General features: G+C 41.6%; 2 protein-coding genes and 1 pseudogene across 3 annotated transcripts; 1 reads left to right on the top strand and 2 right to left on the bottom strand.

Moving 5' to 3' along the window:
- Window positions 1-13,081: 13,081 nt before the first annotated feature.
- On the bottom strand, window positions 13,082-14,911 carry LOC143883124 (protein FAR1-RELATED SEQUENCE 5 pseudogene; annotated as a pseudogene).
- Window positions 14,912-26,366: 11,455 nt separating this feature from the next.
- On the bottom strand, window positions 26,367-54,593 carry LOC143885408 (uncharacterized). 2 transcript variants are annotated; one of them, XM_077389565.1, is made up of 6 exons: window positions 54,120-54,593; window positions 53,725-53,810; window positions 51,088-51,235; window positions 49,360-50,943; window positions 49,121-49,222; window positions 26,367-26,921 (listed from the first exon to the last, which is right to left on the bottom strand). In XM_077389565.1, the coding sequence occupies exons 1-6, from the start codon at window positions 54,180-54,182 to the stop codon at window positions 26,841-26,843; spliced, it is 2,064 nt and encodes a 687-aa protein (XP_077245680.1). In that variant the 5' UTR covers window positions 54,183-54,593; the 3' UTR covers window positions 26,367-26,840. The 2 variants fall into 2 exon arrangements, with proteins under 2 accessions (XP_077245680.1, XP_077245679.1); XM_077389564.1 differs by having other exon boundaries at window positions 26,367-26,924; window positions 54,120-54,592.
- Window positions 54,594-58,630: 4,037 nt separating this feature from the next.
- Window positions 58,631-60,251, top strand: LOC143883123 (uncharacterized). Its single transcript, XM_077386483.1, has 3 exons — window positions 58,631-58,813; window positions 59,009-59,522; window positions 59,598-60,251. Exons 1-3 carry the CDS (start codon window positions 58,631-58,633, stop codon window positions 60,053-60,055), a joined length of 1,155 nt encoding a protein of 384 aa, XP_077242598.1. The 3' UTR covers window positions 60,056-60,251.
- The last annotated feature ends 11,838 nt before the right edge of the window (window positions 60,252-72,089 follow it).

Here is a 72,089-nt window from a genome sequence, read left to right as displayed (position 1 = left end):
TTTAAGGTTCGAAGCAAAAATAATCTTCAATTCACTAAGAAATGAGATACACAAGGTTTTTAGGTTTTTCTCTCAGATCTCAAATTGGAAAATCTAAGAGAAGAGATCCCTAAAATGAAGGTGCTCACTCCCTTTTATAGTGGGAAATTCATACATTCTCACTCGATGTATCAGCTACATGTCACGTCTCTATTTGTCTCTTATTATTTTAATCATATCCCGCATATATTCTGTATATATCCACCTGTCGCTATCAGGAGATCGTGGGATCAGATCTGTAACGACTTTTGCTGATGTGGCTTGAAAGATTCATGCTTCTCTCGAAGAATGAAGAGTTGTAGATGATTTATTCTGCGCCGTTAGATCATAAGGTGACACATGTTGAATTTACGAAGGGGAGAACCGAATTTATCCCCAACATATTACCCCCCTACTTCTTTGATCTATAAATAGGTCGAAGAAGTAGCGAATTTGAAACCTTCAGCCCCGATTGCTGATTCTTTCCAATTGTATCGGTATATAATCTGAGTCTTGTTCAGGAAGGTGAAAAGTTATAGATAAGCATGAGTTACGTCTGTTGAAGAACGAAATCATTACTTCACCTTGGGAACTTGAAACGTCTGCCAAAAGTAACCACTTTGTATGCAGAATATCTTCGTAATAATAAGGTGTGATCTATCTCCTGCCTTAATTACTGCAGGTCCACTTGTCACAATGGCAATGGTTTTCCCACAGCTGCGATATTTGACCAATTTCCTATTTAAGAGTATCATCGATCCTCTCTTTTCGTATCTTCAATCCTTCTTTATCTTTCCTTTAGGTTTTCCATGGATTCTTCCTTATCCACTCGAAGCAAAGGCTCTCCGACGCCCATTATTGATCTCAGTTCTCAAAGAGAGAGAGTACAGAATCAACATTATGGTCAGACTATGAGTCACTAGGAGAAATGAAAAAAAGGCGGATAGGGAAGGAAGAGGCGGAAACTTCTAGCTTGCCCCCTCCTCTTCTTCTTGAAGCAGAAAGGAGGGAGTTGAGAAATTTTGTGGAGGGGTATCAACTCTTTCAGAGAGAAGTAATTTCCTTTCACTTTTCTTTCTATCATTTTCCTATTTACGGTTTCTTGCCGTCCGATATTTGTTCACCCTTTTTCCTTTTCTCTCCTTTTTTTTTTATCTTTTTCCTTCTTGTTGCAGGGCGAGCTTTGTCACAGGGCTGCTATGGTTCGCCTTCTAGAGCTTGGAGGGGAAGTTTTTACCCTTAAAGGCAGAATTTCTGGGTTAGAGAGGGAGGCTTGTGGCCTAAAGGAGGAGAGGAATCTCTACTGGATCGTTTGAAATCAAAAGACGATCTAATCAAAGCCATCAAGCTTCGTCTTGATAGTGACGACGCGCCCTCCTCTGAAGATGGCGTTCAAGGAACATCTCCAGAAGGTTGAAGTTCCTTCGTCAGTAGTTCTTTCATGGCCTCCTCGTATGTCTGAACCTTTTTGTAACCTTCAAGGTTCTTGCGGAGGTGGTCATGTCAGTTTTGCCTGACGATGGTTAGGCAAAACAAATGGGGAGGCTGTCTTGGAGCTTCTCCTTCTTCTTCTTCTTTCTTCTTCCCCAAATCTCACCTTGTGAAATATTTTTCTTTTGGCCAGAGGCTTTTGCTTAGAAATGCTTCAGATGAAGTCTTGTAATCAATTGTAACAGCTCTTCTTTTTGTAACCTCACTATTAATAGAAAAGCTCTTTTTTTATGATCATTCTGCCCCCAGTAATGTTGTGGTTGTGAATGTGTCGGCTCCGATAGTTTTCCTCGGATCCTTTCAGTTTGTGTCACTTTTATAATTTCTAACTTTTTTCGAGGGTAGGAAGGTCATTCCTTAAATTAATGGCATCAGAGTAATCATTTCGCATAAAGGAAATCAAATATTTTGATTTATGGATTCATCCCGGAGGCACCACGTGTAATGTTTCCCGTTTTTTAATGCGACTGTACGTTTCCAGCGTGCGGATTCAAGAGAGCCTTAAAGAAAAACCCTAAAACCCTATCTCTTTGTTTCTATACTTCTCTTTCCTTGGAAGACTTATATTCTTCAATAGCCCCGCGTGTCGTGTCAGGTTTTCTGGAGAATTTCTTGGAGCTTCTCATAAATCTCTGGTGAGTTCTCCATCCTCTTCCATTTTCTTTGTATATTCTTATTCCGTTTGTATGTTTTTCTTCTCTGGCTTGAGATACATTTTTTTTCTTGAGAACAATGTCTGATGCCACGGATTCTCAAAATCAATCTCTTGAACTGCCTTTGGAAGATGAATCCAACTCTTCTCATATCAAGAGAATAGGGGAGGAGAGTGAAGAAGAAGGCTCATCCAAACCCTTTGTGAGTCCAGAAAGTACTAAAAAGGGAGAGTTTAGGGTTAGAGCGAATAGAACAGAACCTTCTTGATCCCTTAATATTAGGTTAGTGAAGAGTAACCCTAATGAGGTTTCTGCAATTGCGGATTCAACCTCTCATCAGGAAATCACCCCTATTCCCATTGCAGACTCAAGTGATGACACGGATAACATCCCTTTGTCTAGGATCCCTCGTCATCGAGCAAATCTAACTCCCAAGAAAATGGAAGTTTATTGTCCTAGAGAGGTTCGTTAATATGTATGTACCTTGAAGGAATCTTTGTTAAAAAGAATCAGGAAAGAATATCGGATCCCGAATGAGTACAAAATTCGGATCCCCTCGAGGAATGGATATGTATGTGGAAGTTCCATCCCCGGTGAAGTAGCCTTTTATTTGGAAGCCTTTAGAGCCGGCGTTCGATTTCCTTTGCTAGGTTATTTAATAGAAAGTTAACCAAATTAGAAGTAGCTCCGACTCAATTACTCTCCAATAGTTGGAAAAATATGTTGGCTTTTATAGCTCAAACTAGGGTAAAGGGGCTTCGCCCTCATGCAGCAGTGTTTAGGGCGTGCTTTTCGCTCGGTCTTCATAAGAAAGGTGGTTCTTGGTGGAATCCGGGTCAGCGGAAAAGAGCTAGTTTTGCAATTGGTGCCCCCAGTTCTATCAAAGGGTGGAAAAATGAGTTTGTATTTATGTGGACCCCGATCCCGAGGACGGGGGCGAGGATACGAGATCCTCGTCAATCCTCTAATATCTCCACATGTGAAGGAGAGCTCTACCAAGGAACTCTCGAAAGAGTGCCCTCACAGCATAAGTGGTGATGTAAAATGAGATACCTCTTGATTCGGGGACAAGCAGGGAACCGAGACGTACCTAAAATAACTCAGAGTTGTCATCCAAGGAAGTAGGCCCTGGATCCCATACTATACTCTGTCGCAACGGATAACCAGAGAGACAAAAGTTCGTGCCTGATGACAAATGCGGAAGGCGTTAGGCGTCCCCAATTCGCCCGAGTGTAAACACCCAGTCTCTTATGCCATTTATTTATTAACTTTGAAGAATTTTGGACGAAAATCATAAGAAATGGGAATGAATATACCCGAGAAGACATCTACCTAAGCATGCATGTCTCGGGGGTAGGCAAAAGAAAAATAAACATCCAGGTCCTAAGAAGAAGTGATATCAGAATTATCTGACATTGGAACAAACACCATAATCCACCGTCTCTCAGGGAGGCGGAGAAGACTAGGGTCAATCCAATATTAGATAACCCTGCTAAATGTTTCCATATCTAGCATCCATGCCTAAGGCGAGTTAGTACCAGTTTCATATGTTATCAGAATGAACACTAGAATCCTTCATCTCTCAGAAAGAGGCGGTAAACATACACATGCATAACTATAACTAAAGAGATGAACCTGCACAGTGAGCAAACGTCAGTAGAGGATAGCAAAATAATAATCAAGCAATAATAAAGTACTACAACTAAGCATATGATCAAGATAAATAAGAAGATAAATGCTACATCTAAGCATGTGAGAGCTACAGCTAAGCATATGAGCAAGCAGTAAACTAGATAAAATAAACATGCAAATGCTACAGCTAAGCATGTGGATCATCTAAAGAAAGTAATCATTCAAGCATACAAACAAGTATCAGACCACAGACTCTTATGACTCTAAGACAATGAACCCTAAGACTTTAATGTGATAGTTGACTCGGACCAGGATGGCCATCCTGGCTGCTCTACGTATCCCGACCTCGGAAAGAATCAGAGTCAATGTAGTTCGGTGACCTATTCTAAACTACGATGCCTAACCATCTAAGACCGCTATCCTAGACTCGATCAACTAAACGTGACTAATTTTTAAAACTTCTTGGGTGATTGCTTAAGTTCAAGTGAGTTGTAATTTTTAGGACTCCTTACATGCCTTAACTAATGCAAGTTAGCCCTAAACTAATGCAGGTGAGCCCTACATCCTATGTGTAACTAGGCTGTATGACCTAAGAAAAACAATGGGCTAACTAAGTGCATCCTAGTGTCTAACCGACGACGACTCGAGGCCTCCTAACTCTAGGGACACTCACACACAAAACACGCAAAGCATCAACATATCCAGGACAGACTCCTAACTCTAAGACACCCCAAACATCTGGGATAGACTCCTAACTCTAAGACACCCCAAACATCTGGGATAGACTCCTAACTCTAGGGGAAGATCTTTTTGAAAATGTTTAGTTTTTAAGAGTTTTTCACTTTTTTTAGGGTTTTGAATTTATTAATGATTTTTGGAAGGTTTGAAATGTTTATTTTTGAAAGTTTGACTGGACCTGAGATAAGAGTCACAAGCTGCCTACGTACCCCGTGGAAGAGGATCAAGCCAACGTAGTTCGGAAACAGACTCTCCTAATGACTCATAACTTTTCAGATGTTTTGATGTTTGAAATGTTTTTGATAATTTTGACTCAAGATGACAGATTCCTGTCATCATAAGGGTAACACAGACTCCTATAACGAGCAAAGGTTGGACATAATCCTATACTTTGCAGGGGTTAAACAGAATCCCATTACTCGGTGAAAGGTAGGACATAATCCTAACCCTGCAAGGGTTGGACTGAATCCTATACCTTGCAGGGGTTGGACAGAATCCCATGACTTTATGAAAGGTTGGACAGAATCCTAGCTCCCTATGACGGTAAGACAGACTCTTGAAAAACTGACTCTCTGACTAAGGACATACTCCTATCTATTGGCTAACTTCTAACCTATAAACTCTAAGGGGAGTGCTAACTATACTAAAGCAAGTCTCCTAGAAGAAGAGGAGACAAAGACGAGTGCTAGTGAGATTGGGCAAGTCTCCTAGATACACAGATGGGCTCCGAGTATCCTTATCATTGCCCCTGCAATGATAAATAGGGTTAAGGCAACTAACAGACCAAGTTGGTCTTCAACTAGAAAGGGGTGCAACTTGTGAGACTTGGATAGTCTTCTAAAGGGTTGACTCACTAGCGAGACAATACTTGTCTCCAAAGGGTATAACTTTTTCTACATGAGACATAACTTGTCTCCTAAAAGGGCTCTAGATGACTCTTTCATTGCCCTTGCAATGAGGGAGCTAAAAAAATCTAATGGCTTAAGGTAAGCATATCTAAGACTGGCAAGCCTTTTAAGGAAAAGATGGGAGTGCTACTTGGACTGAGCAAGTCCCCTAATGATGGGCTTGGGCTAGCGCCTTCATTGTCATTTGCAATGAAGGAAGGATTCTATGGTTTAAACACGCCTAAAAGACTTAAGAAATCTTCTAAATGAGAGAGGTGAGAGCTACTCGGACAAAACAAGTCCCCTAAGGATGGGCTTGGGCTAACGCCTTCATCGCCTACTAGGCTAAGCATGAATCAAGCATCAAAAGCACGCCTTTGCATTCTACATGGAAGCCGAGAATTTGCATTTAAAATTACACTCTGTAAATCGAAAAACTAGCAAAAGTGATACACATAAACGTTGTAGGGGACACAGCAGGAAACATTTGATTAGTTATGCATTTCAGCCGGTTCTCGCCGGAAGTGGCCGGACAACGGTCATCTTTGGGCTGATTTCATATTTCATTTATGCAGTTTTTCTTTTCAAGAGTTCTAATTTAATTTTGCAAAACAGAGGATCAAAAATACATTTTCAAGAAACGTGTTCAACTACAAAGTTTTAGAAAATTGATCAAATAAACTTTTCTCTGTTGACAATTTCGCCTAGATCTTGCTAGAAGTGGCCGAAAAATGGTCATTTCCGATCAAGTCTAAATCTGAAAATGTAGTATTTTTGGCTGACATTTTAAAAGTAGCACAACTTTTTCATTTTTCATTGTTACGAGGCCCAAAAGATGTCAAATCGAAGATCTCAGAAAGATCTACAACTTCCATGTCTATCACTTTTGTTAGATCTAACTGAATTTTAGTAAAAAAATAAAATTAAATCTGGACAGCATGTAATTCAACACAATTTCATGACATTTCACATCAAAACTTCATTCAAATACAAAATCTATGAGAATTTGACACAAATATATGATAATACATGCTGATTAGGCTTAGATCTAACCATGTTACTTTCAGTTTTGAAGATCTTTAAGGAATTTTCACAAAAACACACATATATTCACCATTTTACATCGAATTTTCAGCTGAAATCTTAAAATGGCCATAACGTCTTCATTTCTTGGCCGATTTTGGGCTTTATACTCCAAATCGAAGATCTCAACGAGCTCTACAACTTCAAGCGAACATTTTCACAAATTCTAATCGAAAAATTGATGAAAATGGCAAAAATGAGGCTGGACAACACTTTATTTTTCCATTTTCACATCAAAATTCAACTATAACTCAAAATCTAAGGTGAATTGCTTTAGATCTTTATATGAGACATATTTTTAAACATATTTTGGTAAATTTTAGCCTTAGGTTGCTAGATATAACCATTTCTAGGTATTTTCCACTAAGATTTCCAATTTTAGGTTAGATTTTCAAAGAAAACTTAAAATAAACTCAAAATCCACTAACCTTTGTGAGAAATTTCAAATTCTAGATCTCTTGGATCTCTCCTTGAAAGCTTCTTTTCCTTCTTCTTTCTCTCTCTAGATCTCATTCTTTCTCCCTCTAGAACTCCTTCTTTCTCTCTCTAGATCTCTTTCTTTCTCTAGAATTCTCTCTCTCTAAAAAACTCTCTCTAGAATCTTTTCTTTCTAGAAAGCTCTCTCTCTCCCTCTTTCTAAAATTAGATTAAGAACCCTATTTTTTCTCACATGAGAGTCCAAATGCTCTATTTATAGTTTTTCCTTAATTTTTGTCCCCCATTAGTTTATAGGACAACCTCTTTTCAAAAATTTTGCTTTAGTTTTGGTTGTAAAAGGGTGGCCATTTGAAAAAAAATTAATGAAAAATTAAGTAAAAGAAAATTTTCGCCCCTTAAATTACCTTGGACAACCCCCTATTCATGTATAAGTTATATTTTAACTAAATGATGGGTATTTTCAAATAAAACTCCTCATGAGCGACATTATAGGGATAATGCACCCCCATTTATGCTCTATTGTAAAAACTGACTGGCTTACAGGATATTTCACTTCCCTTTTGCATTACAATTCTAATTCGGCTCGTCTTATTAGGCAAATCTCATCCGATTTTGATGAAATTTTGCAGGGACTTAGATGGGACCCTAACCTATCCTAAGGTAGAATTTGGGACCCTAATTGACTGATTTGAAGGGTTTTCTATTTACACGAGGGAATTTAGGGCCCGGTCAAAATGGGGTGTCTACAATTTATTACTCCTCCAAAGGAGATTAAATAAACCTTCCCTTTTCCTTGGAAACTAGTATTAGAAAATCTTGTGGGTTTTACTCCGATGCTTACTCCCGAAGAGGATCGTGAGTTTCGTCAAATGAGAGGGGGACCCTATAGATGTGAATGAATTCAGGTTAGAGGAGAACCTCAAAAAGTACAGACTGATCCCTATTGAAGGGGAACCTATCCAAGAAATGCCAGAAAAGAAATCGAACGAAAGGAGAAAAAGATTTGGGATCGCAGCAGTAATTTTACAACTTTGACGAATCATGTCATCTAAATTCTCTTTCGAAGATTGTTATGTAACTCACTATCGATATTTTGCAGAGATGAGTCCAAGAAGGAGGACTGGAGTCGTTTCGGTAGACGATCTTATGGAGAAGGCATTAGCATCGTCTTCAAAAGAAGAATCTGGGCAATCATCAGGTCTAACTTGCTCGGCTAAGAAGAGAAAGGATCCCAGTCCGATTAAGGAACTTCCCGTTAAGAAGTCAAAAGCCTCTGGAAAAGGTGGGAGTTTGAAAATTCCAGGAGTTTCTCCCCTTAAAGATCAGGACAAATTTGATGGGTGTGAGATGACTAAAAAGGTTATGGGTCACTCACATCTTGAGGGTATTAAAGAAAGGATAATGGGCGAGGTTTATCATCTGGACTGGAAAATCGGTCAAGAGGATAATGGGTTACAAAACCCCGGAGTTGGAGTTGAAATGGGCTTCACTTCAGCACTTCCGGGAGAAAAAGCAGAATTGGAAGCACTTTCTCCCCCAGCGGCGGCTGCCGGCCTTTACCACTATCTGCACTGTGTAAGTGCTTCACTTCTCAAAGTGTTTAGCTTCTATCAGGAATTGGATATCTTCTAATTTTTTGAATGTTAAATTTTCAGGCACAAAGTGTGTCGGGTAGGGTTGTAAGCCAAATGCTTGAATTTGGAGGGGAGGTGATCCTTTTAAAGGAAAGGATTCAAAGCTTGGAGAGTTCAGTAGCTGAGTACGAGGAAGCAATTAGTGTTCATAAAACTGAGATAGAATCTTCTGAATCGGTGCTTAAGAAAGAAAGAGCCAATAGAGAAGCTATCGAGTCGGAGTTAGCTATTCTCAAAGTTTCTATCCAGGAAAAAGTAGAGGAGGCTGAAGAGAGAGTGGTGAATGAATATCTGGAATCAGAGGATTATAGACTTTTAGTAGCTTTGAGTTGTATCCCCTTCATCCTTCTAGGGTTTAATGATTGTAAAAAACAAGTTTTAAATATTGATCCCGATTTTGATGTGTCCCGGCTCATTCATGAATCAGAAAGAAAGAGTTCTAGTGAAAAAGGCACATCAACTATTGGGATTGTCCAAGAAGAGGATGTTGCCGGGAAAGGGAGATGGAGATGGAGATGGAGATAGAGATGGAGATGGAGTTGAAGAGAACAACACTGATGTGGAAGAAGCGGCATAGGGCTCCATCAAAGGAGATCAAGGAGGCGATCAGTAGGTGGTATTTCTTCCCTCTTCTTTTCTAATTACTTTTGAACAGTGGGTTTGTAATGATACTTAAATTCCTCCCAGTGAGGTAACTTTGGTTCGGCGATTGTCTTTTGGTGTGTTGATGGATTGAACAAAAATGTCTTTTGTGGTAATAGGTTCGATAGACTTCATCTGTCATGGAGCTTTGATCTTCATGAATCTTGCGTTATAGTTTTTCTTATTTTATATATATATATATATATATATATATATATGAGAAAACGGTTCCTACACATATGTGTAGAGAGTTCTCTACACACTAGCTTAAAATACAGTGGGGGCCCACATTGTTTGGGTGATCCAAGCCATCCATTTTAAAGGCCCTCACATAGATAGGGTGTTTACAAAAAATCAGATACATAGGATCATCCCAACCCTACGATTTGTGGAGGTAAAATGGATGTCTTTAAACCTTCACAAATTAGTCCATTTCTTGCCTCCACAGTTCGAATGGTTAGGATGATCCTATGGATCTGATTTTTTGTGGACACCCTATCTACGTGAGGGCCTTAAAAATGAATGGTTTGGATCACCCAAATAATGTGGCCCCCACTGTATTTTAAGCTAGTGTGTAAATAACTTATCTACACATATGTGTAGGAACCGTTTTCTCATATATATATATATATATATATATATATATATATATATGAGAAAAGTGAGGCTACTCGGTCGTATAGCTAAGTTAGCTACACCACAGCGCTATTTTTCCGTCACTTAACGCATAAAGCGTGTCTAACGTCCCATCAAACCCATCTCAGCCGTTAATTTGAAAAGGCTATTGCGTTAAAAAAAAAAACCCTATCTTCTCTCCACCGAAATAGGAAAACCCAACCCATCTTCTCGTCGTTTCTCCCCACCGAAACCCTATCGTTTCTCCAATCCAAACCACCGAAAGAGGAGAAAGCCCTATCGTTTGCAGAACCATCGAGGAAGAAGGTACGCTCCTCACTTTTGTACTTTTTTAATCTTTCTCCTTGTTCTCTCAAACAAAACCCCCTTAGGAGGGCAATAGTGAAGAAAAATGAAATGCTTGTTCCTATTTTTTATGTTTACGGTTTTACACAAAAGAAAACACCGAAACAGGTAAACCCTTTTTCGTTTCTCCAATCTTCTCTTTCGTTTTTCTCTGAAGAGGAGTTTTAGGCAACGAGGCTTCATTTTCTCTTCTCTATCTCTGTTTTGTTTTGTTTCTAATGTAAGATCTTTTCTCGATCTATGTTTTCTTTTGTGCTCTTCATTTTAGGGTTTTTATTTATGTTTTGTATAAATTCTCATATGAGGAATCCTTGTGTTGATGTCAGCCTCTTTCATGTGTCTAGGGTTTTAATTTTCTCTTGGATTCTTCTATTAGGTTTTTTTTTTTTTCTGTAGAGATTTAGATATGATTTTTTTTTCTTTTTTCTTTTTCTGTAGAGATTGAGATATGATTTTTTTTTCCTTTTTTCTTTTTCTGTATAGATTGAGATATGATTAATTTTTTTCTTTTTTCTTTTTTCTTTAGAGATTGAGATATGCTTACTTTTGTTTTCTTGTTTTGTATAGATTGAGATATGAGTAATCCTTCTGTTGATGTCTGCCTCTTTCATGTGTTTAGGGTTTTTATTTTCTCTTGGATTCTTATATTAGGGTTTTCTTTTTCTTTTTTCTTTTTTCTTTTTTGTGGTTTTGTAGAGATATGATGAATTCTCTGTTGGATTCCTATTTTAGGATTTTTTTTCTTATTCTTGTTCTTATGTAGGAATTGAAATATGAGGAATCCTTGTGTAGATTTCTTGCTCTTTCATGATTTCTTTGAGGCTACAATGTGGTCCACTTTATCCTGTTTTTTTTTTTTGCCTATTTCACAACTAGTTTGGAAGGTTTGCTGTAGTTGGAGAATGTTGTTCTGTTTACTAACAAATTCTGCCTTTGTTGATTTGAATGTTAGATAAATTAAGCAAATGGCTTCTTCAAGCCACAACAGTGCAAACACATGTAGCACAAGACCAACCTCCAGGAAATGTTATTGTGAAGTACCAGCAGTTCGGAAAATTACGCAGAATAATAGAAACAATAACAGAGGCAGTCCGTACTACAGTTGTGCGGGAACCAAGGTAAGTAAACTTTGTAAAGAACCTACTTTTTTGCGGGAGCTGTTACTTTCTTGCTAATGTGTCAATAAGTTGTTGGTAACATGTGAAATTGGTATTTTTGGAACAACATGCAGGGGTACCAGTGCAAATATTTCCTTTGGGCTGACCTTAGGGTAGACATGCCCGAGCCAAGTAGGGGGTCATCATTTCACAACGAACACAAAGTTAATGGTGAGAATGGGGCGATCGAAGACTTGATTAAAGCACTCCAGTATGAAGTTAAGGCACTCCGGCATGAAGTTAAAGCACTCCATGATGAAGATTTCATGCTAAAAACAGAACAAAATGCTTAAGGTTTTAAGAATTGTAGGGTTTTTACTTTTATTTTTCTTGTATCTTTCACCTGTTTTTGTTTTTCTTGTATCGTTCTAAATATGGATTGGATGTGGTTGGTAATGGATTAATGTAATCAAACTCTTGTGGATGAATGTCACTCAGGTTTTGAAACATTGTGCCTGTTCCGCCTGCTAGCTTATTTGAATGTGGTTGGTTACAACAAATGTTGATTATAAATTTGTTGTATTTGATTAATAAGAATAGGAGGGTTGCTGTTGGATTAAATACCGCCCTTGAACATTAGATCCAATAGCATCCCCTTTAAAAGATGAAAAAGAGCGCTGCTATTGGATCAAATTTGAAGGGTTGCACCCAATTTTGAGCCAACAAATGAGGTTAGGGTGTATCAACAGAATCCTGTAATTGAACACATAATTGTGAGCCAACAAATGAACAATTTGGATCATCCCAATAATTCAGATTTACTGCCTGCTTCAAATTCTTTAGATGGCATCTAATATCCACCCACTCGATTGTAAATTGCAAATAGGCCCTTTATGGCAGTGAACCTTAAATGATGCAGTTTGGCCTCTTTGGATACCTCTGAAATTATTTGCATATAAGGGCATGTTTGGATGCCCTTAATTTTTTTTTCCCTGGAACATTATCTTATCCAATGGTGAGGGAACAAAAAAATCCACTCAAAATATGATTGATTTTTCCTTGTTCGAGGGCCTAAATGATTTTAAAATGTCATTTTCTTGTAAATTTCACATGTATACATCCTACTAATTTTTTTATTCCATCCCCAATATATTTTTGATATAAAAAAACCTATTTTTTTATATCTTTAAAGATTTTTTATTTCTTCATTGGCTGCTGTTAGATCAAATATCAAGGTCCTGCACTGGGCTTCACGCTCAGGTACCAGATATGTTCTCCTAATTATGAATCTCTTGTCACAACTCTTTTGGTTCATTGTAAACTACTCTCCTTTTCTAATCTCACGGCTTTCTTTATGGTGTTTGTTTACATGGTTAGATCCGTTGATCCAAATGGCAACCATAAGGCCCTGTTTGGCTTCCAAGGAAACAGAAGCATTTTGCATTACATAATTTGTTGTATGAAGAGAAGCATTACATATTTGATGTATCAACAGAACCCTGTAATTGAACACTTCACACAGAAACTACACATTACATAAATGCTTAAAACAATGTACTTGCTCTATCAACATAACTGTTTAATTGACCACTTCAAACAATGTAATTATACTACACTTCAAAGACTTCAAGCATTTTCCTCCCATTTACTACCCATAGCACCAAAGAAATAGAACCGTTCAACAGAACCATAATTTTTTTAAAGTAAACAATAGAACCATAATAGGACAACAAGTAATAACAACTGATAATTCCAGATAGTTGAACTGATTGAACGACCTGGAGCTTTTACACCTTCACCTGCATGAGATAAAAGTGGGAGTAAGAATAATGAATATATCAAAATAAGATATTAAAACAAAAAACACCAAGTTCTACTGGAACAGCTGATATAATCATATTATTTCAATTTTTTCGAATACTATCAGTTATCAAAATAAGAAATGAAGAAGTTGTATTATTACTAGGAAATTGAATGACTGATTAAGAAACATTCTCCTTTGCCTCATTCTCGTCCTCTCCCTCTCCCTGTCTGCATGTAGTTATATAATGCCCTCTTCCTCCACATTTACCACATGTTCGCTGCTTTGGCATCTCTTTAGACTTCTCAACACCAGATTTAAACCGTGTGGTAGTCTTAGGCCGACCCTTAGTTCTCACAACCATGGGGTCGCGAATAGAGAACGCAGTTGATTCGCTCACAAAATTCGACTGTACTTGGCTACTATTGTTTGGCAAAACATTTGGGTTGTCTCTCTCATCCTCTTCATCTTCTGCACACCCTAAATCTAAACTTTCATCCACCTTCTTGCGAAGGCTCTTATTTTTTTGAATTTTATCTAGCACTCTATGAAACTTCGCTAATCAGTACCATCTCTGAAGAGGACTTACTTCATCATCATCATCACCTTGGCTTGTAGCCACCCCACCACCCGAATGATGTCTTGCTCTAACTGTCCATCTATGTAAGATGTATCGCTCAGGAATGCTAAGTAAACGTTTCTCTTTCATAATGCGTAGGATGTGTTTGTATAAAATGCCTCCGGTCTCAAACATCGCACACTGACATGTAGCCTTCACACCTTCAAATTCAGATTCCTCAAAGACAACCTTGCACCATTTTCACCTATTCTCGTCGCTCAATCCTACAAGATATTTTGAAACGGTACCATTCTTACCCAACTCCTCATCCCAACAGTCGGTGCTATCTTTAAATTGTGCTTGGAATATGTTAAACATTGTACTCGTATAAACTTTTGCCGCCTGTGATTCCAGAGTGCTCCTTGTTTTCAATATAACACTTAAAGTTTTAAACTTGAAATCTCCTTCAGATTCCTTTTCACGCCGATCCTTAAGTGCGTTATCGTATTGTTCCACGAACTCTTGTAATGTAGTGTTCTGGTTCACAAAACCATCAAAGAAGGCATTCATGCTTTCACTACATGAACTGGAAGTCATGTCGGCAGTGAAGGTGTCTCTAAAATAAACCGGTACCCAGTGTCTCTGTAGCTCCCACATTTTTCCTAGCCAACTTTTTTCATCAACATGATGTTTCTCCACTAACTTCTCCCATTCTGTCAAACTATCTTCTATCTGTCTCCTGTAAAACCAATGATTATACTCCTTAAAGAATTCACTAGTGGAATCTCGCATGGCAGGAACATGCTCGATTAGGTACTTATTAATATGCCACGAGCAAAACCGATGCCGCGTGTTTGGGAAAACGGTTGTAATTGCATTTCTCATCGCAACATCCATATCGGTAATAATACAACCGGGAGCTTTTCCAAACATACACTCCAACCATTGCTTAAATAGCCAAGTGAATGTCTCCTCTTTCTCATCGGCTAGAAGAGCACATCCGAATAAGGTAGACTGCCTATGGTGGTTAACACCAGTGAATGGAGCAAATGGCATTATATACCTATTCGTCTTGTATGTAACATCAAATACTACCACATCACAGAATTTCAAGTAAGCTTCCCTTGCCCTTGAGTCAGCCCAAAACATCGATCTTAAGTTCCCTTCAACATCCAACTCCATTTTAAAGAAGAAATTTGGATCTTCTGATTGTTTCAGGTGAAATTTTGTGGCTATTTCAACTGCTTCTTTTCCCATGTTGTTAGCCCTTTGTGCTCTTAAATGGGTGACCACCTGATTTGTTGTGATAGTAACGTTAATTGCCCTTTTAATTAGACTAGGCCCCAGTCCAATCTTATCGAGATCGGTCATCAAATTTTTACATGTGGCATTCTTATGAAATTTGTTTTGCGAATGATGCAAACGTCTCCTCGGTGGAGAGGTAAGTTCATGAGTATGATCGTCTACAAAAGCGCTAACTTCGCACTTCCCATTTTTCAGTTTGACTTCCACTTTCTTCTCTTAGATTGCAACGCCTTTTAACTTCCCTACCCTCCTTTCTCTTATCTTTCTCATATCTCTTTCCCTCTTTATCACACACAAGTCTCCTCCATAACATTTCTCCTATTTTCTTCGACTTGATGATCCTACATCTCCGTACTCCAAAGCCGGTAGACAACCCATATGAATTGTAAAAATCGTATGCAACGTCCTCACTATCAAACTGTTGTTTCTCCACCGGTTTATGAGGTGCATTGCTCCCACCCTCAATCGGAATTTCCTCCTCAACACAAACCATAACACCCTTATTGGGATTTTCCACATCCTCCTCAAGACAAACCACAACACCCTCATTGGGATTTTCCACATCCTCCTCACCACCAACCAAACCACCCTCAATTTCATCATTTAATAAACCACCAGGTTGCGACAAAGAATCATCCATAAGTAATATGTTGGGGTCAACCTCATCAATAGATAACCCCCAAACATTCGACAACGAATCATCCATTACGCTGAAAGTCCAAACAATAATAGTTTAGCAACATTAATTCAAACTTATAAGAGAATGTTTCCATCTTTTTATCACCATACACACACAGAGAGACATTTAAGATGAAATTTTTAGGAAAACTGCAATAGTAACTACACAATAACATGATGCACAAGAGATGAAAATTGCACTGTAATTGTAATTGTAAACCAAATTAAATTTGTAGATCTAGAGCTTTGGAAAATCAAATTATTATGTAGATCTAGAGCATGCACTGTAAAAAGGGCATTTCATCTAAGGTCAAACAGTAAAATACAAGGAAAAAACAGCAACATAAGAAAATACTTCATTTACACATCCACAGAGTGTAAATGCTTCAGAGATGAAAAATGGTTCAGAGACTGTAAATGCTTTAGATATGGAAACCCTAACTACCAAAAGCATTAATATAGCAAAAAGGCTACCACCAAAAATCATCGTGAAAAGGGAATGTTGATATAAAAAGGGCCAGCACTAATTAAATCCCGCAAATCTGATGGAAAACAAAAGACAGAAAACCATTCAAGATGAGCATCAGGTTTACAAAGCTCGATATTTCAAGCTTCATGGAGAAAAAAGTGCTTAGAAAAAAAAAGATATGATCAAAGAGAGGAACAAACAATACAAAAAACAGTAAACATAAAAAATAGGAACAAGCATTTCGTTTTTCTTCGCTACTGCCCTCCCAAGGGGGTTTTGTTTGAGAGAACAAGGAGAAAGATTTAAAAAGTACAAAAGTGAGGAGCGTACCTTCTTCCTCGATGGTTCTGCAAACGATAGGGCTTTCTCCTCTTCCGGTGGTTTGGATTGGAGAAACGATAGGGTTTCGTTGGGGAGAAACGACGAGAAGATGGGTTGGGTTTTCCTATTTCGCTGGTTTGGGTTTCCCTATTTCGGTGGAGAGAAAAAGGGGAGAGAAGATAGGGTTTTTTTTTAACACAATAGCCTTTTCAAATTAACGGCTGAGATGGTTTTGATCGGATGTTAGACGCGCTTTATGCGTTAAGTGACGGAAAAATAGCGTTGTGGTGTAGCTAACTTAGCTACACGACCGAGTAGCCTCACTTTTCTCTCTCTCTCTCTCTCTCTCTCTCTCTCTCTCTCTCTGTATATATATATATAATATATGCTAAGCCTGTAGGATTCCAAAATGTCATTCGTCTTTTCCAAGAAAAAAAATTTTGGAAAAGTTTTTCCATTTTGCTAGCCACCTTCTCCGAAGACTACGTCTCACCCGACCTTTGCAATTGTGTGTGTTCAGAGATTTGTCTTATTAGCCGTGTTGAAAAACCTGGCAGAAATACTATGTCTGGAAAGGTGGCTAGCAATAATAAGTACCGAAAGAAGCTACCGATAATAATCATTACTTATTAAAGTTTTGTAGGGAAATTACGGACCACGGGTGCCTGTATATGACAATTACGAATAAAACTACAGAGAGGAGGTATCGAAATACGACAATTACGAACAAACTACTTTTCCTGATGAATTTTTTGGAGATATTACGACTCCGGCACACCTTGTAAAATATTTACGAATTCCGGGCACATGAAGAGGAACACCATATGATGAAAACCTCTATAGATTGGAGGGCTAGGATCAGCCTATGGAACTGATTTTACGGGCACGGCCTATTGATGTTGTGTTCCATCACATCGACGGTTTGGATCAACCGTTGATGTCGTCCGTACGGTTCTTTGTCGGCCCGTGCATCGCACGGGTGTTTTATTAGTATATATATATATATATATATATATATATATATATATATATATATATATATATATATGTGTGTGTGTGTGTGTGTGTGTGTGTGTGTGTCTGAATCGGCTTCATAAAACTTACCATTCTATGGAGATGGCGATTTTTTCTTCTTTTTTCTTTTGAAAGCGAACATCGGCGACTGCCCGAATCTTAGGTGGATGGAGTATATGTAGTCCGAAGCTTTTCTGGGAGAGTTAAACTTTGGTTGCATCTTTCTGATTCCTCTCTTTCGTGGCTTCTTGGAGAAGGAATACCTCTACCATGCCTTTCAAGGCATAGTGTCTGGGTATTCCTTTTGTGTTTTCTAACACGTCAGCAGCCTATCCTCACAAGTGATCAGCTCGGAGTTGGCATGCCCGCCTGTCCTGAAAAGGACAGGGCGTTAAACGGAGAGTGGGTTGCACTCCCTCTTGCCATCTGCAATTAGCTTAAAAGCTTAATTGAGTGGCTATGCCCTATTCGAATGGAGAGGCACGTTATGGAGATGACTTAAAAGTCTTTGGAGAAACACACAATACTCTTTATTGAATTCCCTGTAAGACACAAACAAAGGACACAACAGAGGAGTAATATCTTTAAAATAAAAAAAAACAAATAGGGAAAAGTAACCATCTTACTGGTAGTACTTCTTCATATTTCGATATTCCAACTTCGGGGAATTGGAGTTCCATCCAGGCGTTCTAATTGATATGCATCGGGTCGTAGGATTTGGGCGAATCGATATGGTCCTTCCCAAGTTGGAATGAGTTTCCAAGAGTTTCGAGGGTCTGAAACTTCCACTCGTCGAAGGACAAGATCCCCAACTCGAAGAATTCGCTCTTTAATTCGAGAGTTATAATACCTGGCCACTCGATGTTAGTAAGCAGTGTTCCTGACTCTTGCCCTTTCTCTTTTTTCTTCAATGAGATCAAGACTATTCCTTAGAAGCTCTGGATTAGTTGATTCATCGAATGCCTCAACCCGAGGCGAGGGGATGCCGATTTCTATTGGGATGACAGGCTCAACTCCGAATGTAAGGCTGAAAGGTGATTCCCCAGTGGATGTCCTCGGGGTGGTTCAATATGCCCAAAGTACATTTGGGATCTCTTCTGCCCAAAGAGTCCCGGCATTGTTTAATCGCTTCTTGAAACTATGGAGGAACGTCCTATTGGTTACTTCCACTTGTCCGTTGGCTTACGGATGTCCCACTGAGGAGAATCTTTGTTCAATTCCCAGCCTTTCACAGAAGCCTTCGAAATACTCACTAGAAAATTGCGTTCCATTATCAGTCACCAATACTTTTGGAATTCTGAATCTGCATATGATGTCATGATAAATAAACTTTTCTGTAGCTTTGGAATCCGCTTTGACAACCTCCTTTGCCTCCACCCACTTAGTGAAATAGTCAATAGCCACGTACAGCATTGTGAAACCCCCTTTGGATAGAGGAAATGGCCGTAGCAGGTCCATTCCCCACACTGCGAATGGTATCGGGCTCGACATAGGAGTATATGGGCTGGAAGGTTGGCGAGTTACATTGGCGAACTTTTGACAGCTCTGACATTTCTTGACGAATTCTTTCGAATCTTTTATAAGTGTCAGCCAAAAATGTCAGTGCCTGAGTATCTTCTGAGCTAAGACAACGCCTCCCGAATGATCATTTACATAAACTTTTGCCATAAAAAATATATTGTGTTACTTTAGCAACCAAACGTCGGGCTTCTTTCTTTTCTTCTGGCAAGATACCATCCTTCAAGTACCTCAGGATGGGATCCATCCAACTCGGTTCATACTCAATTTCCAAAATTTCTTCCCAATCTATTCTTGGTGGTTTCAGAACTTCAAAGTAAGTAGTTCCTGTATCAACAGCATCCGATGCAGCCATCTTGGAAAGAGCGTCAGCCCTGGTATTCATGGTTCTGGGGCTCTACACTACTTCTACCATCTGGAAAATTTTCAAATTTTCCTTCATTTTCTCCAAGTATTTTTTCATTCTAAGCTCTTTGGCTTCACATATTCCATTAACTTGTCCGACTATCAAGCGTGTCATTATAAACCTTCAGACAATTGGCATTCATTTCAATTGCCAAGTCAAGTCCTGACAACAGAGCTTCATATTCGGCCTTGTTATTGGAAGCTTTGAATTCCAATTTTATTGCATATTCCAAGAGAAAATTGTCGGGACCGACCAATACTAATCCAGCTCCGCATCCCCTGGCGTTAGCGGCCCCGTCCACATATAACATCCACGGGTTATTAGTGGGAGTTATCAAAGAATTCTTAGGGGGAGTTATCAAAGAATTCTCCGACACTTTGGCCTCACCTTCTTGCCCGCCCCCCCCCCGAGTCTTGAGTCGGTACCAACCATTCGACAACAAAATCAGCCAAAACTTGTGACTTGATAGACGGTCTTGAGCGAACCTGAATATCAAACTCACCTAGTTCCACAACCCAAGTTATGAGTCTACCAGAAGTGTCAGGATTTTCCGTAGGGGTTGATCTGTAAGGAGAATTATGGTGTGTCTGAAAGTATGGTTTGAGTTTTCTGGCGGGGATTACAAGGGCATAGACTAATTTTTCTATGTTTTGATACCTAGTTTCTGCGTCGTGTAAAACTCTGCTGACATAATATATCGGCCTTTCATGTTTTCCCCTTCTACTAATCAGCACCGCGCTAACCGCCGATGGAGTGACTGCGAGGTACAAATATGAATCGCCGGATTCCGGCATCGTTCTTATCAGGAGAAATTAGATTCTGAAGGTTGGAATTATAAATAGGAAAATGATGAGCTACTAAGAAGCCAATGAACATAGGATTAACATCAACTATATAAAGAAGAGATTGTATTGGTTATGGATTCAAACTGGATTAATATCAAAGATACGAAACGCTAAAAGATGGTGGTTGTTATGAACTTATGATTTTCTTAAGTCCTTTTTTGGTACGGCCCCTTTTACTAGTTGCGAACTATTACACGCTAATACGAAATCTCTCCTATCTCACCCTCTGTGGGGCCGAAGAATTGTTTTACATTTAAGGATATATTCGCACCCTTTTATTCCTTAGGCACCCCCCTTCTCTTATAAAAGTGTAATCATAATTCATAAATAGTCGATGGGGCTGGCCCAACAAAGAAAAAGGGGGTGAACTGTATTTAAAAAAGGAGTGTTTGCATAAAAGAGTCACAGAATGGGAAGTTTTCGCCAAAAAAATCTTCTAATTTGCAAATTTAACATGGTGGAACATAAATAGTAGATGTGGTTGTCCCTTGGAAGAAAAGGTGGTGAATATATCACTTCCCATTTCGATCTTTGAATAATGGAGGCTGCACTTGTTTAAAAAAAGGGAGTTTTTGCACACACAAAAAGTCACCAAGTAGGACGGTTTTTGAAAAGAGTGTTCTAGTTTGTAGATTTGCAATCCAAGTCATGTGTTTTTTGTGTATATTTTTTGGTTTTATTCCTGAGAATTCTGGCTCCTTATAAATTTTGTTGGTAACAGAGTTCTAATACAGAGAATTCCGACTCTTGGGATTTGGCATTAGTGCCTCTAATACAAATTCAAAGCAATATGATCTAAAGTAGGAGAATGAAAAGACTACAGTCTGAGGGATGCAAATAGTCAAGAAAAGAATGCTGCTACTATTGAATCGAATTCCTCAGGTTTTGACAAGAATAAGTAGTGAAGTGGTGGTGGGGCGCAAGTCAGTGAAGGGTGCGGAGTCCGTGCCTTGCGTACCTCCACAAGACTCATCGTTCTTGGGCGGATCGGCCCAGTCGACCCCCGGGAGGAGTATGTGCCTCTAAAAGATCTTTCACATTGTGCCCAATCCCAGACACGAGATAGATCTTCCAAAGAACAAGGCTTTTTTTTTTTTAATAAGCCAATTCATTTGGGATCCTACGCAATACTCAAAGAAAGAAATACTGAAATAAGCAAAGTGGAGCTTTCAAGGGAGGCAGATGTGTATAGGTAGTAGCTGCTAGTGGCATACCTTCCGGATCGATGGTGTCCAAAGCTTTGTTATTTTAGTTAGGTTCAAGTCAGACGGGAAAAATATTATTCCATAGATATTTGAGCTGAAATTGACGAATAACCTTTTTAATAAGATAAGAAAAAATGCATAAAATTCTAAGGATACGGGGAGGATACCTATGCTTCATCAAAATATGTAAGAAAAAAGGGTTGGAGATAAATTACAGTTTCCCTTCTAGCTAAATAAAACCCTAATTCCACATCGACCATATCCAACTAAAAGCTCTCTTTGAATTTTATATGTATAGAAAGTTAACAAATACTTTATGTTACCTTTTCTAACCTAATTATGGGCACAAATGAAAACATAGGACATAGCAAATGTCCACTTCAATAGGGTTTTGTATTACTCACTTAAACAAAACCCTACTTCCATAAACACAAAGCAAAATCCTCGGAACAGAGGGAAAAAATTCTCTATTTGGATCAAAACACAACAAAACCCTAAATAAACCACCGGCATAAAATAATTAACATGCAACCAGAAATTGTACATCAATATCCGAAAATTAAAAAGCCACATTTTTACATTTTTATCACCAACAAACTCAAGCCAAAATAGAATAAAATCTCAAAATCCCCAATCTCCCATTTTTACCCAAAAAAAAAAGGAAATTTCACGGAAACATCAACATATCAGCAAAACCCAAAGAAGATCTATTATTAGTTTATTTTTAACCAAATTTCTCCCGGTGACGAGCGCATGGGCAAGTTGCCTCTGCTGAAGAGCCCACACCCTGAATTAGCCTAGCTCGGCGCAAGTGTGTATGTGTGTGTGTGTGTGTGTGTTATAGATCACCTTAAAATGAGCACATCCATAATTGTCAAACTCTTACGAGTCGTACGAGTTAACTCTCGAATCGAGTCGAGTTACTAAGCTTTCGAGGCGAGTCGCATGGGCGAGTCGACTCTGTTGAAGACTCATACAAGTTATCTGGTGACTCTTACAAGTCGTTGCGAGTCGACTCCAAAAATTAAGACTCTTACGAGTCGTTGGGCTTCAGCTTTCTTGTTTTGATGGTTGAAAACTTCAAAGTTGGAACTTAGAACTTACTTTTTTTTGGCATGCAAGTTACAAGCATATAATTATTTATTACTAGTATATAGTCCCATGCTATGCATGGATGTAAAATGGTGGGGCCCACTGCATCAAAACATGAGATGTAAAATGGTGCACTCCAGTCAAATGCATAGGTTTCTGTGTGGACGGTGGGCCCTACCTTTTGCATTGGTTTGGGTAGAGATGATTGCCCCACCCATCCTAGTCATGGTCATTAAATATTGGGCCCCACCCCATCATAGCATGATCGAGGTGTAAAATAGTTGGTCCCAAGATCTAAGCATGTGTTTGAATAGAGTTGGTGGGCTCACCGGATCAAGTGTAAAATAGTGGACCCTACCTTTGCTATTCTTGGGTATAGAATAAGGACCCCACTCCATCAAAAGTTCAAAATATGGTGTAGGGAAAAATACTTTTTAGGAAAAACTTTTACAGGAAAAGGCGAATGACATTTGGAAAGTTACATGCTTGGTATATATTATAGAATAGATAGATATTTTTAGTTTTGTGCCTTATATATGTGCTAATGGTTTTTTTTTTACACGCTTCATCTTTTGAGATATAATTCTATTTTTTCAATTAAATTTTTGTTCTTGTAAAAAACTCTTACGAGTCATGAGTCGAGTCGAGTCACGAGTCATAAAATTAAGAAATCGAGTTACGAGTCGAGTCATAGGTTGACAACTATGAGCTCATCCAAACAAATCAACTATTACCCCTCAATAGGCACAAGCCTTTCCTCCACTTGTACCTCTTATATGGATAAGAAGTTTCTTCTCTCATTTTCCAATGCGGGACAAACTTCTTAGGTTTGACCATACTCACATGGATCACACACGAAAACACAAGGTCTTGGGTTCAAAACACAAAAGGTCTTGGGTTCAAGACACAAAATACACTAGGAAAAAGAAAAGGCAAAAAAAGTGCGAAGATTCTTTATTGTGAATCTTCCTTCCAAATTTTGAAATAAAATTCCAAAATGTTCAAATTACCTGACTTTCTCCGTCTTTGATGAACTAATCTCAACCTGGCTCAGGTCTATTCCGTCCCACGTAAAGCTCTTTATTACCACTCTGGCCTTTACAAACCTGGCCCGGTATTGAAAATGATCCAGTGTACACTCACTAATAGGTGGATCTTTGATATTGATGGGAAATGGGCCCGATAAGTGGGGTCCCCTTTCCAGTATTTTGATGTGGAGAGTGGGGACAGATACTTGACTGTTTGGTTCTCTAGTTTGCATGAAAATAGGGCTGGCAACGGGGCGGGTCGGGGCCGGATGTTGGGGTCCCCTACCCCTTCCCCTCTGCGGGGAATTTCCCCCCTCCCCTTCCCCTCCCCTCTGCGGGGATGGTGGGGAATCCCCCTACCCTCCCTGCGGGGAATATCTAATCCCCTTCCCCTCCCCGCATCCTTCGGGGACAAAATGCCCGCCCCGCCCCGCCCCAACATCAGCCCCTCTTTAGTCATTGATACACTAATGCTGGGTGTCCCTAATCAACTTGATGCAATTTCAATATATAAAAATGTTATAAACTAACAATCGATAGGCTAGCTGTTAATTAAATTAGCAAGAGATTGGTATAAGGAGTTTGTCTTCTCTTTTTTATATATTGATTGAAATGCTGGGCAGCAACGAACGTCCAGATTTCACTTGTTTGCAGTGTTTTTTTACTTGAAGATTTAATAAGAGAGGGCAGATCCATATTCGGTATTTGTGTGTAGACGATGGATGGATGGACCCATTGGACCGACAGTAGCTGTTGTTGGATGATGGGATTTCCGCACATTGCTAATTGGATTCGATCCAACTTCAATTTTAGGTCAAGTGGTATCATAGCCTACCACTTAGAGTACCCAACATCCAAACCCCATTTTGGATCATTAATTTTGGGAAATGTTATGAGCACTACTGTATTCTGATGATCGCACCCCTGACTTTATTAAAAGTAAGGTATGGCCCGCACCATAGGATGATCCAAACCGTCCATTAGATGGTGCACACCCTAAATAGGTTGCGCCCAAAAAATCATTTCCTTAGGTTGATCCTAACCCTCCGATCTGTAGAGGTACTGAATGATCCTATTCCTCTATAGATCGGAGGGTTAGGATCAACCTATGGAAATGATTTTTGGGGCACAAACTATTTAGGGTGTGCCCCATCTAATGGATGGTTTGGATCATCGTATGGTGCGGGTCATACCATACTTTTAATAATAAAATGCAATTTATTTTGGCTACCGATGTTGGCACTACGATTTTTTGATAATTGCATACACTCACTCACTCAAAAGGTTATTATAGTTCCCAAAATGCTCTCAGAAGCTAATTAAAAGGAAAAGACAAGCTAAGTCTATGTTTGGGGGAATCTTGTAGCCGATCCACAGAGTTTCTAATAGTTTTCCTAAAAAAATCCACTTAAAAATATACAAAAAAATGGCATTGATTAATGGGGCGAGACGGGGGGGGCGGGGCGGGGCGGGGAGGGGACAACTCCATCCCCTTCCCCTCCCCGCACCAGGGAATTTTTAAAATCCCCTTCCCCTTACCCTTCCCCTCTCAAATCGGGGAATCCCCGCCCCGGGGCGGATCCCCGCTTTTTCGGGTGAAATTGCCAGCCCTACATGAAAAGAATGAAGATTTCATTTTTTTTTCTTTGGGAAATGATATACACACTCCTCTCCACTTTTGATATTCAGCACTCTATCGAGCTACTGATATTCGCATTACCATGTTTTGATAACGAGCACAATAGAGTTTTGCCAATTTGGTACTTCTATGGAGATCTCAGGTGGGACCACCTTATTTTAAAATTAGAGAAACACTTTGGTATTGCTCGTGGATCAGAATCCAAATAATGAATCCATAGCACATGGAGCCATCTGTTATTGTGTTGGGCCTTTGAAACAGTTCAAATCATTTCAGTAATAATCAGTTTGCTCTGTTTGAGTCTGTATAGCCTTATACATTTTTGCATTTTTGTATAGTTTTCGTTTCCTCAGTAGTGCGTGCTTCCAGATGGCTAGTTGTGATAAACTGAAGGGCGCCTTTGCAAAAACCATCTACAAGGGCGCCCCAGTTGGTCCATCTCCATAAAGTGAATTTATGAGGGCAAGGAAGAGTATAAGAATGGCGCAGAAAATACATACATATATGCCATTATAAATGCACTTTGTGAAGATTCACCAATGGGGCGCCACCCTTGTATTAGGTTTTTGTAAGGGCGCCCTTCAGTCCTAATCCTCTTAAAGTCAATAAACCCAATCAGTCCTCTTAAAATACAAAGGAAGAGTATAAGAATGGCGCAGAAAATACAAACATATGTGGCTATGTGCCATTATAAATGCACTATGTGGCGATGGAGGCACCCTTGTAATAGGTTTTTGCAAGGGCGCCCTTCAGTCTTAATCCTCTTAAAATCAATAAACCCGATCAAACCCACTAGAGTGAAAGGTCACCGTTTGGATAGGATTAATCCCAATTATCAACGCTAGGTTTGTGTAATCGAAACCGATTCAATATGGTAGACCGTGAGGTGACCAAAATGGTCCCATGCCGAACAAACATCTCATCTATTATGATTTAGCCTTACAAACTTCAATATTTTAGAAGCCTAAATGAGGCTAACAGATCAAGGGGCTGGGATCATCCGATCAAAGTGGGGCCAATGACAACAGGCCAGTATCCACTGGTGGGCTCAACACACCCAAATTTCGTGCAATCATCACCAATCTTACGGTCAGAATTGAGAACAATGCGTGCATTATACTAGGTATCAATGCTAATGATCAGTTTTTTTGGGTCCCACGGGGGAGAGTAGAGGTATTTGTAAGAGCAATCGAAACCATTGATTTTGTAGAACTTTATTGGACAACCCACATGGTCTGGACCTGAACAACCATGCATAAGATAAAGAACTACATACAACAATTAAAATCAGTTACTTCCAACAATTATCTTTATCTAATACCCACCCTTAAAGTCAGTTACTTCCACCCCTGTCCATTTGTCCTATTAGAAAAAGACAAATCGTATCTAAACTGAAAAAACGATAATCCTTTTCCTTTTCCATCTAACACAGGCTGATGAACTTCAACCCTTCTCGGCAGCTCTTCTTAGCTTTTATTTCCCTTCTTTTTTTCCGCCGCCAAGAACAAAAAAAAAAAGTATAATGTTCTGCAGTTTCTGAATTTTGAGCAGGATTTGGCAGTGACAAAGTAGTCACTTCAAGCGATTCTGTTCTGCCTATTTGCCCTGTCTAAAACTGAAGAACATACCCTAAACAGTTACAGATCACGTTTTCTCCTGCATTGCTTCAAAACAACTTCTGCACTTCTGACTTGTATTTCTTTCTCTGAGACTCGGAGGATCCTTTGCCGAGACTTGGATCCTTCGCCTGCTAAAAGAAGCGGATGGATATAAATCATTTATAGTCCGTTTGGATGCATGTTAAGTAGAAGTCGAAGAAAAGTAAAATGATGACACTTCACAGGTAAAAAGAAAGTAGAATTAAACCATGAATTAGAACACTTCGGCCCTGTTCGTTTAAGATTATGACAACAGTTTGTGAGTCCAAAAACAATCATGGACTCAAATTGCATTTGGGTCCAATAATTGGTTTTAATCTCACAATCGGTTGCCATAATTTTAAATAATCTTTAAATGAACAAGGCCTTCACATGGAAACAAAACTAACAATGCTCAATGCTTGTCAATTTTTATAGAGCACCAAAATACAAAAAACTTATAGATTGTGAAATCAACAAGTGATAGTCCATCGATTTGGACAGTAAACTAGAAGTTAAAAAGATGAGAAAAGATGCGTACGAGTAAGTTTGCTGTAAATTCTTATTATCCAGCTAGAGTTAAATACAGAAAGGGAATAACAGAGAACCACGTCTAGGAGAAATATCCTCCCCACTAACAAATCTTGGCCTACTTATCCTCAACAAACTAACTAAATAGCATGCCTCTTTATTTGGAAGAGTCCAACGTTCCTAGCTTAATCTTAGGATATCTTTCAGCACATCTCATGTGTGGCCTCCGACCACGAGTGCACACATCAAAATATCAAAGATATTTGTGATTATAATGCCAATGAAAGGTGTCCCTAATAATTTTACACGGGCCTCGTCCCGGCAAATGGTAGCTAGCTCAATTGGGTTTTGTTTGGGTGTGTGATCCAAGCGCATTTTGGGTATAATTTGTTAGTAAATTCACAACCTGCCCAACCCTTTTCCTAAGGAAGTTGTACACTTGGGTTGGAATACGATCAATTTATTTGTACACATGATGTTATAGGGAGGTTTGCTTTATTGGAAAATTTCATTAAGGTTTTGATTAATTTGTTTCGTTCGGAAATAAGGAGATTTTGGCACTTTCCTGCTTTTCGGCAAGAAGCTGTTTGGTGCATGGCTGATGACAATTGCAATCAGGTCTAAGAGGACAAACTCAAGGAATTAAACCATGAACTAGACCACTTCACATGCCTACAAAAGTTACAATGCTGAACGCTTTCCAAAATTTTATAGAGCACCAAAAACAAAAAAGAAAAAAAAAAACTTGAAGATTGTGTGATCAACGGTAAGGTTGCTCCATTGTGACCTGATGGTCACGGGTTCGAGTCACTGAAACAGTCTCTCTGCAAAGCAGGGTTAAGGCTGCATACATCTAGCCCTCCCCAGACCCCACAATGGCGGGAGCCTCGTGCATTGGACCGCCCTTGTATTTAGTGATCAACAAGTGATAGCCCATCAATTCGGCTAGTAAAAGAAAAGTTCAAAAGACGAGAAAAGATGCAAAAGAGTTTCAACTTCACATGTGCTGATTAGTTAACGGAAACATGTCTCCGATTGTCATAGGATATAGAAAAACCTGTAGGATAGAAATTGTAAATTGGGAAGATATACATAGGTGAAGTAGAATTAAGAAAAGCCAAAAGGATTACGAGAAAAAGGAAACAGTAATGATAACTTAAAGATATGGGGTATTGTGGGTATAGTTAGTGACTCAATGGGAAGAAAAGTGGTGCGTTATTCTGTACCTGCTGGAATCTGTGACACGAAAGAGGCAGAGGCCAAAGCGCTACTTGGGGGTTAACCAAGTCGAGATGTGGCCCTCTAGTGGTAGAAGAGGACTCATCAAATGTAATATTGCCTAGGCTAGCAATACAAGTGTTGACCTTGGAAGATAGCTAGGATATAGAAGTGATAAGAGATTTGATTCGGGAAATTGGATCACAAACTCAACACCGGAAGAGATCTGCTAGCGGGCAAGCAGATAGGCTAGCAAAAGATGGTGTGGACAAGGAGGAAGTGGAGGTCAAAACTAAAAGATATCAACCATAATTCAGAAATCAAATATTGGATTTGGACATAATTCAGGAACCAGAAATTGGATTCGGACTAGTGATATTTTATTCCCCAAAGCCTATCTGAGAAACCTAAAATACAAATTGTCACTTTTCGGTTACGAGCAATACAAAAATACTAATCTATTATTTCCATTTTCCTTAATCCTTTTGGCTGTCATTTTTTTTCCTCCTCTTCTATTATTTTCTAGATGACATGTTTGAAACTTTTTCCTTCTTTGTTTATCTCCATAAGTGATCTCTTTGTGTTTTCTTCTGCTTCATCCTCAGATTGTGACAGCACCTATGTATATCTTCCCAATTTACAATTTACAGTTGGAGCTCTCATAATTAATGCTACACATATTATAATCACTTATATCATATTGCGCAGGCTAGGAACCAACATTGTTCCTACGTTGATAATTTATACTCCTAGTTTTATTGCTTAATACAAAAATATAGTGGCAAAAAAAAAGAAGATGCAAGAGATTACCTTCTTAGAAAACATTGTTCAAATTACATATTGTAATATACTATATGTAGATGCAACATAGAAGATGGGAGAGAAAAAGAAAATGGAAAAGAATTCCGGTGTCAAAATTCAAAGATCACAAGCCCGCTATCATATTTATACCAATAACATTCTGACAACATTGTAGGGTGTGTGTATACAGTACGCATGTTTCTAACCCAAAAGGTTGTGGATGTCCTTTTGCATCAATTGTGCAGCTTTACGCTTCTACTCCCAAACAACACGTCACAGCGTAAAAAAGCTTTAAAATCTCCACTTTATTTTCAACGGGGTCCTCATCCAACTATCTGATCACAAGGTGCAAGGCAGCAAGAAGTTTGACCAGTACAATGGCGCTTGGATCATCATTGTTGAATGGGAAATCGAAAGAAGAAGAAGAAGAGAGAGAAAGAGAGAGGTAAGAGAACAGAGAGAGAAGAGTGAGAGAGTTTTCAACAGGCCCTCTCACAAATATGATATATATATATAGGTGTACTGGTTGCTAATTGTTATACATAGTGAAATAACTAGTAAACCCTTAGCCTAATATACAAACTACATAACTCATCTAACACTCCCCCTCAAGCTTGGAGTGTATATGTCATACATTCACAGCTTGTTACTATCATTCAATTTTGCCCTTATGGTTTGGTAAACATATCGGCCGATCTCCAAATCGAGTAAATACAGTGCATATTCCACCCTTCTGAATCTTCTCAAGAATGAAGTGATGATCCACTTCAATGTGCTTAGTCCTCTCATGAAATACTGGATTTGAGGCAATATGGACTGTTGCTTCATTATCACAATACAACGATGTTAAAGATGAGAATAGAATACCCATCTCAGATAAAAGGGACCATAAAAGTCAGCTCCCCAGATGTGTGAGCCATGGCTCGATACTCTGCTTTAGCACTTGATCTGGCTACCATGTCTTGTTTCTTACTTCACCACGACACCAAATTTCCTCCAACAAAGGTGCAGTATCTCGTAGTTGACATCCTATCTGTTGGAGATCCTGCCCAGCCTACATCAATGAATCCCTTCCAGTTTCACATGACCATGTTTTCTGAAAAATGAACATTTCCCAGGACAACTCATGTACTTAATTATCTGAATAACTACAGCCCGGTGAGAAGTACATGGTGAGCTCATGAACTGATAAGCGAATCCCACCGCAAAAGAAATATCAGGGCGGGTGACAGTCAAGTAGATTAATTTGCCAACCAGCCTCCTTATCTACCAGGACCTTCTTATAATCTCCTCGATCTGGATATAGCTTTACATTAGGGTCCATGGACATGTCAGCAGATTTCCCTCTCAAGGAACCTGTCTCCTCTAATATATGCAGCAAATATTTTCTCTAGGACAAGGAAAGTCCACCACAGGAATAAGCCAACTCAATCCCAATAAAGTACCTGAGACGGCCTAGGTCACTGGTGCAAAATTCCTTCTGAAGGAAGGTCTTCAGCTTTTGTTTTTTATAGGGGTAAAAATAATGGCCCGATAAGGGACTGCCCACCAGGCATAAGGGCACTTAGGTAATTTCCCCTGAAAAGTAGAAAAGGACATGATAGATGACCACACCCAATCAGGGGCTCCACGTACAAGGGGCAATATGGTAATATCTCTATGAGGACAATTACCTAATTCTCCTTAATTCTTCTTCACTATAAATAGCAGGCAATAACCCCAGGGTAAAGGACGCGCTTCCCAAAACTTACCATATTCTTTGAATTTTCACTATCTGTTGCTATAACTGACTTGATTGTCAGAGGGCCTTCCTGAAGAAACACCTCCAGGTCGGTCTTCTAACCGTTTGTCTGTGTGCGCAGGACAAGTGATCTCTCCTTGCCTCCAGCTCAACATCTACCAGATTTTGACCGCAACAAATTGGCGCCATCCGTGGGACCCGAACAGAAGCCAAATCAGGTCTTAAATGGTAGGATCAAGGAGAGGTGCTCATGGAACCACGGTCAGGGGAGCACGGTCTGCCCCCAGAAGCAGGTCAAGTCGACAGCGGCTCACCTCCCAGGTCATCATACCACCCGAGGAAGGCAGACCGGAGAACCAACATCCCCTAGTGCAGGCCCCACCTCCGGCTGGTGAACAGTTCAACACCCTACCTCAACAAATTGAGGCCTTGGCATCTCATTACAGGAATTTGACAGAGCATCTTATAGCTCGGGCTCATCCCCTGAATCAGCCAGCCCGAAGAAGGGAGATCACCGCCGAGCTTCCGGATGAACCTCCACACCAAGATCCTCGGCTGCCCTACCAAGACAGACACACACACATCGAACTAGACCGCCCTCGCCTTCAATTGCTCAACGAGCGCAGCCCCGAGGAAGATCCAGGTCTACCGGTCAACATCGAAGAGCACGGTCCGGGTCAACCGATCGGCATCGAAGAGCACGGTCCAGGTCAGCCGATCGGCGTCGAAGAGCACGGTCCAGATCTGCTGTAATGACCTGCTCCCAACAAGGGCCTATAAAGATTCAAATCCTAATTAAATCTACGTCGTCGATCTTTTGATCAAAGATTAACGGCTAGATCTTCGATTTTGAGTTTTCGAACCGTAGGATATGTAAATTAGATATTAGATCGATCTCCAATCTTTAAGATTCTTGTGTATTTTCTATCCCGCATTAGATTAAACGATCTTAAAAATCGACGGTCATAATGTATTTTCGTCACTTTTAGTATAACCTATTTTTGGGGCATCAAATCTTGTTCGTTCGACATGATTTTGGTCCCGGTAGATGGGTATTTCGAATACCTATCCAACGGACCCAAGTTTTAGCGATTCGGACATGATTTGAGCAAGTTATGTCTATTTGTCTGTTAGGGTTAGGCATAATTACGAGTTTTGTCTTACTAGGCAACTTTACGGTTGTTTTATTTAAAAAAATAAAATGCAAAATTAACCTAATATAACCTAAATACTAATAATATATTAGAATAAGCTAGGAAACCCAATATTGATATTTCCACCATTCTTAAATTAGTATTGGATTATAATTAGGAATCTAATAATTAGAATCTTTCTTGAAATAAAACTCTAGGTTAAGTTTATAAATAAACCAATCTAGGGTTATTTTTAATCACCTAAAAATTTAAAGAAAAGGAAAGAAAGAGGGGAGAAGAAAGGAGAAAGGAAGAAGAAAAGCTACGATTGATTTTTCGTCTTCAAGATCCTCATATCAGTACCAGGACTTCGTACGATCACCTAGGCTTCAATATCAAGGCAAGTGATGACTGACTTTTATAATATTAGTTACAAGTATGATTTCTGTTTCCTATGATTATTCACATTCTTTTTGCACATATGTCATTGAATTAACTGATTATCCCTGTAGAATTTCCTGTGGTAGGAATTTTTATTTTTAGGCCATAATCTATATACACAGTGTTTTGTTTATTATTAATATTACGCCTCGTACTATAGTACGGAAAGGCCATAGCGTGTAGCCACTTACCGATGGGTTTGCGATGATTCTCACCGTGTATATACTTATGAGGAGATAGATATGACCCATATACCTCGTCGAGATGACATGATACTTCTTGTAGTTTACCTGCCTCTATATGTACTCTGTATGATTGAGGCTCTCTTAGGCTCTGTTCACTTGCCCTCTCAGGAAAAGGAAAGGAAAATAGGGTAAATTTTCTCGGGAAAGATACAATCCCACTGTTCGTTTGCCTTCTCAGGAAAGTAGAATTAGTGACATGGAATATCAAAAGTAATACGTCGAAAAAAAAATTTCTCGCCAAATTTTCTCGCCAATTCCGTCAAAAAGGGTGGGAAAGAGGGTTTCTCACGACGCGCGAGAAAATACATCAAGTTTCTTCTTTTTTACTCCCTCAAGGGGAAACAAAACCCTAGCCATTGGTCTTCATCTTCTTCGACCACTCCGGCGCCGTCAATCACTCCGACGAGAAGCGTGAAGACCGTCGAAGCTCATATTTCCCCTCCGTGAAACAAGGTACTGTTTCGTTTCTTCTTCCCATGTCAGATCTTCATTTTTTTTCTTTTTTTCTTTGAGTTTCTGATTTATACAAGATCTGTCCCGTTGGGGGTTCAATTTTTTCCTTTTTATGGTCTGATTTCTTGTTATTGCCTTTGTTTCTTCTCATTTTTCTTTCTGTTAGTTGCTTTTTCTTAAAACGAAACCCTAGCCGCTCGTCTTCATCTTCCTCGGGCACTCCGGTCACGGTAAATACTCCGGCGAGTACCCAAATACCGACGAAGCACGTCTTTCTCCTCTGTCGAACAAGGTATTGTTTCGTTCCTTCTTCCCCATGCGAGAGCTTCATCTTTTTATTTTTTTTCTTTCAGAGAGTTTCTGATTTATAGAGGATCTGTTATGTTGGGGGTTCAATTGTTAGGGTTTTGTGTTTTTTTTGTTAAAGAAACTTCTGGTTTTGTTTTGATTTGATGGTTTTTCTTTTCTTTAAACTCGTTTTCCATGAATTATGGTTTATTTTTCTCTTTCCCTCTCTCTAGATTAGGGGTTTTTTTTTGTGGTTGATTTCGAGATTAGGGTTTAGGGTTTCTTCTTTTTTTTTGGGTTTCATTTTTGATATTGATGTGTATACGGTTGTTTTTTTAGGGTTCTGTGGTTTATTTTCTATAACAAAGTTCTGGTTGTAACAATAAAAAACGTGGCCTTACGGTTTGGATTTTTAGAGTTCTGATATGTGTTATTTTTAAAGATCCGTTTGATTTTTAAAGATCTGTTGAACATCATCACCTCTTTACAATAAAATAAGATTTCATCTATTTTAGACATTTTTTTACTGTGATTCCATCGATTTTTGCAATCATTTTTCATTAATTTGTTGGATGTGATTTCAGTACTTGTTGAGTTCTTGTTTGAGTGTTGTTTTGGTTCTTGAGAAGGGTTTGGTTTAGATGTTTTTGTGGTTCTGGATGGATGCTAGTGCTTTGGTGGTTGATGGGTATTTGGTGGTTTGGTGGTTTGGTGGTTTAGTGGTTGTGAGTGGTTGTGGGTGCTTTGTGGATGATGTTGTTTGGTGTTACGGTGGTTGTGGTTGCTTGTCAGTGCTTTGGTGGTTGGTGGTGGTTGTAGGAATTTTGTTTCGATGGTTGTGAATGTGGTTATGGTGTCTTTGCCGGTTGTGTTGTTATCCTAAATGTTATTTTTTTTAGTATTTGGTAGGGTTACCATCATGCCTCGTCAACCAGCAGATAGGCGGATGTTGATCCTTCAAGCTGCAGCTATAGTAATCTCTGCGGCGGCCGCAGTTACGCTTAGGGTTCGACTAAAGCGGGTACTTAACCCGTAGGACCTTTGTTAGACAAATCACGCACGCAGAGAACCATTGTGTTGCTCTTCTTCGTATGGATGTTCGGTGCTTCCGCACCTTCGTTGGCCTTTTCAGAAGCACAACATTGTTGGAAGACACAATTCACTGCACTGTTGAGGAACAGGTGGCTATTTTCTTAAGTGTGATTGCACACAATGAAAGGAATCGTACTGTTAGGGCAACCACAAGAAGGTCAGGGGCTACTGTTTCAAAGTATTTTAATAAGGTTCTCGATGTTGTTCTCATCCTACAAGACATGTTCATAGTACGTCCATCAAGGGAGACACCACGGGCAATCCTTGATAATCCTAATTTTACGCCTTACTTTAAGGTACGTTTACGATAGCTACGCATTTCGACTGAAGGTTGTTAGTAATTGAGGCCGGTATGTTAACACTTACTGTTGACATCTGAATGTCCTTATTATAGGATTGTATTTGTGCAATTTGACGGGACCCACATTCATGCAAAAGTATCTCAGGATATTCAAAAAAGATATATTTGTCGTAAGCACTTCCCATCCCAAAATGTGTTAGCCTGTTGCGACTTTGACCTAAAGTTTACGTACGTCCTTTGTGGGTGGGAGGGGTCGGCATCGAACTCACGGGTGTTAGCATCTGCTACATCAAAGCCGAACGGGATTCCCATTTTGCCAGGTAATAATTAGCTTATTAGACTGTTTGTATTGATGCGGTTTCTGTAGTACTTAGCTAATTTAATTATAATCCTTTGTTTGATTGTAGGAAAGTTTTACCTTGGTGATGCCGGGTATCCGTGCATGTCCCATTTTATAACTCCAATCCGAGGTATTGGTTACCATCTCAATCAGATTAGAGGGCGCAGACCTAGGAAAGCCGTGGAGTTGTATAATCAAAGGCATTCTTCAGCCAGGAATGTAATCGAGCGAACTTTTGGTGTCTTGAAGAAGCGATTCAGCATATTAAATTCAGCACCCATGTATTCATATTCCAAGCAGATCGACATAGGGTTGGTCTGTTGCTGCGTCCACAACCACATTAGGAGGGAGATGCCTGACGACTCCTACATTCAGGATGTTGACGATGAGCTGGCATCGCTTCTAGCTGAAGAGGAAGAGGAGGAAGAAGGACCTGTTCCTCCTCCTCCTATGACCAGGGCCGAGGATGTAAGGGAAGGTCGTAACATTCGAACCGCAATCATGAATCAAATGTGGAATGATTTCCAAGCACATCGTCGTTAGGAAATGACATGGTCACAATAGTTGTGCACCTGTGTTTGGATGTGGATTTCACATTTTCGATGTGTAGTTTGCTGAAACCGTAGCTTATATTCCTTGCTTTGTTGAGATTTATGTAATTTCTATGTTTGCATTAGTATTGGTTCATGGGTTAATGTTACTTCTATGTTTGCATTAGTACTGGTTATCTATACTTCTTTGATTGAATATTTTTTATATGAATGCTTTTGGAAATTTGCAGGCGAGATGGCAACTACTGCAGGTACGACGGAAAAGAAGGCGAATGTCACGTGGAATGGAGCTATGGATGGGGTTCTTTTGGCAGCCCTTAAGAATCAGATAGCTGAAGGGCAAAAGACTGGTGCCGGGTTCAAGGAGTACGCTTACAATGCTGCTGCGCATGAAGTGTCTGATGTCCTGAACAAGACCTTGACTAAAGATAATGTCAAGAATCGGTTAAAGACACTCAAGACAACCTACAGGACTCTGAACTCCATTATTAATCTCAGTGGATTTGGCTGGGATGAAACCTTGTGCAAGATATCGGTTGACGAAGAAGTGAAGAATGATTACTTGAAGGTAATAAATTTTTATCGTATATCAGTGCGAGTCATTTATAAGTTACGTGTTTAAATCATCTCTTCATGACAATGACAATTATTGTTTGCAGATGCATCCAGAAAACCAGAGGTTCTTTTCGAAACGATATCCACTCTACGAAGAGATTAAAGCTGTATGCGATGATGATTACGCACGTGGAGAGGAGGTGAGAGATAGGAGAGCGGTCCCCACTCAGGCGACGCAGGAAACACCGGGTGCTTCTTCATCGACCCAACCGGTTGGGCTCGATGATATGGACGACAGCTTCCTCCGTACTCCGCCACGTGCTAGACCTTCTTCATCTACACCTGCCGTAGATGTTAGCATGGGCTATAGTGACTCCTCTCCTATCAGGGGCCCAACTTCTGCTACTGGTGGGAAGAAGTCAAAGAAGCGTCCTAATGCTGAACTTGTATCGGAGTTGTAAGTTGTGTCTTCCAGCATTAATAGGGTTGTTGATGCCATAATTTCTACTGGTGAGGTGCACAACCTCCCTAACCTTAAAGATGCGGTGCTGAACATTGGTGGTTTCCCCAGAGGTGACCTCCTTGATGCTTATGTGTACCTACACGGGCTTCACAAGGAAGCTGAGGCATTCCTTTCTTTGGACGATATGTACCGCGTTGAGATGTTGGGGCGCATTATGCGGCACTTGCCTATGCAGTTATGAGTTCCTTTTTTCGGTCGATGTTTTTTGGTGGTTGGGTCTTTTTGTTGAACTGTTTATATTTGAACTAACCATGTGATGGGTTTGATGGACTAACTTATGTATGGGTTTGATGGGTTTGTTGGTATGGGTTTGATGGACTAAATTAGTATGGGTTTGATGGACTAAATTATGTATGGGTTTGATTGCATCAATAGTTTTTGTATGTTATCTTATAAAGCTTGTGAATGAAAAACTGGAGCTACTTTTGTTAATGTGCTGAGCAGAATTGACGGATATGAAATTTTGAGAGGTGGGGTTCAAATTGGTGTGTTTTAACCCGGATGGAATAGATATATTATATTAGAAGAGCTAAGAAAACAGAACTGTGTTTACCTATTTTAGGAGCATTAAAACACATAACGAGTATATGTTATTGAAGTTATGACAGTTTTTGTTCATTTTATACTGACCTCCGGATTAATTGGCTTTCTAATTACCACTTCTTTTCTTCTTTTAGACCTCCTTTCAGAAGATGGCCGTGTGGATGTTGGTGTTGCTCACTTTGTCAAGTGGGCGATGCGTGTCATTGCAATGGTTTCTATCTTTCTTCAGTCAAGTTTCAATGTTTCTCTGCTCTTGAATAAAGATTAAAGTAACTTTCTGCACTTGTTCTATTTTCTTTTTCTTCAACCATGGCCATGACTCTTTTATGTTCCCATCATGCCAAAATCACATGTCTCTCCATATGTCTCTCCATATTCATCCCCTTTGAAAACCATTTTTAGTCAATAGAAGTACTCATCTTGCCTTTATGTCATGCTAAGTTAGAGGCTTTATGGTCAAAGACAATGCTGCCCATAATTTTTTCTTTGAAAAATTATCGAACCCTTTGATCCGACCTGTGACCACAGTCTGTCCAATTTATGTTGAGACCACCTTGATTGGATGATCCTAGCCCCTTGATCCATCAAGATCCATTAGGGCTCTTCCAGGATCAAATAAACCTTCGATTTTTATAATCCTTTATCTTAGTCATGGGACTGACTACGTGGGTCAGTTCATGATGCTCTACAAGATCGCCACTCTCAAGTACCCAACGTTGGCATTGATCTGTAATTTATCTCCGTATAATCGCTCTCTTCTTTTAGCTTGAGAAAGCTATTTGCTAATGTTTATGGAGATTGCCTCCCATGTTCCGGCTTTTGATCTCTGTTTGTTGTTTGGGATCAGTTTCAGTCTCATGATACCCAGCCCTTGTTTGATGGACTAAATTATGTATGGGTTTGATTGCATCAATAGTTTTTGTATGTTATCTTATAAAGCTTGTGAATGAAAAACCTTGCTTGAGATCTAAGTAAATGTTGTTTATCTATCATTTGTTATTGCAACTATTATGTGTTGTTTACGTGGTACCAGGTAATGGCGAAGGATAAGTTTTATGTGGTTTTCAAGGGACGGCAGGTGGGCATATTCGACAGTTGGGCAGACTGTCACCTTCAAGTGAACAGGTATAGTGGAGCATCTTATCGCTCCTATGCCACAAGGAAGGAGGCAGAAGCAGCCTTAAATGCATATGATGAGCGCCATGAGGATTTGAAAGACAAGCGTGAAGAGGACATCCACAGTGTTCCTTAGTTTTTGGGGTTTGCCATTGGTGTGGGGTTAGTACCTATGATAGTAGTATTTTAGACTTTTTTCCGACTTGTTTATGAGGTATGTTTACTCACATTATGGTTTTATATGCAGACTGGGCATTAAAATGGTTGCTGATGCCAAAATTACTACTGGTGAGGTACACAGTCTCCCTGGCCTCAAAGATGCAATGCTGAACATTGATGGTTTCGTTAGAGGTGACCTTATTGATGCTTATGTGTACCTTCACGAGCATCACAAGGAAGCTGGGGCCTTTCTTTCTCTGGACGAGATGGGCCGAGTGGAGATGTTGGGGCGCATTCTGCGCCGTATGCGCCGTTTGGCTATGTGATGTTTATCTATTTTTTGTTGAACCGTTTATATGAACTATATTTTGGATGTATGAGTTAGGTGGAAATGTTATAACTAATGTTTAATTTCTGTTGGTGGATCATACTATGTACGTGTTGTTTATGTGGTAGCAGGTAATGCTAAAAAAAAATCTAGTGAAAAATATGTTTAATATGGGTTTCTGCATATTTTCCCTTGCTTTCTGGGCAAGTGAACAACAAGAAAACAGGTTTCCTGCATATTTTCCCTCGCTTTCTGGGCAAGTGAACAGCAAGAAAGCGCGGGAAAATCACAGTTTCTTTTCCTTTCCTTTCCATTTTGCCACGTCAGATTCCTTTCCTTTCTTTTCCTTTCCTGCAGCGGGAAAAGAAGTGAACAGAGCCTTATATAATTCCATAATTTGCTATCTTTAGTATATCCCCTTGACATTCTCACATGGTCATTAATATTCTTTATCCTTAGCAATAAATCTTATAATTCTTATTGTTTTTCCTTATCACATGTGAATACCATGAGAAACATCTTTATAATGCAGATTTTCATTCTTGTCACTTGTATTATCCAAGCCAGTCACATGAGCTTGTTGTTTGACTTAGATTATTTTTCAGACTTTGTAGATGAGGAAAGTGAAGAAGCCTTTGCCGATGAACAGGTCTAGGTGGCACTTAGGATGAGAGAGAACACTCATAGGATTTCTTTTGGAATATTTATTTTTTTTGTTTCCCTTTTTGGGGTAGCGATTCGGATTTTGGAATTTTGAAAAAAAAATCATGTTTAAAAAATTTGCCCCAAATCCGGGTCGTTACATCTGCAGATCGTCGTGGTAGGGATGGAGGAGTCCTCGAAACCACGAAGATCGTCACCATAGACAGAATTCAGAGCAAAGCCTTGGTAGTCAGTCCGATTCCGCCTCAAGTCCACTCCAGACGGACTCCCTGGGAAAATCCAACAAAAATGACCCTCTTGCCACACGTGTGCAGCGGAAGCTGGAAGAAATGGATCACCGTCTACAGGAACTTGCCAAAGGAAATAATCTTGCAGACCCCCAACCGTTCACCAACAAGCCCCCTTTCAGTAAAGAGATCCCTGCGTCGGTACCTCCCCAAGGATTCAAAATGCCCCAAGTACCTCAATATGACAGCACGACCGATACAATCGACCATCTGGAGACGTTCAAAACGATGAAGATGATGCATTGAGCATCTGACGGGTTCATGTGCCATGTGTTCCCAGCCACTCTCATTGGCGTAGAATGCAACTGGTATTCCAACTTCCAGCCGAGGTCGTTCGGATCCTTTGAGACATTAGGAGACCAGCTCGTCAGGCATTTTCTGAGTAGTCGGAGAGCTAGAAAAACAGCGGCAACTCTGATGGTAGCAAAGCAGCAAAGAGATGAATCACTTAAAGATTACATTGGACGATTCAACCGGGAAGCCCTGCAGATACAAAATCTAGACCCCTCGGCGGCCATGAACGCTCTCCTGACCGGTGTTAGATCGGCCAACTTCAGGCTTTCCATTGCCAAAAAAGCACCGACCCTCCTCACCGACCTGATTGCAAGGGCCAAGAAATATATAACGGCCGAAGAGACCCTAGCTGCGCTTAACCTGGGCCCGGACTCCGAAACCGACCTTAAGAGCAAAAATCGGGAGGACGAGAGGGGAGGATTCGGTCAGAAGCAACGCCGTGAAGACAAGTCCAAGGGAAAGAAGAAAATTACACTCCCCTCAATGCCACCAGAAGCCATATACTCATGGCCATACGAGACGAACAATACCTCAAATGGCCCCCAAAGTTACTGTCAAAAGGGAGCAAAAGAGACAAGTCGAGATACTGCCGATACCACAAAGATTATGGCCACGACACGGATGAGTGTAGGCACTTAAAAGAAGAAATAGAGAACTTGATCAAGAGAGGCCACCTCCGAGACTTTGTAGAAAAAGGGAGCCGCCCTCATAAAACCCAGGAGTATAAGAGCCCAAACCACTCTCCAAGCTCTAGGAGCCCCCAAAGACCGCAGAAGCAAGACAGTCCGAGGAGGGAAGAATGCTCCCGGCAAATCGCGGGAGTCATCAATACTATCGTCGGGGGTCTCGCAGCAGGCGGAGCCTCTTCCTCGGCAAGAAAGGCTTACGCCAGGCAGGTGAGTGTGGTGCATATCCCCAAGAAAAAGCACAAAGTGGATCAAGTCATCTCCTTCTCTGATAATGACTTGGAGGGGGTAATCCTTCCCCATAACGACGCCATTGTGATAACCATGCTAATCACAAATTTCAAAGTGCATAGAGTGCTAGTGGACAATGGGAGCTCTATCGATATCCTGTACTATGACGCCTTCAAGCAGATGTCCATTCTAGAAGATAGGCTGCAACCGATGCACTCAGATTTATATGGAATCTCCGGAGATGCGGTCAGAGTTGAAGGGTCCATTGAGCTACCCGTTCTTGTGGGATCCCCACCTTGTCAAGCAGCCGCCATGATAAACTTCCTCGTCGTCAAAGCATCTTCAGTTTACCATGCAATCCTCGGCAGACCCGGACAGAACCACTTAAGAGTGGTCACTTCAGCCTTCCATCAGAAGATGAAGTTCATCACTCCAAGCGGCATAGGCGAGGTCCGAGGAGACAGTACCGACTCCAGGGATTGCTATGTATCACTACTGAAGGGCAAACCAGGGTTGGAAACGCTCCCAATTGAAATCTTTGACCTACGGGACGAAACCCAGATCACAAGGAATGAATCGGCTAAAGACCTGGTTCATATCCCCGATCAGATGAAAACCTGGATAAGGTCGTCCAGATTGGCTCACTTCTCCCGGAGGACATCCTAAAAGAACTGTTTCAGTTCCTCAGGCGAAATTCAGATGTGTTCGCTTGGTCCTCGGCGGACATGCCAAGGATAGACCCTGATCACACAAACCTGTCAAGCAAAAAAGGAGAAGCTTCGCGGCCGAAAGACAGCGGGTGATAAGGGAGGAGGTTGAAAAACTCCTCCAAGCCGGGTTCATCAAAGAAATACGCTATCCAGAGTGACCCAAATATCATGATCATTCCCACACCAATTCTGCTACATCAAACGCTTCTCCTCAACCTGTAATGCAGTGGAACCAATTACCCAAAAGATCCTAAGAACTGAGGCCCCAACAGCTAACCACCCAACAAAAGTCGTTACCCATAGACCGTTCATCAGTTCCACTGACAACAAAATCAGTCCTTGAAGGCCATCCATTTAAAAGGATAGGTGAGGTGATCTGACAGCTCATCAACCCAGCTGCTAAATCTTCTCTTGAAGAACTATCGTTGTGTTACATTTGAAAGCTTACCGTTGGAACCAAACACCACGAATCAGTACATGGATTTTTCTTTATACATTGCCCAGTGAAAAGTTTGGTACAAGCTAATTCAGTAGCAGAAATTTCCTGCTTGGAGATGATCTTGGGGAGGTTAAGCCGATAGAAACCTTAAGTTTTGATGCAATTATTGCTTTAATTTGGTGTCTTGGTTGAAGTCTCCTCACTATTGATGTGCTGAATTGATCAGTTCAGGATTTCTATTTGTGAATTGCTGAACATTATAGCAATTTTTTTTCTTTGGAAAATTTGCTGTTAGACACTTTGGTTTAGTTCAAGAGGAAGATTATTGTTAGTGATGGTACCACATTGGGTGCTTTGAGCAGAAATTTCAGTTTGCTTTGCTGTTCTTGATGTCATACATTGTTGACGATTGAAAGTTTTCTATTGGTATTTTGTTCGCTTCTATCTGTTCTCTCTGTGGCATATACAATTCTTATCTGTAGTTGGCTGCTATTGTGTGTGATTGATTTGGCATGGATCAGCTGAATTATTATCCACCTCTTTATCAATTGTTGGAATATGGGAAGAGGCAAGATGCACTACTTGAAGAAATACTTGGCAGTAGTAGAAAATGGGATCGGACTGCTTCTCATCACAACCGGCCCCCTCCACCGAAGAAGAAAACTATTCAAGAAGGGGAGAGGATTGGAAAGAAAGAGAAAGTGCCGAGGTGGACAGTCCCGAGGCATGACTTTCATCCTTACAGGACCGGCGACTTGATTCTTGTGTTGAAGCTAGCATGCCCAAAGTCTATGGGAGCATGGAATATCAAGAAATGTTTGAGTGGGTACTCGTTGTTGATGGGATATTTGAATCCAATCAAGTACCAATGAAAGAGCAAGTTGCCATGGTGGTTTCCAAATTTCAAGACCGGGTTATGGATTGGTGGCGCTCTTTGACATACCGCCGTAGAGAACTTGATGAAGCACCAATCAACTCATGGGCTGAATCGAAAAGGGAAATTACAAGACATTTCCTATCTTTTGATGACCAAATTCGGTTGAAGCAGAGACAAAGGAATGCAAGGGCCACTCTTCCACAATCACAGCCACATGGGGTACATTCTCACCCTCATTCCATTACTAGTTCCTTCACTACTCGTTTTGATCATGATGACTACAACAAATATTCCAAAAGTGCAATGCCCATGCAAGAAGGTGATGAAATGGATGAGAAATGTGATGAAAGTGAAGAGGAAATCAACCATGATCGTCCATCACTAGCAGAAAGCCAAGAAGAAGACGAAGAAATCATTATTCTGGAGCAAGATGATGGCATAGAGCTTGATGAGGCTAGTGTCACTAGTGATGAGCTAGAAGTGGCTTCTAACCATATTGAAGACAAAGATGAGATGCATGAAACTATTGGGCAGCAAGTACACTTGGACCTAAGCAATGAAGATGATGTCCAAGTTACTTCTATGCTTTGCATTGATGATGGACATACCAATCATGATGAGCTTGAAGAAGAGACCAACGACATTCTAGAGGAAGATGTCAGTAGTGAAGAAGTTGATGAATTGGGAACAGTTGAAGAGTACTTTGAAGATGGGAATGAAGAGTTCGGTAACTATGCTTCTATGGTGGACGTTCTTTCATTTGATAGCTATGAAAGAGAAGGTGAAGCAAATGAAGAGCTTGAATTGTTTCCGATGACTGATATGAACATTGGTTTAGAGAGTGATTATGAGGCAGATATTGAAGATGCAACTGGGAATGCACAAGGACCATCATTCTGGGATGGGAATTCCAGGGGGGGTGGGTTATCTATGGAAAGACATGTATGGAACAATATGAGGACGTTGTTAGCAATGACAGTGACGCTAATTTTTTTTATTATGTGGACTTGGAGGTTCTGCCAACAGATGCCAGTACACTTCATGATGCATTTTATGAGGTGTATCCCATGATGACCCTGCACCATAGACATTTTACCATGTTCCCCTTCCACCATTGCATGGGTTTGCACTTGAGATCTTTCATGGATCACACTATCTATAGAGAGGTTGTTCCAAGTCACAGCTCGATGATGATGGGTGACTACCAAGGGAATAGTAGCAAAAACCGAAATACAGTTATTTTTGTGTTTGATCCCGGTGGAGTCTCATTCCTACGGCCGATGGGAACTCGAGACGAGTTCTTTCAAGAAGGGGAGTTTGATGCAGAAGCATCCCCTCGGCATTTGACATCGGTCCATATGGCTCCTTTAGAGTAGAGTTTCATTCATTTGGCCCCTTGCTTATATAGTGCTTGGCGTTGTTATTTTAGTAGCTTTATTTCTTTTAATGTCATTTTACAACATTAGGGATAGTTTACGGATGTAATGTTGTATTAGGGCTATGTTATAAAGCCCCTTCTTTCCTCTCTCTCTCATTTAGTTTTTGATGATTTGAGTTTTAATAGAGAATTTTCTCTTTTGAGAGAGCTTGGCTCCTCTTGTATTTTCATCTTTCTCCTTGAGATAATGGAGTTCCAAGCTATTGAATGTAGCTTTTCTTCCATTTCTCCCATCTAACTTGTTGAATGCAAGTGTTTTATTTCGCTAACTTCGCGCTTGATTGAACCTCGTGCATCCCCTCGTTTGTGGTAAGATCGAGCTCCTTATCCCTTAAAAAAAATCCCAAAAAAAATTATAGGTTTAATTTCAGCACGATTTGGAAATTATACCTCTGATCGCGCTCTACATCACATACCCCAAACAACAAAGAGTCAACAAGAACCGAACAAACGGTCACCAACAAGTTGTCTACAGATAGTAACAACTCCACAACCAAGAACAGTCAACAATAATAAGCACCACTAACCATCAACCAACAAGCACCAATAAACCATCACGGATAATCACCACTAAAACCAACAACAATAATCATCCACAACCAACAAATCCATTGATAAATCACCAACAAAACCAACAACACAATCACCACCTACGAACAACCACTACGAATAGCAATGTAAATTAAGCAACCAAAACTACCACCAATATCACCCAATCCAACGACAAATCCACAGCAACAACCGATCACCAACAACAGCACCCACAGATGCTATATCACACAGTAACACACGGTTCCGAGATACCAACAACAGCCCCATGTTTAGGTGATCTTTTACTTGGCCTTAAAATCTTTCACGTAAAAAATGCTTAAATTATTCCACATATGTGTTTCTTAAACATAAATGTTGAGAAAATCCGCCAGGCAAATCCTATCCGATCGGCCACAAATTAATGTAAGAGTAGAAAAATAAAACAAGCCATAAGATGAACACCAAGATTTATGTGGTTCGGCCAAGCATACATCCACGGGCGAGAAACACGATCTTCCACTATGAGAAAACAATATAAAAGGATTACAATGGATTAATCCAAACCCATAAACCGGCAACCCTTTCCTTGCTTCACTCACCAAGACCATACACGAGAGTAACCCGAGAGATAACCCCGAGAAGAAAACCCACAAGAAAAACCCAAGAAGAATGTGAAACAACTAATTACTCCAAAAGCTTAAGCTGTTGCAGAAGGCGTTATTTATTCTTTTATACTTTCACACTCCCCCTCACGTGTGGCCCCTCTTTCTTCGGGTTGGCCTACACGTGGCACATGTGGCCCCACTTTGGATTTGGCCATTGCATGTGGATTTTTGCTACCAGGGAGGTTTGAACTCAGGACCTTTTGCTCTGATGCCATGTGAAACAACCAATTACTCCAAAAGCTTAATCTATTGGAGAAGGCGTTATTTATTCTTTTATACTTTAACAAACAAAAAGAACCCAAGAACAATCTCTCTCTCTCTCTCTCTCTCTCTCTCTCTCTCTCATGTTCTGCAGCCCAAGCCCTAGCCGCCACTCTTGCCACACTCTTTTATTTTCATGGGTTTCAAGAGATTTATACATAGGTTTTCTAATAAACCTAAAATGTTGTTTCTAATTTTTCCTTCCCACCCACCATGGGAAACAAGGCAATTTTCCCAACAATCTCCACCTTAGCTTGTTTCTTAGCTACCTAAAGATTTTTCATTGATGTCAACATTAGTCCATTGTCGCCGCAAACCACCATTGGCCTTCCGAAGTACCGCTAACACCCTCGAATCATCCTGGCTCTGACTCCTCTGATTTCGATCAACACAGCCAATACACATGTGCAGCTATCAAACTGTTGACTCACCTAGTCAACCATGGAGAGGGATCTCGATCCATCCTCCCCAACAAAAGTACTGTCACCTTCTCATCGTCGTTTGCAACCTAGAAATTTGTCTCTGCACCAACAATGAAAGAGACTTTATGCGTGCACACGCTTCTACTCGGTTCCCAACTATCCATCGAGATCTTAGGAACACTAATCATCATGTCTCCGACCAGACAATATCATCTGCCACACTTCTCTCCTTTCATCAGAACCATGGCTCCATCTACATCTAAAAACCTGCAACCCCGGGAGTCCATCCGGCCAAGCAATATTAAATTCCTTCGCATATTTGGGACATACGCCACACCACCCAAAGTACGAACCACTCCATCAAACATCTTAATCTTCATCGTCCCAACTCCCGTGACATCACAAGTAGACCCGTCACCCAAGGACACTACACTTGTCTTTGTCTCCTCGAACGTATCAAAATATTCCCTCCTGGAGCATACATGTACAGAGGACCCTGAATCTAAAATCCATGCATCATGAGAAGTGTGATTACCTGTGGAGACTGTGAGAATGTCTCCAACCTCTTCGCGCTGCTCATTCGTTACAGCCACCACGGTATTCGTAACACTGTTGTCCAATTAGTCGGCTCACTTCAGACAATCCCGCTTGATGTGGTCGTGTTCCTTGCAACGATAAAATTGCACGCCCTTTCTGTTGACCTTGGATCATGACCTGCCTTTTCTTGATCCCCTGTCAGATGAACTTCCTCTTTGATTCCCACCATGAACAATCAACCCTTGCTCTTGACTCCCATCAAGAACATGTTTCTTCCGCATCTCATTCGACAAGAGCAATGCCGTGACTTTCTCTAACTTTATTGTATCCCTTCCATACAATAAAGTCGTCACCAAGTTGTTATACGAATTAGGAAGCGAGGTAAGAAGCAAAAGGGCCTTGTCTTCCTCCTTTTAACTTTTCATCAACCTTGTGAAGTTTATCGACAAGCTCGTTGAACACCGTAATGTGTTTTAGAAGATTTCCATCTTCTTGTATCTTCAGCACATACAACTGTCGCTTCATATACAATCGATTGGATAAGATTTTTGACATGTAAAGTTTTTCTAACTTCTCCCATAACTTTGGCGCATCTTCTTCTTTCATGACGTTAAACATAACATTATTGGCCTTTTTGTCTGTTTAATAGCTTGAGACGAGGGATCAGAACCGCCCCTTTAGTCTAGCCCAGTTGAAATGCCAGTCAGGATGCCAGTCAAGAAGGCTCTCGGAAGGCCAAACATAGCCAAATCGTGTCAACCGCCTTCGGCTCAATGTCTTCCCACTCGACATCCGTCATCTTCTCCGGCTTCCCATCCTTTCTCTTCAACTCCTTAGTTAATCCCCATTGTACTAGGATGCCCTTCACCCTCTTTTGCCATAAGGTGAAACAGCCCTTTCCGTCAAATTTGTCGATATTAAATTGCGTAGAACTCGATTTTACTATCATCTCAGATTACTCTGCACTTCTCGGGGTAGAGTGTAGCGTTCCACCTCGAATGAGAATCTTTCTACTCCCAAAGATCACTCTACCCGCGATCCAACCACAACAACCACGATCACTACCCCCCGTCCTTGACGATTGCTCCAACCATAACTCTGATACCACTTGTTGAGAAAATCCGCCGAGCAAATCCGATGCGATCGTGCACAAATTAATGTAAAGTACAAAATAGAATAGGCCACAAGATGAACACCAAGATATACACGGTTCAGCCAAGCCTACATCCACTGGCAAGAAACACAATTTTCCATTATGAGAAAACAATATACAAAGATTACAATGGATTAATCCATTCACAAACCCACAACCCTTTCCTTGCTTCACTCAACCAAGACGGTACACGAGAGTAACCAAAGAGAAAACACCGAGAAGAAAACCCACAAGAAGAGCGCAAGAATAAAGAGAACTCAAGAACAAACTCTCTTTCACCCTTTCCTCTCTTCTCTCTTTCTCTCTCCCTTCTCTCCTCATGTTCTGCAGCCCAAGCCCAAGCCACCACTCTTGCCGCACTCTTTATGTTTGTGGGTTTCAAGAGATTTATATATAGGTTTTCTAATAAACCTAAAAATCTGTATCTAATTTTGCCATCCCACCCACTGTGGGAAACAAGGCAACTTTCCCAGCAATAAGAAACATGAGTATCCTATTATATGTAATAAGCGATTAGTACATTTTTCTTCAAAAAGAAAAAATAGTACAAGAAACATCTAGAAGCACACTCCTAGTTGATGGTCTTAGGTTTTTCTTTTTTAAAAGATAAAGTATTAAGTGCATGAATACCGCATAAGCAATAATTAAATACATAAAAACGCCAAAAATTGGAAAAAAAAATAGCATCTAATCATTATCAAACCATTAAGTCAGAATATAAGTTGGTCATAAATTTTAAGCCCGGTAAAAACTTACAGATGAAGTATGTTTACGCTTCCTCAGGTTCACATTCCCGGACATGCCACTTTCTTTATCATTGCTTCGCTTCAGATTCATTGAAATGTCCAACCGATTTGCCTGTTCCACATCACCATACCATTAAAATTTATTGTACCTGATGATAGTCACTATTTGTTGAGAGTATTTATTCCCTCGAAATACAGGTCTATATTTACTTCATTTTCAAAGTCACAGTTCACTGAAATGGCTCTAACCTTATTTTTACCAATTTTAAGGTTGCTGTTGGTTGTTTGGTCTTCTTTCAGATTCTTTTTTAATTTCTTTAGTCTATCACTCGACCTTCTGGCTTCAAATTTACTTGAACATTTCCCAAAAATGCTCGTTTCTCCTTTAGATGGAATAGCATCTTTACCATCAGAACCTGTTTTTATTGTATGCTTTGAGGTTCCAACATGGCAAAATGATTTACTTAGAGAAGATGATTTTACTGTAAGAGCATTAATTCCAAGCACATTATCATCCCCTAGATATCCAACATCTCTTTCCGCTGAGAATAATTTTTCTTTCCTCATTTCAGGACCACCATTACTTTTGTTTGGAGTACTTCTAGGAGTCATTTTCTCTCCAACCAAATCCACCCCATCACTCAAAAAATCATGGGCCACCGACATAAGCTTTGTTTCATTGTTTGTGTTCTGATCAGATACTGTGCTCTCTTTCCGAATGTTTTTTAGATTCTTTGACCCACTGCTCCTTCGCGTGGAAGAACATGCAATTGGACTTTCATTTGGCTTCTCCATCTTTGCTCCGCATGGAACAATTCTTTCTGTAGCTACACTTGTAGTTACAGTAACATCCTCCATATTATTATGATTGCAGTTATCTGATCTGTCAGAAATATTGAGATGCCTATCATCCGGTTCCGTTGACATGGATTTTTCCACAGCCCCTCGAAGGCCAACACTAGCATTTTCACGTAGGATTTTGTTGTTGGGGTTTTCTAGTTTCTCCTTAGAAGTACTTTTCCTTGGGCCATAAGCTTGTTTCTCCATACCAAGGGTTTCCAAATCCACCACATCACTTACAAAACCATGAGCCACCGACATAAGCTTATTTTCATTGTTTGTGTTCTGGTCAGATATTGTGCTCTCTTTGAGAATGCTTTTTAGATTCTTCAACCTACTGCTCCTTCTTTTGTAAGAACATGTGATTGGACTTTCATTTGGCTTCGTCACCTCGGTTGCACAAGGAGCAATTCTTTCTTTATCTAAACTTGTATTGACATTAGCATCCTCCAGAGTATTCTGATTGCAGTTATCTAATCTTTCAGAAATATCGAGATGCTTATCATCCGGTTCAGTTGACATAGATTCTTCCACAGACCCTCCAAGGCAAACACTAGCATTTTCCCGTGGGATATCATTGTTAAAATTTTCTAATTTCTCCATAGAAGTATTTTTCCTTGGGACTTCACTTTCAGGCTCATTCCAACCTTTGAGATTATTATCTAGTTCTCTTGAAACTGACATATTTCTACTTTCTTTGAGTACGGCATCTGTGGCATTCGTAGCACATTCGCCGTGTTCCTTTCCTTGAGCACAACTAGCTACATCATTCTTGGCCACCCGATCTTGACTTAGTTGTTCTATCATTCTATTCGTTAGGAGTTCGTCTAAGGGAATTGATGGAACAGAACTTGCATTAGTATCCAAAAAGGTGAATAACTTGTCAAAACAAGAGATAAATGCTGGAGCACTTCGAGTGGATTCTTTTCCAAGATATTGGTCAGCATACGCCTCCCAGTTATAAGGAAAACCCGTCAGGAATTTCTTACAAGCCTGTTCAGAGAAACAAAATCTATGTGAAAAATATACCTCGATTACAAAAATGATAAAACCCAGCAAATGATGCATAAACATAAGCACCTGGTACTCATAAACACCACAATTAGGAACAAAAAATGCGAAAATAGTGTAATACACCTCAGGAGGGAACCCATTTTGATGGGTATGTGACTTGTTTATGAGACCCCACAGCATAATTGTAATCCCATCTGTAGTCTCTAGAGTGTAGGAATCGTGCCTCTTTGCAATTGGTGCAGAATGAAATACTCTCACTGCCTGTTGCCCACTGTACATGAATAACAAAAAATTGTGACAAAAAACAATAAAATTAACCAATATACATATTGGGCCCTCCATTTCACCCTCCCTGAAATGCAGAAAGCTCTGACAGGTCGACATCATGCCACAAAAAAGATAAAAGGCCAAGATAAAAGACCACCCAAGTCTAAATTTTTAAACACTCTGTGATGTCACGGGTAAGTCCTATTAACACCACTTTCATTTCCATTGCAAAAAACATCGCTGCCAGTTGCACCTATTTTCCTTTTTATTTCTTCACTTGTTTTTTGCTTTTGCAGTATAGAGACTAGAGAGTGTGCAGTTTTCCTACAATCTCCACCCAAGGTGTAAAATCCCACTCATGAAACTGTTGGCAATAGTTACTAAATCAAAATTCTAATATTGAGCATTCCTAGGTACTCATGGTAGGTTGGTGATTGAGTTATTTAGTAACAATAATAAAATTTCTTAAGTAGGAAAGATGGGATTGTAAAATTGGTTTTAGAAGATAGGCTGCACTAGTTTTCTGTTTTAAAAGTCCCATTGAGATAGAAGTCTCATTGCTGGGATTTCAAAAACCTATCTCTTATGTATAAATGAGTCGGGTTGTGTGATAATAGGTGAGTCATGATTGAATTTTGATATTGTTGTTCTTTTTTTTTTATTGAAGAAGTGTGAGTTTTAGAGAAATAACATGACTTGGTTGAAGTTTGTCCGTCATTTTGGAGTTCTGCTGTGGCCAAGCTTTACATGGCATCTCCATGAGCTGTGTTTGTTTGTGTGGCATGTGTAAGAGCATAGAGTTTTCCCTATGAAATGTGAATTGAACCAGCTGTTCACTAATAGGCTCAGTGTGCTTTCCTTGAGGATTTCATTTATAGGACCATCACCACCTTTGAGATCAGAGTTGTTTACTTTGTGGGAGATGATTTTTTGCGCCCCCCCCCCCCCCCCCCCCAGTAGGATAATGCGCCCCCCATTTTAACATGAATTGGGGGCAGACTTTAACGCTTTTTGACGTCAAAAGAGAGGGGGGGCATTATCCTACGGGGGAGTGAAAAAGCAAGAATAGTGCCTCATGGGTTCCTCTTCCGCTCCCAAATTGCGATTCGGCTCTCCTTAGTAAGAAGCGACCAAGGAGCTTGTCAAGCCCTAATGATGATGCCATTCTCTACACACCACCTGCTCCTATTATTCCATCAGTCTCACCATCACTAACTTCCTTGCATCAAACTCCTTCAATTCTTCAGAGTACTTCAATGGAGCAACCACATAGGTGTCTTCAGAAGGCACGAGAAAGAGGGAACGAAAATGAAGATGATTAAAAATTACTACTTTTTGATGTACTTAAATTTTAAAAATATATACAAAGATGGCTAGAAATTACTATTTTTTTATGTACATGAATTTTGAAAGACATAAAAAAAAATATTCATAGACGCTCCCGTGGTGCTCCCAACCTTAAACTCTTCTAGACCCCACGATTTTCCACCCCATACTTGTGGCCCCGCACCTGCTTCATGCTTCTAAGGAACATTCTGACTATATGTGAATATCAAAAAAATCATTGATGACTAAATATAAGTTCTATGCACATGGGTGCTAAGCTTCATTCTCCCTAGGGTGCAAAAAGCTCCGAAAGTAACAGGTTGAAATCCATGCCCACAGGAAGACCAAACAAAATGCACAGTCATTCTGAACACTCAGTACAGTTGAATCTCAAGATGAAGGATGTTATTCTCAAAGCCCATTACAGCCATTGTAATTGCATCCATTAAAATCGCTTTTCTAATGTTGTTTTTTTTATCTTTTTCTTTTCCTTTACTTTGCAGTTTAATGGGTGACTTCATTTTTTCAACAATGGCTACCTGTTAAACAACCAATTATTCCAAAAGCTTAAGCTGTTAGAGTTGGTGTTATCAACATTCCCCCTCACGTGTAGCTCCTCTTTTTGGGGTTGGCCCGTGCCACATGTGAGCCCTCTTTTGGATTGGACCCACACGTGGACTTTTAATATCAAGGAGTTGTTGGGTTTTAGACCAGAATCTGCCTCTGCCATGAGGCAATAGCTCTGATACCATGTGAAACAACCAATTACTCCAAAATTTTGAGCTGTTAAGAGTGCCACATGTGACCCCTCTTTTGCGTTGGCTGCACACGTGGATTTTTAATATTAAGGAGTTATTTGGTTTTGAGCAACGGACCTGCCATGAGGCAATAGCTCTGATCCCATGTGAAATAACCAATTACTCCAAAAGCTTAAGCTGTTAGAGTTGGTGTTATTTAATCATTTATACTTCAACAGTCTCCCTGACATGTGGCCCCTCTTTTTTTGGCCATACCCTAGGCTATTTCTCCACTCATTGAAAAATTTTCCCCAAAAGTTCTCACATACCAAAATTACAAAGAAAATATAAATTAATGAATTAAAAATGAGAAATATAGTAGGAATGCAAGGCTGAGAGAAACCCTAAAGATGGATAAAAGAGAGCCTACCAACTGGATATGAATCCTGCAACACCTAATCTCTTTCTGTGGCAGACGCTTTCGGATTTAGTCAGCCACCAATCAGACAAGCAGACCTACCAATAGAAAATGAAGAAAAAGAATAATAGAAACGCTAAAGGGCCATTTGGATACATGGATTTTATAATCCAAGATTGTAAAATCCTGGATTTTACAAGCTTAAAACTAGATTTTAAATCCTAAAACCTGGATTTTGAATGCGGAAATAAGGTGTGTTACCACTCAGTCAAAAAAATGTAGGCTTTTAGCTTGTAAAATCCAGTAATTTACAATAATGGATCATAAAATCCATGTAACCAAACGGTCTAAAAATCAAACGGAAAAGAAGATGAAAATTGTTATGAGGAAATGGAAAAGAGACGTACTACTGCTTTCTGGAAAGAGGAGACGGGCGTTTGATTTGAATCCGTTGAAGGTTTTGTCGCCATGGGAGTTGCAGAGGGGAAATCTTCTCAATTCTGAACTAGGGTTTGCATTTCAGAGATCCTTTTGGCGGGGCGTTTTGAAAAGGTTAATAGCCCTCCCTAACTTTTATTAAATTATCAAATAAGGCCTTGTTGATACACGTGGTGGCATTTAAGTGGATAACTTATACAAATCTTAAGAAAGGGCTCCTTCAAAACCTACCCCAAACTCTCTCTCTATCCACCAACCTGGCCCAACAGGTCAATGTCATTAGGTAGGAGTTTTACTTGGTGTAAGACCTTATGCCCTTTCGGCCTTTTGGTTGCTCAAATGTGTTTGATGATCTTCTGAAGATCTTCCCAAAGCATGTTTGGTTGCCTAAACTCCCTTTGACCATCAAATATATTACTTTTTTCCTAGGCACCCCTTCTCTAATCTTCTCCCCATCTTTCACCTTTTTGGTGGAATTTGGGGAGAAGATTCTTGTTTTAGTCTCTGTTACCTTTCTCTCTCTTCCATTCTCTATATTGGTAATCACACCCCTATATCTTCCGATAATCTTTTTGTGAATTGCTGTACAACCAACATTGCTTACCAATCTTCCACAATTCTTCTCCCCATCTTCCATGCTTGTCTTCTTCCCTTTTACTTCTTCTTCTACTAATCTCCCAGCCAAATTCAAGCAAACAAATAGAGCTGTAGTCCCATATTTTTTAAAAAGTATTGTACGGCTGACACCATCGGATGATCTAAACTGTACATTTGATGGACCATGATCTAAATAGGTTGTGGCCCAAAAATCATTTCCATAGGATAGTCAGAACCCTCCGATCTATAGAGGTTTCCGTAATACGCGATTCCTCTATAGATCTGAGGACTAGGGTCATCCTATGAAAATGACTTTTTGGGAACAACTTATTTACTTTGTGGCCCATCAAATGGACGGTTTGGATCATCCAATGGTGTCAGCCATGCAGTACTTTTTGAAAAATACAGGACTATAGGTCTTACACCATATAAAATCTCCGAGTTTTATATGCTGCCGAGCATGAAGCCTAGTATTTTTTGAAAAGAATAGTGGGGCCCACTTCAAAGGATAATCCAAGCCGTCCATTTGTTGGGCTGCAATGTTCATAGGCCGTACACTGTAGATGACCCAAACCATTCATTTGTTGGGCTGCAATGTTCATAGGCCGGACAAATGAACGGTTTGAATCATCCTTTGAAGTGGGCCCCAGTGAACCTTACAAAATATACTAGACTTCATGCTTGGGGACCAAATAAAATCTAGGTCTTCCAGATATTAGAACTCATTGTATTATATTTTTTTTAAATACCTTCATAGGCGCACGCGGGCTCCGCTATATATTGTGTCTGCGGCGTTGATGGCATATTGTTTTAAAATAAAATGGAGCCCATCCCTGTTCGAAAATCCAAACCATTCAATTCTTCGGCCCAAATGTAAATAGATTGTCTTTGTACCTCAAAATTCATCTCCATAGGATGATCCGAACCCTCTAATACAAATTGAAATCTCTAATGATAGGAAGGTTAGGATCATCCTTAGGAGATGATTTTTGGCATAGGGCCTATTTAGAGCGGGTCCTGGCCAAAGACGTTAGGGCTATCTCTTTAATCACTCTTATGTAATAAAGTATGTGCTAGAGTATGTAATAGTTTATATCGGTTATTTTTGTCATTATACTAGATAGGGGTTCGTATAAATACAGTGCGGCCTTATCTTCGGTAAGAGAGCGGCCTCTATCTTTTAGAAGGAATTTTCAGGATTTGGAAGCCAGATCTGAAAGAAACCTTGCCTTCCTACTTGAGGTTTTTTCTTCTATCTTCCCTGTTGCAAGCAGTTTTGAATATTTGAAGAAATTTCAGTAAGTTTCATTCGTCCTACGACTGGAACGATTCTACTGAGTTTTGAATTTACATTTCCTGTTTTACTTGAATTCCTTGTTCTTTCTTTCAATATAATTCATATCCTTTGAAGCTTACTGAAATTTTTGTCTGAATACCAGAGATGTGTGAGTTCTAGTGCTGAAATTTCCCATAAGTTTAGATCTGTGGTAATTCATTCACGAATTGAGTTGTAGACGAATTTTTGTGCACTTTGGCGATAATTGCAGGAATTCTAGCCCTAAATCCCACAATTGTTAATGTAGCTAACTGAGGGGCTTAATTTCATTCAGAGATTTTCGTTGTAGGCAGTCACAGTTGGGGATTCAAGAGAACCGAACCATTATAAATGGAAAGACTATAATCTTGCTTCCCATATGTAATGATTGCATGCATTATGTATGGTAGTGTTAGACCTAAAATCGGTAACAGGTACAGCAGTGATGTAAGAGCTGAGCTGGATGACTAGAGGAGCTGAGTCCTGAAGGACCGGAGTGAACGAGGAGTGAGGTGGTCGAGAGAGAGTCCTGCTATGAGGGCTGAGTCCTGCACAAGGCAAGCGAGGTCAGAAGACCAGACCGGGTTTTACTCCGGACAGGCCCTTCGACACTCAAGTCAGTATGAGCAGGAGTGAAGGGGAGATGTCTAAGAGTTTAGGGAGAAAAGGGATTTTCGCATTACCCATTGGTTTGAGCTTTGAATCCCTTTTTATAGGGAAAACCTGGTGAGGTGTCCTGGACAGGTGTCCAGGACAGATGGCGGCCTGTAAGAGGCTGGAGTTCACCTACTCCAGTACAGGTGGCAGGCTGTGAGTGGCTGGAGTTCACCTACTCTGGGACAGGTGGCAGCCTGTGAGTGGCTGGAATTCACCTGCTCTGGGACAGGTGGCAGCCTGTGAGTGGCTGGAATTCACCTGCTCTGGGACAGGTGGCAGCCTGTGAGTGGCTGGAGTTTTTACACCCCATCAGTTGCCCCCCAGTTTTCCAAGTCATTGAGTGACTTGGGAAAGTGTGGTTGATCGCTTATCTGGATGGACAGGTGTTGTGTGGAAGTGAATCGGAGGGTTCAGTCTGGAGGTCCAGTCCGGAGTCCAGCTGGAAGTGGAGTCCGGAGATTCAGTCCGGAGTCCAGCTGGAAGTGGAGTCCGGAGATTCAGTCCGGAGTCCGGCTGGAAATGGAGTCCGGAGATTCAGTCCAGAGTCCGGCTGGAAGTGGAGTCCGGAGATCCAGTCCGGAGTCCGGCTGGAAGTGGAGTCCGGAGTCCGGCTGGAAGTGGAGTCCGGAGATCCAGTCCGGAGTTCGGCTGGAAGTGGAGTCCGGAGGTCCAGTCCGGAGTTCGGCTGGAAGTGGAGTCCGGAGGTCCAGTCCGGAGTCCGGCTGGAAGTTGAGTCCGGAGGTCCAGTCCGGAGTCCGGCTGGAAGTTGAGTCCGGATGTGGACTCATTTTTGTCGTCTAGCGGCCAGTCCGGTTCGGACCGGACTGGTTTTTGTCGTTTTATTGAAACGCGTTATATCCAGTTCGGATTTTCCCGGACTCATTTTTGTCGTCTAGCGGCCAGTCCGGTTCGGACCGGACTGGTTTTTGTCGTTTTGTTGAAACGCGTTGTATCCAGTTCGGATTTTCCCGGACTGATTTTTGTCGTCTTGCGGCCAGTCCGGTTCGGACCGGACTGGTTTTTGTCGTTTTGCTGAAACGCGTTATATCCAGTTCGGATTTTCCCAGACTGATTTTTGTCGTCTTGCGGCCAGTCCGGTTCGGACCGGACTGGTTTTTGTCGTTTTGCTGAAACGCGTTATATCCAGTTCGGATTTTCCCGGACTGATTTTTGTCGTCTTGCGGCCAGTCCGGTTCGGACCGGACTGGTTTTTGTCGTTTTGTTGAAACGCGTTATATCCAGTTCGGATTTTCCTCGACTGATTTTTGTCGTCTTGCGGCCAGTCCGGTTCGGACCGGACTGGTTTTTGTCGTTTTGTTGAAACGCGTTATATCCAGTTCGGATTTAAAGATCCAGTACGGAGTACGGAGCATGGAGTGCGGAGCATGTAGTGCGGAGCATGTAGTACGGAGCATGGAGTGCGGAGCATGTAGTACGGAGCATGGAGTGCGGAGCATGTAGTACGGAGCGGAGATGTGAATTTTCATGCACGTAGGGACACGCGCGTGCTTGATCGTATTTTTGAGTGGGAGAATGTGTCCGTCATAAATATGGGACACGTGGCGCCATTCGAGTGTCCTCGAGATGCGTGCGTCGTATTTAATGCCCCACCGCCTCTGAAAAGCTATAAAAGGAGGTTTTACCCCCTTTCATTCTTTACTTTTTACTTTTCATCTTTTCTTCTTTTTCTTGCTCTGGGAGCTTCGACTTCTCAGTTCTCAGTTCGCAGTTCGCAGTTCCCAGTTCGCAGTTCGCAGTTCGAGTTGCGCAAGGACTTGACGAGCTCCACTCACCGGTATTCCTCTCAGCCCTTCTCTTTACTACATGTCTGATAGTAGTTCGAGTTCCGAGTCCGGTACGGAGTCCTCCACTAGCAGTAGTTCAGAATTTAGGCCGCCGCAGGAGCCTGTAATGGCTAGGACGTCCGCTAGAGTAGATCTTGTAGATAGTGACGACGAAGGGGACAAAGAGGAGGTGTTTTTAGACTTAAACGCCACTCCACTCCCCACTGTTAGTCTCTCCCGAGCAGAAGGGAGTGTTGAAAGTGACGTTGCTGAGGCATCTACAACATTCCCTCCTGGTCAGGCGGTGGAGGTAGTCGCTAGAGCGCGGATGGATGCCAACCCAAAATACAACCTGCGAGCTCTAGTCGAAGAGAACTACCTCACCAGGTCCATGCTAGGCGACATTAGGAATAAGTACTGTGTGCCTCCAAGATTTGAACTGAAGGCAGCTATAGAGGGAGACAGAGCCTGTAACGAGAGTCGAGATCTCTGTATTTATGAGGAGTCGATGAGGGCGGGACTCCGATTTCCTCTGCACTCATTCTTCGCAGCAGTGCTTCAATACTACGGACTGGCCCCAGCTCAAGTAGCTCCGAACTCATGGAGACTACTGACTGGGTTCTTGTATCTTGTCCACGGCCGGTTAGAGAGGAGCGTGAGCTTGTCGCTATTCCGTGCTTGTGCACATCTGAAGAGGCATAAGGAAGGGGGCTGGATCTACATCAGCCAGCGCCCTGAACTCAAAATCATCACCGGTATCCCCTCGTCAATACATTCATGGAAGAATAGGTTCTTCTACGTCGAGGATAAGGAGGTCAGTGAGCCCTGGCCTGTCCCTCTAGTGTGGGACACTCCGGACACTTCCAAATTAAGTCGAAAGCCGCTCCTCGAGAGTGAGGACAAAGAGACTTTCGCCTTGATGCGGAAGGAGATTGAGCAATCAGGCCTTATCCGCTGTGCAGAGTTCTCAGGAGAGGAGGTGCTAGTTGGACTGGGCGTGAGTGCCGCGACTCCAGAACGTATGTAGCTAGACTTGTCTTTTAAAATATGTTTACTTTTATATGCTTGCTTCTGACTGCTTGCTTGTCTGGCAGAAATGAAGAAACAATCGACTGTCGAGAAGATAAGACAGGGAGCCCAGCCACGGGCACAGGAGGGTGCTGCACAGGCACAACAGGAGCGCCAGAAGAGAAAGGCGACTGTACTGGGGAGTCCGGCCCCGTCACAGGGCACTCCACCCCCATCCCAGAGGCCCAAGACTACGGTGAAGCTAATAGGCCCCTTTGCTCAGGGCGGTGGCTCTTCTAAGTCCAGTGGTGCTTCTACCGGAACCGGTTCTGGGGCTCGTCCTCCTACGGGGCTTAGTGAGCACGTCTTTCGACCCAATTGGGCCGTTCTGAAGGATGACACTGCCCTAGGCGAGAGCCGAGTAGCAGCAGAGCTCATGAGCAAGTGTTTGCTGCGGAAGGACAAGCAACAGATCCTTCACGAGCCGCCAGCTACAGGAGAGGAGGCTGTGCTATCCTCAGCTTACCAGGTAAGGAAGTGGTGATCCGTTTGCTAACTTTCTGCCCATTTCTTCCTTTCACCATACTGATGCCTGTTTCTTTCTTCAGATCTTGCTTTACTATAATGACCTCAAGGAGAAGAGTAAGAAGTTCTCCCAAGCCATTACTGCATCTGAAGAGGTGAACGGAAAGTTGGCCGCTGAGGTGCAGGAGCTTCAAACGAGCATCGGGCGAGTAGAGGAGGAGAAGGGGTTGTTGAAGGAGGATCTGGCCGCAGAGAAGAGGAAACTGGTCAAGGCTGCTGAAGCCATGGAGGCTCAAAGAGGAAGAGCCACTGAGAGGCAGGAGAAGGCAGTGAAGGAGGCCACAGAGGCGAAGGAGGCTGAACTTTTCAGCCTGTCGAGCGAGGCTTATAGTCTTGGATACTACGACTGAGCAGCACCTTTATCGCCAGGGCTTTGCCCCCCAGATGTTCTCCGCAAATTCCTTCATGAGTCTCGTGTAGTGCATACGCGGCGTCGCTCGGCCTCAGACACTTCAGATATGGGAGAGTATATGACCTTTTGTATAGATTGTCACCACTGAGGGAGAATCGGGCAGCTCTCTGTATCACCTTACGAGCTTCTTTCTTATCCTCTGGGAGTCTAGCATCGCGCAGATAACCCACGATCTCATCCATCCAGCACGGCTCATCTTCCACCTGCATGACTTCCATGGCTTTACTGTCGATGCTGGACCTCTGTAGAAACTCCATGTGTATGCTTCCGAGAGTGGTATATCCAGAGGCAGCCAGTTTTGACAGCACGTCAGCTTTGGCATTCTCCGTTCTTGGCACTCTGATGACCTCGAAACTTGCAAACCGGCTGGAAAGTTGGCGAACCTTGGCGAGGTACTTAATCATACGCTCGTCTCGGGCTTCGTAGACACCTTGGATCTGGTTTGCTACCAGCTGCGAGTCGCAGTATGCTTTCAATTTTTGGGCGCCGGTCTGAATTGCTAGGCTCATTCCGGCAAGGAGGGCCTCATATTCCGCCTCATTATTTGATGCACGGAACCCGAATCTCAGGGCGTAATCCGCAGTGAACTCATCAGGCCCAGTGAGGATGAGGCCAGCTCCACAGCCGTTTTTATTTGAAGATCCGTCGACATATACTTCCCAAGTTGGTGTGCTGGTTATGGAGTCCTGTCCGGCTGAAGGTGGCCTGATTTCTGTCCGAATTTCCTCTGTCATACGCTCTTCAGGGACTACTTTCTCTATAACTGGAAGCTGCAATGCTTCAGGGTCGACGACCTGCTGGGGGATAGTGCACTCTGCTACAAAATCTGCCAGTACTTGGGCCTTGATAGCTGGCCTGGGTGCGTACTGAATATCGAACTCGCTTAGCTCTACAGCCCATTTCACAAGTCGCCCGGAGATATCTGGTCGATGGAGAACTTGTCGAAGTGGCTGATCAGTCAAGACCTTTACAGTGTGAGCTTGGAAGTATGGCCTTAACTTCCTGGCGGACATTACCAGCGCGTAAGCCAATTTCTCGACCCGCTGGTACCTTGTTTCTGCGTCGTGAAGAACCTTGCTCACATAATAAATTGGTTTTTGCTGGCGGTGCTCTTCACGGACGAGTACAGCTGCCAGAGCCGTGGAGCTGATGGAGAGATACAAAAATAGCTACTCGCCCGACTCCGGCTTTGTTAATAATGGCGGAGAGGACAAATATCTTTTCAGTTCTTCGAATGCGACCTGGCATTCTTCCGTCCGGGGCGCGGTCTTGAGTCCCTTGACCGCGCTGAAAAAGGGGAGGCACCTTTCCGCTGATTTGGAGATAAAGCGACCCAACGCTGCTATCATTCCTGTGAGCCGCTGGACTTCCCTGATGGTTTTTGGGGCAGTAAGCTCCATGACGGCTCTGATCTTTTCTGGATTTGCTTCTATCCCTCGCTGGCTCACCATGAATCCTAAGAACTTCCCCGAGCTGACACCAAATGTGCACTTGGTGGGGTTAAGTTTCATGTTGTGCTTCTTCAGGACCTGGAATGTTTCTCTGAGATCAGACGCATGATCCTGCGCACTCCGACTTTTGACCAGCATATCGTCTACATAGACTTCCATGTTACGGCCGATCTGGTTCTGAAAAAGTTTGTTCACAAGCCTTTGGTAAGTGGCTCCGGCATTTTTGAGGCCGAAGGGCATAACTCGGTAGCAGTAAGTCCCTTGATCTGTGACGAAGGAGGTCTTTGGTATATCCGACTCGTACATCCTGATCTGATTGTATCCGGAGAAGGCGTCCATGAAGCTCAACAGTTCATGACCCGCTGTGGCGTCAATGAGTTGGTCGATCTTCGGGAGTGGATAGCTGTCCTTAGGACAAGCCTTATTAAGATCGGTGAAGTCGACGCAGGTCCTCCATTTCCCATTAGTCTTCTTGACTAGGACTACGTTTGCCAACCAGTCCGGGTATCGAATCTCGCGAATGAAGTCAGCCTTCAGAAGCCTCTCCACTTCTTCTTTTATTGCCTGCCGCCTTTCGAAGGCGAAATGTCGTCTCTTCTGCTTCACCGGTCTGCAGGTTGAATCAACACCGAGCCTGTGTGTGCTGATCTCTGGATCAATGCCGGGCATATCGGCGGGAACCCATGCAAAGACATCTGCATTGTCCTGGAGAAAGTTGGTGAGCTGGTGCTGAATGTCGGTGCTGAGGGAGGAACCGATCAGAGCGACTTTCTCACTGTCCTCTGGGCACAGTGGGATGGAGAGGAGGTCTTCAGCAGGTTGAGTCCCTCTGAGCTCGTCCCTTACATCGAGCAGTTCAATTGGCAGTGACTCAACTGCATTTTTGCCTTTAAGTGCCGTTGCGTAGCACTCTCTGGATTGAGGCTGGTCCCCTCGAACTTCCCCCACACCATTGGGGGTTATGAACTTCATTTTTTGGTGGTAGGCCGAGGCTACTGCACGGATGAGGTTCTGGCCAGGCCGTCCCAAGATAGCATTATAGACCGAAGTGGCCCTTACTACCAGAAAGTTGACCATGGCGAAAGCTTGACAAGGTGGATCTCCGACAAGAACAGGGAGCTCGATCTGCCCCACCACTTTCACGACCTCTCCAGAGAAGCCAAATAAATCTGAGTTTGCCGGCTTCAGACGGTCGTCGCCTATCATCATTTTCTCAAAGGCGTGGTAGTATAGAATGTCCGCCGAACTCCCATTGTCTACGAGGATTTTCTTCACCTCCCAGTTGGCGACGAGCATGGTTAAAACCAGTGCATCGTCGTGGGGCAGGATAAGATTATCCAGATCTGCATCTGAGAAGGAGATCTCATTCTCCGTTCTCGTCTTTTTGCTGGTTGTGTGCACGGCGTTAACTCGCCGTGCATATGCTTTGCGGGCGGTAGAAGAGGTGCCCCCAGCTGCAGGCCCACCCATAATTGTACCGATGACCCCCCTTGGCTGAGGTTGGGGTGTCTCAGGCTGCGCATTGCCCAGCTGAGGAGTTTTGTCCCGAGCAGGGGGCTGCTGTGATCTTCGAGGGCTGCGGCCCTGGGGGCTCTTTCCTCTGCGCTCTTGGTTGCGGCCGTCAGTTCGGATATACTTTTTCAAATAGCCCCGGCTGATGAGTTGTTCAATTTCCTGCTTGAGTTGCCAACAATCATCTGTGTCGTGGCCCTTGTGGAACCGGCAGTACTTTGAGGGATCTCTCCTGTTTCCCTTGGAGATCATTCTAGCAGGCCACTTCACGAACTCTTCTTCGCTGATCGCCGCCAGTATGTGCTTTCTGGAGGTGTTGAGAGGCGTGAAGTTTTCTTCTCTTCTCTGAGGAGGCGGAGACTTCTCTCTCCTGGGAGGTTTATCCTCCCTGCGCTGCTTAGGGAGTTCTTCTCTTCAGAGGTTATCCTCCGATTTGAATTAAGAGCTGCCAGTGTTTCTTCCACCGTTATGTACTCTTCTGCCCCGGCCATAAGATCCGCTAGTGAGTGCGGATTTTGTCGAGCCACCGCTCGACGGAATTCATTAGACCTGGCGCCTGCGAGGAGCGCATTCATTGCTGCTGAGGGATCTAGATTTAGCACTTGAAGTGCCTCCCTGTTGAATCGGCGGACGAACACCTTCAGAGGCTCGTTGTCGTCTTGTCGCAAGGCCATCAGGGAAGCTGTTGTTTTCCTTGGCCTGCGGCTGCTCATGAAGTGGCGGACAAGATCCTCTCCAAAATCATCAAAATTGTTGATGGAGTTCGGTTTGATCCTGGAATACCAGTCTCTTGCTGCGCCAGTTAGCGTCGTTGGAAACGCTCTGCAAAGAAAGCCATCGGAAGCTCCGTGCAGGAGCATAATTGTTCTGAACGTCTCCAAGTGGTCCACAGGGTCTGTAGTGCCGTCATACTGAGGGACGGCTGGGTGCTGGGGCACCCAGAACATCATCAGTGAATGGCGTCCTACTTGAGAACGCCCTGGAGACGGGTCGGCTCTGGTCCTTCGCCAGTTCCTCTATCCGATGGTCCATCTCCTCCATTCTCTGTAGCAGCGGATCCGTCCTGTGGTCCAAGGACCTGATCCTTTCCACAGACTGGCTCGCCGCGGAGCCGGATTGGCTCTCTCGACTCATACGACGAGGTCGAGGTTTCGCCGGTGGCGCACGATCTTGATGAGCTCGGCTCCTCTGTGCGGAGGGGGACCGCGACCTTTCACGGTGATGAGGCTCTGTTTGGGCATGCCTCGTCGTGGGGTGAGGGACTTGTCTGGTGGAATGATGAGTTCGGCCCTCACCATGGTGTGATGACTCTCCCCTGTGGACGTCTGGCCTTCCTTGGACGGATCGCGGAGCCTCTGGGGGAGGTTGAGGGGGCAGTTGAAGTAGTTGCTGGTACTGCCCAACGAGGGCTGTCATCTGCTGAAATAGAGCTTGAACCTGCTCCGGGGTGGGCAAGGGATTCAGATGTTCTGAGCGAGCCGGGCTCTGCTCTGCTGTAGCAGAAGCTGCTACTACTAGTGATGCAATTCGCTCGCTCCGGGTCCTGCGGGGTAGCGCGGTTTGGGTAGTCCGCGCCCGCGCAGTAGGCATCCGCGTACTCTTGCGTCCTGCCATTTTTGTGAGTGGGATGTGTAAAGACAGCTTTTAGTTCTGGGGTCCCACGGATGGCGCCAATCTGTTAGACCTAAAATCGGTAACAGGTACAGCAGTGATGTAAGAGCTGAGCTGGATGACTAGAGGAGCTGAGTCCTGAAGGACCGGAGTGAACGAGGAGTGAGGTGGTCGAGAGAGAGTCCTGCTATGAGGGCTGAGTCCTGCACAAGGCAAGCGAGGTCAGAAGACCAGACCGGGTTTTACTCCGGACAGGCCCTTCGACACTCAAGTCAGTATGAGCAGGAGTGAAGGGGAGATGTCTAAGAGTTTAGGGAGAGAAGGGATTTTCGTATTACCCATTGGTTTGAGCTTTGAATCCCTTTTTATAGGGAAAACCTGGTGAGGTGTCCTGGACAGGTGTCCAGGACAGATGGCGGCCTGTAAGAGGCTGGAGTTCACCTACTCCAGTACAGGTGGCAGGCTGTGAGTGGCTGGAGTTCACCTACTCTGGGACAGGTGGCAGCCTGTGAGTGGCTGGAATTCACCTGCTCTGGGACAGGTGGCAGCCTGTGAGTGGCTGGAGTTTTTACACCCCATCAGGTAGATAAGATTGTTGTTAGGGAATTCTACTTTGGCTACCAAGACTTTGCAATGAAAATAAGGCATTGAATTGTTAGCATTTGACAGTTTACCCATGATGCCATATATACGAGTTAGGATATACTACATGTTTGTGGACTGCATCAACGAGATTAAAAAAAAGTTGCCTAGTCCATTCTAGTTTCTGATCAAGCTCTTCCCAAACTTAGAAAAGATTACAGGTCCTTAGCCTCTCCTATGGTAGCAAGCTCTTGGAAAAATAATCTTGTGGCACACGATGTCTAAGATCTTCTTACAAGGAGCTCTTCTTACAAGGTCCGTAGGAACCTAGCATCTCCGAGCTTCGCGCTTCCGTCGTCAGCCCCTCGCCCCTACATCAAATGGTATCAAAGCTTCCCTGTGTGGTCAGCTCTACATCAGTTTATAAGCGGGCCCACTCTTTTCTTTTTTTTAATGTGTTCAACTACATACAGACACCGGAGAAAATTCATTGCGGCCCACTTTGAAGATCCAAATTGTTCATTTGTTGGCCTCAACGTAAACAGGCTTTTCCCTGAAAATCGTCTTCATATGATGATCATAACTCTTCAACCTATAGAGTTTTGTATATAGTGTCTTCTGCATGGTTTTAAATTTCGACCCGACACCGAAACAGCACACACCCGAAACAGTATTTTATTTCTCATCTGAAATTTTGGAATATCGGTTGAAATTTCGTCCGAAATTTTGAAATTTCACCCAAAAACCAGTTTTTTTTATTATTAATTTAATATGTTACCGAGACCGAAATTTGGTATCTAATAAAATAATGTTTTTATTGTTTCGCCGGATTTCGGCCGAAACCGAAATTTAAAACAATGATCATATGTCTATAAATCGAGGGGTGGGATCATCCTACGGAGATGGTTTTATTGTGTCAGTGCCTAACAAATGAATGGTTTGGATCTTTGAACAAGATGGGTCCAAGTGATTTTGTTAAAAAATAGTGAGATACATTGTTAAAAGGTTTGAACCATTGCTGTCAAGACTCAGGGTTTGGAGAGAGAGAGAGAGAGAGAGAGAGAGAGAGAGAGAGAGAGAGAGAGAGAGAGAGTTTGTTTTGGGGTAGTTCGCTAAATACTGGTTGAGGAGCTCACAACCGGTTATTCAGCAAGATCAGGGGCGAATTTATCACCGCTCTTGAGAAATTATGGGTATGTCAGGTGAATATGTGGGTCCAACTAGTTCCAGAAGGGCAATTTGGTGATTCTAATCAAGAGTCTCTTCATCACCTTATCGGCGTGAAAAATCATGCGGCAACAACCATATCCAGAACGACAATCTACATCCACCTATCATTCATAGGCAATCTCTAAACTCCGACGGAATCCGAACTTAAATGTACAGGATCAAGACATATTATTAGGATCCATGGACATATTTCGAGACATTATCGTATGATCTGAAATTATTGTTGAACGGATCTGGACAGCTAACAAAAATCAGTGGGACTATCCTAAGTCCTATTTATTATACTATTTCTCCCCAGAAGCTTCTTGTCTTTTAGTACTTAAAGGGCCGTCAAAAAGTTATTACAGTTCCTAAAAAGCTTCGGCGAGCCAATTAAAGAGAGAAGATTTTTGCCGATTAGTCCCTCCTTTGCCGAACAAACCTTAGGTGCAATGCATACCTTTTGCTCTGTTTGGTTGCTTGTAGATGGCTGGGAGAATAGAATAAAAATAAGTCAAAGAGAATTAGACAAGAATGGAAGAGAATGGAAGAGAATGGAGAATATTAGGAGGGAGATTTGCGAGTAGTGTTTGGTTGCGCGAGGAAATTAGCGGAAGATGTAGGGTGTCATTATCAAAATATAGGTGGAAGAGAGAGAAAAGTAAGACAGAAAAAGAGAGAAAAAGAATAAGACAAGAATTTCTCCTAATTCCTCCATCAAATTTCTCCATTTTGGTGAAAAAAAGGGAGAAGATTATGATGGGAACATCTCCGCCACGTAGGCGCCACATAGGATAAAAACCAATAATGATGTCTAGAAATTGTCTAGTGGTCAAAGGTGTAAATGACAACAAAACATGCTTTGGGGAGATCTCTTGGAGATCTCATGCATTTGAAACTCCTACAATCCCCCCAAAACAAGCAACAAAACAGAGCATTAGTGATCGAGAAGAAGGAGATCAGTTACCCATGTATAACAAACAATCTAACTCCATCAGGATAGGAAGAGCTGCGGCAGCAATTCAGCTCTAGGGTTTCCTTAAGGAGTCCTTATATTATTGTTACGCCCCAAACCCCACCTTGAGCGTAGGACATAACAGCGCCATACACCTGCAAGACGAATCACATAAATGTACAAGGCTACAAAGCAATAACAGAAGTAACCTGGCATTTCATAACTAAATTATATCAAAGTTCAATTGATAAGGACCCATCAAAGTCAAATTAAATCTCATCTCTCCCCAAAGTCAAAGCAAAATAAAATAGTAAAAGTTTTTACATCTTATTCAAAATACTCACTTCCTAACAAACTGAAATAACTAAATTAATCTTTGAGCCAAAGTCCAAATCCAAGCTAAGCGTCATGTTCCTCGTTAACCTCACGAGGGTCAAGATCTGAAGATGTTATATAACCACAGTCAGCTGAAAAGCTCAGTACATAATAAAGCACTATTCTAAATATAGTCTAAGCATGCCAAGGCTCAATAAGGGTCAGATAAACGGAATCAGAACTCAATACTGAAGTCTCAACTGAATTAATAGGCACAAAGTATATATAAGTGCATGTCAAATATGGTTCTGAAATTTAAAGTGCAATAAAGCAATTCAATGTTTAAGTTCTAATCAAAGTCAAAGGTTTTCAAAATTGAAATTACACTTCAGAGTCATAGGCATGGTTTAGAAGACATGTTATTGCTTATACACCAACAGTCCACGGTGTTGGAACTAGTTCCACAAAATTCAGATACAAGTCGACAGGGCCAGCGTTTTATCCCACTAACGGGCCATAAGTTCCAGTGTACTACCCCCACGATGGGTCCAGAGTTGCCAATTGTATTACCCTCATATGGCAAGGTCCAGAAGCAATCCAAGCCTCCACAAAAGTGTTCAGAAGGTGTCCAAGGTTCATATTCAAATAGTTCAAGTATTTAAAATTTAAATTGATAGTTTCAATGGTTCGGAGTTCAGAACAAATATTCATATCAGTTATTTCAAAGAATCAAAAGTAACGGCAAGTGAAACAAAATGGCATGCTAAACCCAAAGTTAATTCAGAAGTTCAAATGTCTCAATACAGGTTTCCAAAGTCATTGCTGATTCAAAGTGAAGAGGGTTTACGAATGACCAAAGTAGTACGTTATTACGTATCTCAAAGATGTCCGATTCCTTTCTTAATTTTGATTATCATTCAATATCCTGATTTGAACAGAACATAGGTAACAAATAAGGGCCCAAGAAGGTAACCCAAAAGCCAAAGGATTGAAATCCAGAACTCAAAACATATTCCCAAATTCAGACAAATTTCGAACATCGAAGGCGCTCCAGTCGACTAGTGGGACTAGTCGACTGGTCCTTTACTACTGTTTTGATCTCAAAAAGCAGTTTTGGCGCGCCAGTAGACTGGTCCGACCGGTCGACTGCCCGTCAACTACTGTTTCAAATTTCAAAGCACAGTTATGGGGTTCCAGTCGACTGATCCTACTGCCCTTCAACTACTGTTTTAACGAAAAACATAGTTTTGGGCGAGCCAGTCGACTGCTCTTCGAAAAGCTGTTTTTCTTGGGTTTTTACCCGATTTTCTCAAAACTTAAACACATCATATCTTCTTCATTCGGACCCCAAATTGCACGAGATCGGATCCGATGGATTCGTATCGACGAGAGGAATCCACCAAACCCGATTTCATGCTCCAAATTCAAATGTACGATTTAAGAAAAATCGCAAAAGATTCTTATTCGAATCACCAAAACACAAATTTCTGAATTTAGATTCTTACCAATCGACTTTGAGTTCGTTGGAATCGTAAATTAATATTAGGTCCTAGAACTCAAGATCAATCCAAAAATTTCTTATTTCTAATCCAATTAACCACAATTATTCTTTCTTTTTACTTATCAAACCCTTGCTTTAGGGTTTCTAATGTTTCAAATCTTCCATAGTTCATAAATCTTACCTTGGTTCGCAGCTTCGACTTCGAAATTGCGATCTCCTTGGTCTTCTTCTTCTCTTTCTCTGATTTCTGTCCTTAGAGCTGAACAAAACATTTAGGGTTTGTTTTAGCCGCGAAACAATATATTTATAGGCTTTCTTAAGAAGCCCTAATCTGACTCAAACACAAATGGACAAAAATGCCCCTCTTATTCAAGGGGGGACGAAAATTTAAGTGGGGGGTATTTTTGGATATTTACAATTATATATATATATATATATATATATATAGAGAGAGAGAGAGAGAGAGAGAGAGAGAGAGAGAGAGAAACGAACTAACTTAGGGTTAGGGTTACGGGTTCAATAGAAATTAACGTCGTCGTTTCTATAATAAGTCACCGTCACATTATGTACAAACATCAGCAAAAGCAAGGAAAAAAAAGTCAAGCGGTACGCCACTATAACGTCACCGGTACACCATGGGTACGCCACTGTAATTTACCCACTTATGTGACTAATGGGCGTTTTGATCGAGGACAAACCACCTGATGTACTAGGGAACTGCACCGGAATTACTATTGATATTTACCCAGTTACCAAGTGGGGAATCATGAAGTTACCAAGTGGATAGAATTCATTGCTTTTCTTGGATGAATTACGAGGAAGAAAATTGACAATGAAATGAGTATTCTATGTACATACTCACGAATATAAAGGCGGTTGCCCAACTATTTCTGACCTGCAATTAACCAAAGAAAGGGTATCATAATATTGGATTACAAGCGGTTATACTGTTTTAAAAAATTCATGGTGTAGATTTTACCTAGCTAACTGCCGTGAATGTAGTAGGCAGTCAACATCAACTGCGGGTCTCCTGATCGGGTCATTCCTGCACCTTCGTTTGTTGTGGCCAAGTTGACCACAATTACTACATATGTTATGTACTCCAGAATTAAAAGCTGATTCTTTTCTCTTTTTCTTCGGCCTTGCAGGAAGCCTTTCAAACTTTGGCGGATCGATGGGCAGCAATCGAGATTCAGGTTGTTGTCATTGCAACCTGTTTAGTGTTGTGTCAATCACTTCGCTATACGTATCACACAGAGTTTCCGACCGGTACCATTCCTCAGTGAAGTCAAGAGCATCGGCTTTTCTGAAACCAATGGCTGCCATTGCATGAGCACATGCTATCCCGAAAGTTTGAAACACATGCATGAACAGGTCTTCTCTCGTAAGTCAACTCTGTCTTGGTGGTACTTGGAGGACACCAGAAAGAGAAGCGAATCGAGAGCAGTAACATTTATCCTCATTCCCTTCTCACTGGCCAATTGTATGGTCTTAACGGCGTAGGAAGTCAAAGGACCTTTCCAACCATTACTGGCTTCTCTACATTTTGAAAATGATTCAGATGCCTTCCGCCACATATGGTCCAGTAGTGTGGCAATAGGAATTCTCTGGCATTCTTCAGAATAGCATTCGAAACCTCACATGCATTTAATGTATAAATATTATATCTCCTCCCCTTGAAGAAGAGACTAGCCCAATTTTCCTTATCAATCTTGCATATCCATTCATATGCTTTTTTATTGGCTGCTTCTATATCGTCCATGGTCGTGTAAAAAATATCCTCTCTCAAGGTAGTTGATGCCTTCTAGAATTGTTCTTCCACATATTCGTCCTTAAAATGCTCCTTAATGTTCGCTTGGATGTGCCTAATGCAATAGGAGTGATAAGATTCTGGGAACACATTATTGACCCCATTTTGACCGAACCCCTATTCTTTTTGTTTGACCAAAAATCCAAGTAAATCAATGATCTAATGTCTCAAATTTCACCCTAAGCTAGGTTAGGGTCCCGTCAAAGTTGCTGCAAAATTTCGTCAAAATTTGAGCTGATTTACTTAGTGAATGAGCCGATTAGGAACCGTAGTGTAAATGCAGAAATGGGGGTGAATTATCCTGGAGGGAACCTGCGCGGATTTGAATGGGACACGATTGCACGGTGCGCCTATCAATTTTTTTCTGCCTTTTTGTGCTCCCATAAAAAAATGGTTGTGCCAAAATCAGCACCCAAATCACCTATAAATATGGCTTAAAGCTTCATTTGTTGAGAAGATAATTTTCTTAATCTTTTAGAGAGAGAAAGAGTGAGAAAACTAAGAGAGAGAAACTGGATCTCAAATCAAAATCCTAGCTTTCCGATCATCTTCTCCGATGGATTTCACTGGATTCCGATCATTTTCTTGTCATTTAGTTTTGTCTTCTGCTATGCTCCATCTCTGCTGGATGAAAA

The sequence above is a fragment of the Tasmannia lanceolata genome, unplaced genomic scaffold (assembly GCF_043159265.1).
Source record: "Tasmannia lanceolata isolate RefF3 unplaced genomic scaffold, GAP_Taslan_0.1 ptg000008l, whole genome shotgun sequence".
Classification (NCBI taxonomy): domain Eukaryota; kingdom Viridiplantae; phylum Streptophyta; class Magnoliopsida; order Canellales; family Winteraceae; genus Tasmannia; species Tasmannia lanceolata.
The sequence above is the reverse complement of the archived record's forward strand: the minus strand, read 5'-3'. Positions and strand labels throughout refer to the sequence as shown.

What these genes read in the sequence shown, in the direction of transcription:
- LOC143885408 (XM_077389564.1), bottom strand. Translation starts at nt 54,182, where the DNA reads ATGGCGACAAAACCTTCAACGGATTCAAATCAAACGCCCGTCTCCTCT. An exon ending in GCAGGATTCATATCCAGTTG is followed by an intron (nt 51,236 to 53,724) that starts GTAGGCTCTCTT and finishes ATTCATGTACAG; the next exon opens with TGGGCAACAGGCAGTGAGAG. An exon ending in AAAATGGGTTCCCTCCTGAG is followed by an intron (nt 50,944 to 51,087) that starts GTGTATTACACT and finishes TTCTCTGAACAG; the next exon opens with GCTTGTAAGAAATTCCTGAC.
- LOC143883123 (XM_077386483.1), top strand. Translation starts at nt 58,631, where the DNA reads ATGGCTAGGACGTCCGCTAGAGTAGATCTTGTAGATAGTGACGACGAA. An exon ending in CTCCTGGTCAGGCGGTGGAG is followed by an intron (nt 58,814 to 59,008) that starts GTAGTCGCTAGA and finishes ATTTATGAGGAG; the next exon opens with TCGATGAGGGCGGGACTCCG. An exon ending in GAGTGCCGCGACTCCAGAAC is followed by an intron (nt 59,523 to 59,597) that starts GTATGTAGCTAG and finishes CTTGTCTGGCAG; the next exon opens with AAATGAAGAAACAATCGACT.